Here is a 68,289-nt window from a genome sequence, read left to right on the forward strand (position 1 = left end):
TCTCTGTCCTGATTGGATAAATTGTGCAGGGATACCAGAAAAAATATTATTTAAAATGATTTTTTCTTTTAGTGCATGAGCAGGAGCAGGAGGAGTATGGGTTGCTGACCAAACACTCTATAACAGTGATTGCTGTTGGAATATAGAGCTATTTAACACTTATTTTAATAGGAAAATAATGCGTACAGCAGCTTTAACTGGACTAGTTGATGTAGTATTTGCACAAAAGAAATAGCGTGCGTGTGCAGCGTGCACTGATTCTGCTAAATTATCAACATCTGATTAGTTTTCGACCATGGAGAGCAGAGAGCAAATAAAAAGATCCAGTTTGTTTTCTGTCAGCAAGCTCAGGCATGTTGGTCAGCACTTAACACCAGTGTTGCCCGTCTGTCAGTTTAGCGTCTATCTCCAACTGAATAAATCATACAAACACGATTTGCCGTGTTATCTACCACGGATGTGAACGCAGCGGGACTCTGACACAGAAAGTCTCTTTTGAGGATGAATAAAAAAAATTACTTTATGGTTAGAGCGGAGTGAAAGCACAGTGTGTACCGCGCAGGAAAATGATTTGATTCACAACTGCTATCGGGCTGCGATTCAAACTATTGGGAGAGTTGTTCGTGTGTGCAAATGATGGAGCTATCACAGGAATAACACATCCTTTACATCTCTCATCCAATACAACAGCCTCCACCTCCCTTTGACTACACAATCCAGCTCCCACCAGTCTCCCCCCTCTTTCTCACCTCTCACCTTTGCCTCGCTGGTCTCATCCATCTCTGTTCACTTCTTCAAACTCACCGACGGCACCCTCACTTGCACTTTGCAGACTTAAGATCACAACGAAGGACAAAGTGTTAATGATTTCCATTCAGTTTAGCCTCCAGGCTCGCGACTATACGTCCCGGATAAATCCTAAGATTTATGACATCAACATTTCATCTTCTTCAAAGTGCAGGATGACCAGGAAGAGGGCAGCAGGGATGGACAGGAAGTGCCATGAAGGGGCCGTGACTACCTTTACTAATCCTTTGGCACCCCTACCAGCCCACATTACAGATGGAAATCACACTGAAGGGATTATAACAGCGAATCAGCTCCGCTCAGTTTAAGATGCCGTTCGCCATCAGCAGTCTCACCCCTCCCTCCATTTCTCTCTCCTTATATCACACCCACCTTCATCTGAAGTTAGTGCTTTAAAAAGGAGAGATCTCACCAATCCAAAACAGCAGCATGGGAATAATTAGCAGGCAGGTGCAGAAAATTGCTCTTTTCATGATGAAGGTTATTTATACATGGCCCCTCGTAGAGCTGGACATGCTGCCTCATTGTCACCTCGGAAAACGCTCAAGGCTCTTTCTCTATCACTTTGCTCGAATTTGAATACAAACACTCGAATCCATCTCAGGCGGCCATGAAACAGAGCCGCAAAATCTCAAGGATAAAGCCTGTTGCTGGGAAAATCTGACATCAGCTCATGTGTCAGATCAGACTGAGACATCAGCCATTCTCAATCCAATTACATTAATCGACCATAGAAAATCCATACTGAAGGTTGATGAACAATCTTTACTGCCAAATTACAGGGATCGCACGATTATAATTGAAGTTGGTTGTGGCTGTCACTATTGGTCTAATGAAATAATCTTGTTGAGCTAACCCTCTGACCGTGATCATGACAGACATGATTATCAATCTTTTTTTTTTTCTTCTAAATATTACGCTTTCCTCCCTCCGTCATCCCACTGCCTTGTCAGACTGTTAAATGTGGGAAAAGTTTTCTCTGCGTATAAAAGACAGGGGGCAGAGATCAAGTCAGAGAGGATGATACGACAAAGACGTGAGGAGTCCACCAATCGTTTCCAAGGCAGTTCACTGACTTCACAGGCACTTAAGACATTGAAGGTCACGCACTTCTCAAAGGATCACTTATTGAAAGCAGCCTGGCGTGATTCGCCGATGTCCACCACATAACTTCATAACAGCTCTGGCTTTGTGCAGCACGTTTAATTCAGTCCGCAAGGTCAAAGAGGTCAGTGGACAAAGTGTTGCTCATCTTAACTGACTAACAGCCACATGCTGCTCTGAACGAAGCTCGGCCACAAACAGAGCACTACTGCTCTCTACTGACAGCTGTGTGACACTGAAGGCTGAAGTAGTGCTTTCTTATCAAGGTTTATTTCATCAGTGAAAATTAAAATGACTGGTGTGACATTTGTGCGTTACACACAAAAGGGAGTTTTTTGGACTATCTTCTCTCTTTTTTTGCAGGAGTATCAGCGGCTGTGCTGAGGATATGATCACATCTTGTCGTGGCCCATATCATGAGGGATGTAATCCCCAGTGAACTGAGCAAGGCCTTATTATGATAAGATACACATCTTTATCCTCACAGTAAATAGCTTTCTGATTGCTGACCATCGCTGAAGCCTCGAGAGAGATCCCCTTCTCAGACAACCGTCTATCTCATGCAGGATTTATGTCTGGCAGACAGGTGATAAATAACCCCAACAGCCCTTAAATGATCATTAAGTTGGTTGGACTGTGTGCCGGCATTTATATATGTGTCATTTTCTGTTTGATTACAAAATAAAATAAGTCTTAATATTTGATTTTGTTAACACTGTCATGACTGTGGCAAGTATGTTGTGTTGTCTCCATCTGCTGGTATCTGGTGAAATGACATGATATTTTAATTTAAGTGCCTTAAATTCTTAATATTCATATTATATTTAAATGTTAATGGTTCAAGGTTAATTTGTTGAGTGACCGAGTTTAAGTCCCTTTATGCTACACGAGAGAAACAAAAACAACTATGATATATGGTGGCGTATGGAGGATGAGTTCAGGAGTCTCACAGCTTGAGGAGAGAAACTCCTCTGTAGCCTGGCTGTACGGCAGCAGATACCCTTGTATCTTCTTTTTTTTTATTGCAGCAGGGTGAAAAGATAATAATAATGATATTCACTAATTCTAATATCACTGGTGCTCTGTACCAATGATGTTCTGGCCGCTGCAGAGCCTTCCTGTCCTGAGCCCTGCACCAAATATCCCAGTGTGTGATGTGTCCAGTCAGGACACATCACACATCATTTTTTTCTTCTTTTTACCAGGTTTGTAATGTGTGATGGCCATGACAGCTTCTCAATGACATAGGGGTGTGTGTCTTTTCCTCCTTTTCACTAAAAATCAAATCAGCTCCTTGGTTTTGCTGACGTTGAGCAGTAGATTGTTCTCTGTGCGCCACTCTGCAAGATTGTTGACTTACTTTCGATATGAACTCTCATTGATGATGGCGGTGTTGTCCGCGTACTTACAATAGAGTTCTCCTGATGTCTGGGCGTGCGGTCGTGAGTGTACAGTGTGAACAGGAGGGGCTGGGATGTTAAAGTAGAGGAGGTGTGACTGCCAATCTGAACTGTCTGGGGTCTGCTTGTGAGGAAGTCCAATGTCCCATTTCAGAGTGTAGTAGCACATATTATTTACATACAAGATGTGCCACTACTTTACTGTTTACCTAAGGATCCCAGTTTTTAGCTGGTCATGTCAGCAACCAGTACTAATTGGATTTTTTTTTTAAAACACCATAAAATACCAACAAGCAGCAGACACATCAGTGATCACCAAGGTTATTCTAGTCACCACTGAAAGTTCATGAGTTACCAGATAAACATAAACATCTGGACAAGCAAAAGAATACAATAAATCATACCAGACTTAAAATGTGAAGTGTTTATTTCTTCTGTGTCTGTGGAACTGATTGAAACTGGCATTTATGTTGTATTGAACAAGATTTCATCCAGTCCGGCGCAGCTTTAATAACCAGACGCAGTGTGAACAACAAATAGAAAGGAGTTTTCACAAAGGTTTATTACAGGGCTGTCTTATTTAGTTGCAACAAAGCATATCAAGGTCTCTATTTTCTGGTTCCGAGGTGTATATGATTTTATCTTGATGATTATCTTTTTCACATGTATGAAGCAAATCAACACTTTCCATAAGGGCTGTAGTGCTGTGCGCTTTGGTAACTACAGTCCCTCATGATAAAAATGGATCTGCACTGTAGATATTTTTAGTAATGTGCTCATCTGTGCATCAAAACACGTAAAGACGTTGTTACAAGCACAAAAGCCTGAGCATCCGTGACACATTGCAAGTGTTTATCCACCACTGACAGCTCTCAGAGTCCCTGACGCTCACGTGTCTGGAGGCCTTTCTTCTTCTTTTGATGGACGGAGTCTGTACAGCCCACTCCACGTTCTCCTATCTGCCATATGGTGCGCTGGTACAAAGAAAAGTGCTCACTTGAAACTGCATTTCTAGCCTGTCATACATGAAGGAAAAGCCACACATGGCACATTACTACAACCCTCTTTTACGATTGATTAAGCACTTAAACAGGCACAAAGTTTGCTGTATGACTACAGCACTGATGAGTAAACTCATTTTATCCTGAGAAGAATAGAAAAAAAAGCATGTGCAAAGGGACACTAATGTGCCCTGTAACCAGTGCGGGAAGAGTTATTCATTTCTTTAAAGTAACAATATCACAGTTTACATTCACTCTGTTACAAGTAAAAGTCCTCAGTAGAAGTGTCATCAGCATAATTTATCCTAAGCATCGTAAGTAAAAGTACTCATTAGGCAGCAGAATGGCCCCATTCAGAGGTAATACTATCATACATTAGAGCTGCAAGGATTAATCAAATATTTTGTCGACTATTAAAAATATTGTCTATTATTGTGATACCCCATTAAGTGGTTTGAGTAATTTTGAGGATAAAAGTCAATATTGTCTGATTCCAGCTTCTTAAATGTGAATATGAACAGTTTCTTCACTCCTGTACGACACTGAGCTGGATTTAATTTTCGGTTGTAGACAAAACAAAACATTTGAGGACATCACCTTCAGCTTTAGGACACACTGATCAACATTTGTCACCATTCTCCTCATTTTCATTTTATACCAAACAACTAATCAATTAACAGAGACAACAATCGACAGAATTAATTGACAATGAAATGGTCAGGGCAATTTAATCTGCAACACATAATTAGGCTTTATTTTAGAAGCAGATAATATACTTTGATAATAAAAAATGTTATTCTGCAAATTAACAAGAAGTTGTGGCTGTCAGGTAAATACAGAAATGTAGTGAGTTAGAGGTATAGATGTGTATAAAATTGCAAGTACCTCAAAGTTGTACTTAAGTACAGTACTTAAGTAAATAGTTCTTAACCACTGCTTAAATCTACCTCGGAAAATCTAGTCCCAGTAGGCCCAGTGTGCTACAGACTGTATAAGTATTGTGAAGTCACACCTCAAGTTCTTCCAGGTGAAAAAAAAGAGATTTTTTTCATCAAGAAAGTTAACTATTGGATAGTGTTGTAAAAAGTCCCCAAAAGTCATACTTCAGTAAAAGAAAAGGTATCGTGTTAAATTTTACTTTGGTAAAAGTGAAAGTCACTTTTACGAATACTACTCCAGTAAAAGTCACCAAGTCTCTGATACTTAATGTGCTCGAGTATCAAAAGTAATTCTCTGGCAATAAATGTACTTAAAGGTTCATTTAAGGGTCATTTTCCAACACCAAGACTGCAAATAAAAAATTAAAAAATAAAACTGAGTATCCTTAAATATTAAGTATTTTATACCAGTAAAAGTAAAGTATACATATATTTACATGTATGTGTATATTGTATACTGTGGGTCGTATTCAGCATGTTTCTGATTACAAGAATCAGTGTTTTGTTCTGTTTTTTTAAAATCTGATTTCCAACTAAATAAACTGAATTAAAATGTGCCACTTTGGCTCTGATGCAGCTTGTAATCAGCAAAGTAACTAGTAACTAAAGTTATCAAATAAATGTAGTGGAGTAAAAAGCACAATAGTTGCCTAAAAAATGTGGCAGGAAATGGAAATACTCCAGTCAAGTACAAGGATCTCAAAATTGTAGCTACTTATGTTCAGTACTTGAGTAAATGTACTTAGTTACAATCCATTACTGGATAGTTTGTAAAGCAGTAAAGGTTTTATCCAAGGTCGTGTTACCATGTGGGCTATTTTAAAGCCTTAACAGACTAAATATGTGAGTAATCAGATTACATTATCTGGTAGCGTGCTTAACAAAGCAGCTGTTTCTGTCTGACACGTGTCCCACTGAAGGTACGGGTGCCGCCTGTGATCAGTGGTGCGGCTCTGACTTTGAAGAGCTGCTTTGTGACCCCCGTCATGCTGAGCACACTGCGGACCCCTGCGGGTCTATAGAAACGGCACCCTGCAGAGACGAGATTTCTAAGGCATCGCGAGACTACTTTGCAGTGTAAAGACAGGGTGTGTTTACAGCACACGGTGGCTGTGAATGACCGTGTCCGACGCTGTAGTCAGCACAGTCCCACCAAGAAGTCATCTCCTCTTATTCTCGCCCTCCTCTCAGAGTTCATCAATTAGCCCTCTACCACAGATAGCATTGACTTAATGAACCGTTACTTTAACTAGAATATTACTTCCCTTTTCCCAAATTAATGAGGCCGCTAATTGTCCTAATTTGCGTCTGAATTTGCGTCTCTCTTTGCTCAGTAGAAGCACCTCCGGTATCTTCGGGTGAGTGACGATAATTACAGAGGAGACCGCTCCCGACATCAAGAGCTTCACTGTTCTCTGTGAATGATTGTGTGGAAGTGAAGACAAAAATGGAGACGCTCTATTGTTGCGAAATTAAGGAGTCTTTAATTAAAAACACAAGAGAGACAGGAGGGGCTCACTGTATAGACCTGCGAGAGGATGGTGAGGCAGGAAACTGTGGAGTTCAGCTCATGTACACCTGTTGGTATACTAATTATACGTGATAAAAGTATTGTAATAACCACATATCACTATTATACGTGATAAAAGTATTGTAATAACCACATATCACCAATATCAAAGGTGAAAAAAGAAAATTATAGTAAGTATAGTTAAACAATTAAATGGAAATGATTGTGTATGTATTCAGGTAATATTAATATTCACACTAAAAGCCACATTGTTTTGTGATTATTACAGTTTTATTCATTCATGTATTTATTTATGGAGCTGTGACTGTATAATAAAATCTATTACCATTTTAGTAACGCTTTATGGGTCCACAACTTCCAAATGATTCCAGGAAATGTTCCTGTAAATAACAATGTAATCCTGATTAATGAATGTTATAATGATTATGAGATCTATCAGTATACTTCCAATTAATTCATTCTAGTTAACTCCTAGAGTTAATGCATCAGCGTGTTAGCATGTTAGGTGAGCTTTTAAAGGTGCAGTATGTAGTTTGGGGGAAGAAAGATGATTTTGTTTATGCCTAAACAAACTAAATAAACAAACTCTCTTTGTTTTCAAGGACAACACAGCTTCACACTGTTTTACTTTGTTTATATGTGGCGGACCCTGCCACCTTTCTAGCTTCAGACAGTGTTCTTATTTTCCTCTGAGAACAGCTTGTTTATTCAGTTATGGAAGAAATACATGTTTCTGAGTTTGCATTATTACCTCATTAATATTGTAAATATTAAAATTCTGAGTTTCTTCTACAAAACCACACAGTGCCCCTTTAAACAAGTCAGGCTATAACTCACGAAGAATAAATTAATAATAAATGAGAAGTTACTTGGGTTTAATTTGAGCAGTTCTTTTGAGAAACGTCCAATTTCCCCTTTAATTAGTGACAAAATTATCATTTATTCCCCAGAGAGTTAATTAGATAATTATAACAAAATTACATCCCTGCAAAATGACTAACTTCTCAAGCCAGCGTGGGTTTTTTTTTTTGATGTAACGCAGCACTTATAAGGTGTTCTCATGTCTTGAACAGGTGGACAATGAAACAGAGACACAATGCTTCAAAGTAAAAGCCTCAGAAATAGCATTGAATTAATTATAGATTGCTCTGGGCCACAGTTCCTCACTGGTTCCCCAGGGATAATTGAGGAGGTTTTAAAGCGTCCCCAGTGAAATGAGGACTGCTTTAATTTCACTATTAGGTCTGCTTCATTTACTAGAAATTAGAACGATGAGACAATGTATTGTTATCCGAAGGGCTCTCACTCTCTCCATTATCAGTCCAGGAGTAAAGGAAAAACACGACCAATCCCTGATAAAAAAAAACACACTACCTGGAGTAAATAGCATCCTTGATAGAGCACGTGTTGACACAAGTGGGTGCTGCTGTGGTCGACTGGTTCAGGGTTTGAATAGTTGGGATAAAGTGTTGGGACTGTTGCCAGGTTCCATCACCAGCGTCATCTGGCAGCTGTGGTTGCCAAGTTGCTAACAAATTGTGAAACCATTATAGGCTATAAACTGAGTGGTGATGTTGTTCAGGCATTTTGTGCCATCTACTATCCAGATAGTTTGTTGTTTTTGCATTAAGTGCCGTTGTATTCGACAGTATGGCCTGCCTGTCAGTCTCCGTTACTAAAGCATATAAATATCTGTGTAACAACTACAAAAGCTACTGCACCGTGTTTAGTCCTGACTTACATGTACTTTGAACAGCTGTAAATAAGAGTTTACGAGTTGCACTTAAAGGCAAAGAACAAACGGGTCCTCGCTGTGAGCAAATTGGGTCAAATTTTTACATTCTGCTACAGTCAGCCATGTTTACCGTCTACTTGTATCTGAGAGAGAGGCCAGGAGCCCGGGCAGAGAGTGAATAGTAGTTGGACAGAGAGCCCAGGACATATCTGGGTAGGTAAAACCCAGAAATCTGTCCATGTTCAATTTTTGCTGGGTTCTGGGTTTGACCAGAAATACTCACAAGCACCTGAAGGACGAGTAGCAGCAAGAAATTAAAGCTAATAGTGGAGCTGGTTGTTATTTTGGCCGTGGCAGGTGGTGATGTCACTGCCATATGTTCTGTTGAAATAAGAAGGGGACTACATTTGAAACAAATACATTTGGTTACATGTTAATAAAACAGCTGGTATCTTGCTGATGACTTCATGTTTACAGGTGTCTGTTTCTAGGAAAACACAATCTGAACAGGTCACCAGACACATAGTGCATTTTCTGTACGTGATCTACCTGCAGTTGATCATTGGTTTGAATCTTTTGACTTGGAGCTTTTCCATTTTCTGCTACTTTTTACTTCCATCCCACTGCATTTATTTGATAACTTTAGTTACTAGTTTCTTTGCTGATTGCATGAGCCAAAGAAACACATTTCAATATAACTTTATCGGCAATCAGATTTTAAATAAATAAATAAACCTGATGAGTGATCTAATAATCGACTAAGTCGATATCTGTTCAACCCATAGTTTACCGTATATACATGCATGTAAATATATGTATAATTTATTTTTCTATTTGTACTTTTGAAACTTCAGTAAATTTAATATCAGATACTTCACAATAAGTACTATTCATATGGGGCACTTTCACTTTTACCAAAGTAATATTTTACCATGATTACTTTTACTCAAGCACTTTGCCCCTTTGGTAGATAAAACATGATAAAGTGCCCTCTAGGGTGCCCTTCCAGTGGACAATAGATGGTGTAGTTCCCTCTCTTAACTATAAATGCATCACAACTTTCTGCACGCTGGTGCCCTTTTTATTTTTTTCAAACATCCTGAGTCTGCCTCTGTACTCGAGTATGATTATATGGGTACTTTTTACAACACTGGTACAATTACACATGTAAATATACGTAATTTGCTTTTACCTTTTGATACTTAAGTAAATTTAATGCCAGAAATGACTTTTTATACATTTTTACTCAAACTTCATGGGTGACTTTCACTTTTACCAGCAGTAATACTTTAACAGGATATCTTTACTTTTGCTCAAGTACATTTCTGAGGGAAACACTTGTTATTCTTCTAGATTTATTTGAGAACTAAAAGATACTTTACTTTTAGTGACTTTGCAGATTCAGATTTTTGCATTGTGGTATTCTACTTCCACTGAAGTAAATAATGAAAGCAGCCTGTTACAGCTAACTCTTTAACTTGTGGGCAAAGTAGGAGGAGAATTTTACATATAAGGGCCCCAACTGAAGCTCGGACCTGCTCTGAAAGTTGCCATAACTCGCCTCGTTGACAGCCATGTTGTCTCCCCCTCCCTGCCTGCCTGGTGGGACACATCAGTCTCCCTCTTGTCTCTCTGTCTGTCTCTTGCAGAAGGTCACTAAAACTGACCTCAGAAATGTTCCTCACACCTCCTCGGCCTCCGCTGTCACTCCCCCCGCACCCGCCCCGCACCAGATGGGAAGTGTGGCCTGCGTTTTGAAAGGCTGTGCGCAGGTTTACAGGCTGTTGCTCTGGCGGTGGAGCTAAAGGAATGAAATATTCATGTAGTCCAAAAAAGTGAATGGACACCCCGGGACGGAGAGCGTGCCGATTTATTCAACTAAAGACCAGGCCTCATTAGACTGCTGGCGGAGAGGCAGGTCACGGTGATTTTCTCTACCAGAGCTCGACCCCGACTGTCTCAGAGCGAGAGAGGGAAGGGGGGGGACGCTGAATGCCAAATCTATCCAAGTCCCCATCATCACAACATCTCTGATCTCCCACCGGACAGGTCTGCCGCCGCTGCCGCTTCTGCTGCTCAAGTGGTTCCTCTGCTGTAATGGATGACCTGATGAGTGATTAGCTCTTGTGTTGTGTCGGAGCAGTGAGTGTCCGGGGGGGGGGGGGGGGGGGGAGCTGAGTTGTCGCTGCGCGCAGCATATGGGAGACGTGGGTGACACTGGGTTTGTGACACACAGAGGTGTGTAGCTCGTGTGAGGTGCCAGGGGACAACAGCTGATAGGCACAGGGGCCACGTGACCAATCCAAATTAATTTATCGGGCTTGATTTGGTGTCACCTAGGAGACAAAATCCTTTTATGATGGTTATATGATGATGATGATGAAGAAGAAGAAGAAGAAGAAGAAGAAGAAGAAGAAGAAGAAGAAGGCAAATTATGCATAATAAATGATTCATAAATCGCCCTCAGACAACTTATCGGTTATCATGGCCCTGCTATAGACAGGTGTGTCTCCGCCTTGCCTTCCACCTGTTCGTTTTATTATTCTTCTGCAAATACTCCGCGAAAGATTGTCCACATTTTACTGTTTGTTTGGGAACAGATCCCTCAAGGGTCAGAGCCAATTAAGGAGCCAGTTCCTTTGCTCATGAGAAAGATGTCCAAAGTCTTTTTCCATGGAACAAACCACGGGTGATGATGATGATGATGATCTGTGAAAGTCTGTTTTTAACTGCACAACAAACCAAACTGTCACACTATCTGATGAACTTAACTTTTTAATTTAACTTTTAGAATACCTATAAAATCATAAATCATAAATCATAAATCGGGGAAAAACAACAGAAAACTCTCTGAAAAGTCCAGACTACAGTCATATTTGAACAATTTAAGCATGCACACTTTTTACCTTATTTACTTCTGGAAAACTGGAAAAGAAGAAATTCAATCCTGACAATATTAATGAGGTAATAATACAAAAATGTTTTTCCACAAACAAGCTGTTCTCAAAGGAAAATAAGGTCCCCTAGAACACTGGTTGAAACTACAGAGGTGGCAGGGTCCGCCACATATAAACAAAGTAAAACAGTATGAAATTGAGCTGAATGATAAATAAACAAACTGACCTGAAATGATTAAGGTCAGTTTGTTTAAGAAGTCCAGACTGCAATCACACCTTGTCCAACAGTTTTGGCATGCGCACTTGTTACTTTATTTATTTCTGGAAAACTTTAATGGTTTGAACTGAATGGCTAAACAAGTTCATTAGATCAAATCTCCCAAAAGCCACGCTCCTTAATGATTAATACTGTGCGCTCCCCTCTGTGTGAGGATAATAACAGTGTCGTGATTGAGTTACAATGCACAATGGGAGGAAAAAAAAGTCGAGCTTTGTCTAATTGTTCCTTGACAGGGTCAGAGGGGACGGTGCGATTGGCTGCTGCCTCCTGAGGCTGCAGGGCTGTCAGAGCTGCTGGGAGTGACACCAAGGTGACTGTATAAAGTGCTGGCGCAGCGCAAACCGCTCCAGAGACGAGGGCATCAGCCAGAGTCTTCCCTGTGACCTCTCCCTGCCGTGCACCACCACCACATCAGGACATTACAGTGATGACTGCAAAAGCAGAGCTTTCAAGCTGGCCGGAGTACCCGGAGGACTTCAGCCTTCTGCAGCATCAGCGCAACCTGGCCCACATCAACTCCAAGACATGGATTTCTTCAAGCTCTCTCCACGCCTTCTCCAGGAGGGACGCAGACATCTCTCTGGAGAAACTTGTGCCCATGAGTGAACTTCCTGACTGCGTGTCCGCTTCCACAGAGACGGACTCTGACAAGGCATCGGAGGGAGGCACGACGAGCCACTTCGGCCCCCAGAGACACAGGCGCGTCGCAGCCAACGCCAGGGAGAGGAGGAGGATGCACGGCCTGAACAAAGCGTTTGACGAGCTGAGGAGCGTCATCCCCTCCCTGGAAAACGAGAGGAAGCTGTCCAAGTATGACACCCTCCAAATGGCGCAGATTTACATCACTGAGCTGTCGGAGCTGCTGTCAGGTGTGGTTCGCCCGGAGTGCAGGAGTCCAAGCTCGGCTGACAAGACCGCCCGGAGGAATCTGATTCACTCCCTGCAGCCCCCGAACCAGCTGACCGGGGAACAGCGGGACCAATGCGCCTCCGTGGGCCACCTCATAATACTCGGCTCTCCATCTGACCTGGGGTCAAATAAGTCGACTTCATCCAGCAGCAGTGATGGAGAGTCATCGCACTACAGTGACTTAGAGGAAAGTCAGAGTGGAAGACAGTGACAGAGAGACACTGACTTCTCCTCCCTGTAGATCTGTTAGAGTTGTCCTGTCATTTAGCTTAGAAGATGCACTGCCAAATGGAAAAAAAGCAGGTAATTCTCACAAGTCTGAGATGTTGAACTTTTGTCTTCCACGAGGCCATGATGAACTCTCAGAGGCCTTTTCTTAATGCACTTTATGGCCTGAACCATCACTAAAGACATTTTCAGTGTCATTAGTGACATTTGTCTAAATTAAAAACAATTATTTTGATATTTATGTATAGCTATTTTATGAGGATTGTTTTACAATAAAAAATACTTGAAACATGAGTGTGCGGTAGAAGTGTTTTTGTTGCTATATTTCATTTGTATGGCGATATTTCCAACATGTGAAGCGGACTGAAGCATCCATTTCCAAAATGCAGTATCAGACCAAAAAACAACACTGGTTCCTGGTGTTTACACACAGTAAACATTTGATATACATGTGACAAAACCCTCTTTATTCACTTAATAATTCGCACAATAATTTAGAAGCAAAAACATAAACTGGAAGAAGCAACTCCAAATATGTGTGTATCTCATTGAATGTAACAAAGATATTTATAATGAAGCAGCCAGGTGTGCATTCAGCTTACTATACTGCAGGACATATTCTCTAACAGTGAGGAACATCCAGATACATAGACACACATATACAGATACCACAGACAGTAGTGGAAGAAGTACTTTTAAAAACTTTAAAGAAAAAGCACATTTAGTGAAGTGAAGGTAGTAATAAAAATGTAACGAAATACTCTGTTACAAGTAAAATTGCTGCATTCAGACTTTTTCTTAAAGATCCAATTTGTAAGAATTCCCAACTCGTCAAATACTGGCGCTTTTGGATGGTGGCCGACCTGACCTACAACCCAAAAGTGTCAGTATTTGATCATGTTTCCTACAAATTGGACCTTTAAAGGATAAGTTCGGCAAAAAAATAAAATTCAGCCATTATCTTCTCTCGCTCATGCCGATAGAAAGTCAGTAGAAGTTTCACAGTCCACAAAAAATGTCTGGAGCTTCACAGCAAAACAGCATAGTAGCATTCTCCTAAACTCCAACTCCTAAAATGTACAAAATCAACTGAAAATAAACATAAAATGGCTCCAAACAGGTCATCAAGCATAAACCAAGTCTCTGGAAGTCCAAATATTATGACATTGTTTTGAAAAGAAGTTATTTACACCCGTTTGAAATTGAAATCATCACTGTAGCTGCAAAGCTTCGTAAGTCGGTGCATGAGCTCAACCACATGTCAAGGGTGTAGATATTGTCTTTTCAAATCAATAAGGGATCTCCAGAGACTTGTCCCCATCAAGTCCCCATCTACTTCAGTTGTTTAGCAGAATGCTGCAACACTGTTTTGCTGTGCAGCTCCAGAAATGATTTGTGAACTACGACACTTCACCCAACTTTCCATCAGCATGAGGCTGAGTAGGTTATGACAAAAAAAATGTTAAGTAAAAGGACAACATTATTAGCATCAAAATATACTGAAAGTACCAAAAGTAAAAGTGAAAAAGGAATGGCCCATTTCAGAATATATTACATTATTGGATTTCAGTCACTGATGCACTCATGTGGAAGCATCACTAAAGTTACAGCTGGTAGACGCGGGCTAATTTTAACTACTTTTGCGACTGCTGGGTAGCTTAATCCATGAAAAATACATCATCATATATTGGTTGATTATATTTTGTTTTAATAATCGGACTCTGCAAAGTAGTTAAAACTGTCAAAATAACTGTTGTACACCAAAAAGTATATTATTTGCCTCTGGGATGTGCTGGAGTACAAGTATAAAGTAACACAAAATGGAAATACTCAAGTAAAGTACCTCAAAATCGCACTTTAGTAAATTTACTTAGTTACATTCCACCACTGCAGATAAGCATACAAACATCTGCAAGCCAAGATCTGATGCCTAATGTTCCCTGCTGAGGGATTTCAAAGAAATAAAGAAACTAATTAAGCTTTATGACAGTCTATCACGGTTAAAATTGCTCCTTCTAGTCTGTCTGTTAACTAATAGCCTACTGAGAAAATGTGAGGCTGCCCGCTCCGGAGGGAGAAGGTGGCTGGAACTTTGCCAGGTCCTTGGAAATGATTTCTGCCAGCCTGTGTTTAAAACTGCCAGGGGCCTCGGAGGGGGGAGTATGGCATGAGGAGCTGATGGCCTCCTCCATCTCTTTCATGTCATCCACTGCCTGTGCCTGTGCATTGTACCCTGGCTGGATGTAGTTATTCGCAGGGGGCTGACGCTGGTACCGGGCCCTGGGTTGGGTGAGGGGAACGGATTGAGGAAATGGGCAGGGAGGAGGCTGGGGAACAACACAACTATATAGGATGGGCGATGATGAGGAGTGCTGCAAATGGGGATTTAAGGTAGAATCACGTATTTTCACATCAGCATAGATGCACTCTGTGTCTGTGTTGGGTTTGAACTGATCTTTTCTAGTAATAGGAGGTGTGGCTCTCTGTACATTGGAATAAAGGCTCTCCAGGGAGTGATACCTCTCATCCTCTTCTTCCTCTCCCACAGCCTCCTTGCTGTTAGAGAGATATGGTTTTACAAGAGATGGTTGCTTTAGGTTTAGTGGAGAGATGTCATTAATAGTAGAGTAGTGGCAGGCAGACTCGTGGTCTGTGTTCACAGAAACATATGCAGGATTACAGACAGGAGGAACGGTGGGCTGGTTGCTTGTGGTTGGGAGGTTAACAGGCGGCAGGGCAATGACTGATCTCTGGACGCTGAGGGGCTGGATGGATGAACTTTTCTTCACAGAGCACTGATTTAATAGTGTCTGAAAGATCTGCGGACCATGCCTGGACAGGAAGATGAACACTCCTTCTCCTGAGTCACAGCGTCGGCCTGCTTCAATGCTGAATCCACCCTGCAATCACATCCACATCTTAGAGGGAAATTCACTTTCTTGCTAAGAGGCAGATGGGAAGATAGATACCACTTTCTTGTCTGTATTTCTTGGCTTAGAATTAAGAATAGTGTAGCATGGCCACACTGCTGTGCCAGCACCTGCTCTAGGGGAAACAACGCTCTTGTTTGTATTTCTTTAAAGGAGACATATTATGCTCATTTTCAGGTTCAAAAATTTATTTTGGGTTAGGTTTACATGCTTTAGTGCTCAAAAAACTCATCAGTTTCCTCTTACTGTCCAGTGCTGCAGCTCTGTATTCCCCTTCTGTCTGAAACGTTCTGTTTTAGCTCCTGTCTCTTTAAGCCCCCCCCCCCTCCTGAATGCCTCCTCTGATTGGTCAGCTCACACATGCCAGAGCCAGCACAGCAACAACAACAACAGCAGCTGTGCTAAATCAATCCTCACGTGCCAAACTAGCCGCTGGGCATAAGTTTGGCAAATGTGTGACATGGTGATGTGGTGTAATGTCACAAAGTCACAGAGGTAAAGGCTAGACTACTGACGAGGTGTTTCAGGAGCAGTGTTTTCTGTGGGAGAGAGGAGCTTCTGTTGGTGCTGTTGGTGGACTTTTTAACTTTCAAGATCTTTTACATGCACAAGAACCTGTATAAAATACTAAAGGAAAGGAAAATAAATGAAAAAGCATAACAGGTCTCCTTTCAAACCAATCACAATTGTTTTGAGTGGCATAAAACGCCCAGGAAGCAGCAACAAATCCCTATAAAGGAAAAATAACAACTGATAGCTTGTTTACATTCTAGCATTCGCAACTGAGTTAGGGTCACAGTAAGTTGATATTGTTAGCATGTAGGTTGCTAGCTCTGAGGTTTTTGTTTTATGTAGAGACAGGGATTTTGAAAGCTAACATGAAGATGTGCAAGGGGAAGACTAGGCCGACATGAAGACTGATAACAGGAAAACAGCTAGTTTGGCTGTGCCCAAAAGTAACACAATTCAACAAGCCAGCACTGCTAAAGCTTGCTAATATAGCATGCTGTATCTTTTTTGTTTCATCTGTACAAAAACCAAAGAAATGCACCACTTTTATGTCTGTATTGTATGTAGTTGGAGCCACCCGCCCATTAGCTTAGCTTACTACAAGACTGTAAAACAGGGGACAATAGCTAGCATTGTTCTGTTGAACGTAAAACTGTAAAAAAAACCCATGTCGCTTTTACAGTTTGGTTCTGATGTGCCATAAACAAACAAGATGTAACGCGTTAACTGGTTAGCTGTAGAGGTGCTGGTGGGCAGATTTAGTTGCCTTTGGACAGAGCCAGGCTAGCTGTTTCCCTGTTTTCTGTCTTTATGCTAGGCTAAGCTAACCAGCTAATGGCTGTTGCCATTGGTAGGTATCAAGTGTGGTATCAATCTTCTCATGTAAGTCTCAGCAAGAAAGCCAATAAACCTATTTTCCAAAAGCCAAACCTATTCCTTTAAAGATATCTAAATGATGTAGGCTGAATTTCAGGTTTATCACAACTATGGTGATGCAGTTTGAATACATGTTTGCGTCCGATTTGGGGGGAATATAAGAACATCCTTACCTCAACCTGTCCAAATTTGCGTAAGAGTATGTATGGCCATCGATAGATGGTGTAGCCAGTCTTGATGGCCAGCAGTGTCAGAGCCTGTTTTTCTGGCCAGACCAGATACTCTCCAGACAGCCGGCACCTCCTGGATGCCTCAGTGCTCTGGACAGTCACTTGGTACTGGTTTGGAGGAGGGAGTGGATCTAAAGATGAGCAGACATGAAAATATTTGCCTTTAAAAATCACAGCACGCTGTGGTTAGTGCAGCGTCACTACACATGAAAGTATTCATTTTTCTAGGTCTGAGCAGCAATGCATCAGCAAAGGGAATAACTGTACACCAAATACATTTTCACACAGAAAAATGCTGATTTAAAAGTCGCTTGCACTCTACTAATCTCCCCATGTGACTGGGCTGCCTGGATTTTTCAGGAAAAGTGTAATCCATTAGGAAATAAAAAGAAATAAATTTGTTTAAGCCAGAGCTTGCTGACACTAATACATTCTGGCGTTCATGTTTGAATAAATTAGTGGCTATAGCTACTGCTCACACATACTCTAGCTTTCTGCTGAAGTCTTGAATTTCTGATGACATCCAAACCTCACGGCTTGCTTTTTCTTGGTCTGTTTCCTTTTATTGTAATGCATTCACCAAATTAGTCTTACAACCTCATTAAATGATAATTTGAGTTTCTTACAACCTGAGTCTAATTTGAGTATTCATGGTTATGACAACACTCTACTCAACAGGTTATTTGCTGATATGAGAGCGCTGCAGCGTCACTACAATTTACTTTGATGGGGCAAAAACCAGACAATCTAACAATTTAAGAAAAAGCCAACCGGCCAGATTATCCACATCGTGTAATGTAAGTAAAAATCGCTCATTGCTGTATTAAACCCTGCTTCAGCACAAAACACATCAGATGCTTCCCCTTTTTTCTCAACCCTTCTCATCCACTAATAATTTGTGTACTGTCCTTTAGCAACAGCATCATTTTCTACGGATTTGTTTAAAACGTGTGATTGTCTGACCTCTCATTTTTCCTACCCAGTCTTACTTTTCTTTCAAGTACTGTATGAACATTATTGGTTGAGGGGGGAATAAGCTTCATTTTTGGCTGGACCACAGTGTGGCAAGAGGCAGCTGTGTAAATATCAATGTCTGACTCACTAAGGGAGTGATGAAGTTACACCATCGGTGGGTCAAGTGTTGTTGCTCTTAAGTTGTTACAAACGTTAGTTACGCACCATAACTCCAGATGCTATGAGTATAGGCAAAGCCCTCTGAGGCTATCACTGGTGAGTTCATCACTCACTCGCGCAGCATTAAAGACTTTTAGTCTAGGGAGGCCCCACCTTGGTCTCACCTTGTGAATAAGATGAGCTGAGACTGGTCAAATGCTCCCTTTCCTCAGCTACTGTAAACTGGAGATAGACAACTTTTTCTGCTTTAACTGATCATTCTGAAGTAAATACTGATTGCACAATGTAATGACAGTGAAAGAAATGACACGACACGCATATGGATTGGTTCCCTATAAACCTTGCTTTCACCACACTATTCGGCCTGCGCATTGGGCTTATTTTTTCCCGCAAAAACAAAGGACCAATTACATGAAAACTGGAATAACTATGGAAACTTTACACTGCGAAAGAAAAAGAACCTGCTGATGGAGGAGACAAAGAAGGACGAGCATTCACTCAATGGAAAGTGCCAGTGAAAAAAAAATCTGCAGACTTATTATTTCAACCAGGTGTTTTACTTTGCCAGAGAGTCAGTTAACAGTAGCCATGATGTAAAGGTAATCACACAGGGAAACGCTTCAACAGAGGAATTTGAAAAGTTGCCTGTTTGGGCTTTAAGGGAGAAGTAGAGCCCACTGCTCAGAGTGCTCATGTCATCTGGAGTTATAGTACATAACTAATGTTCTACTTGGTACACACTTTGCCCTCTAAGACTATCGCTAATGGGCTAAGGGTGAAGCAGGATGCGGCCCATGCTGCCCTGGGTCTGTACACAAGCACAAATACACCAGCTTCGTGAGAAATCAATAACCAGTCAAAACTCAAATGCCCTTGGTTGCCACAGAGACAAGAACAATATCTGATATTCACTGTGAGGGAATGGAACTGAAACATCAACATAAAACCTACTGGTGTGAGGAGCAGAGACGATGGTTGTGCTCTGTAACAGCACAGAGAGAAAACAGCTCTATGTGCAGAGAGACAGGAGGCAGTGAAAGCATCCCAGATAACAATCACTGACAAAACACTCATTACAGAGTGAGTCAGAAAAGCAAGAGAAATCCTGCAGATAGAAGTGAATGAAGAGCATGGGGAGTTAATTAGAAGAGCTATATTTAGAATTAGTACTTCTAATCAAACGTCTTAAGATATCAGTGGAAAATATCGCTTGTGCAACCACGTTTATAACTTTTGTTTTTACTCAAATGTAGCCCAACCATGTCATGTGATATTATTTCAGAACATCACAGATCAGCATTTAATATCAATGAATTCATATTATTGACGCAACTAACCACTGACCCTACATGGTCCAGACATATAGTAGGTTTTGACTCAATATGTAAGAATTGGCCACCTGTCAATACTTAAACAAAAGGTGGGAAGAACATCACCAGAGTAACTGCTGCTAACTGTAGCTGCCATTAGCTAGTTAGCTCAGTTAGCAATGCAGCTAGAAGCCCAGACAGTGAGTTTGGAGTACCGGGGGAGTGTTGGTGCTTACACTGCTAGCACGCTTTTGACCGGGAAAGGCCAGAGCTAGCCGGTTAGCATGCTAACTTCAGTGGATATCTCTTCAACATAATACTTAAACAACATAACACCATAACTGTTATTTTTTCATATTCTGTTGATCATTTTAGTTTATTTTTGAATGTTTTTGACCAAAATTCGTACATATTCACCTTTAACCCTTCTCTTGCAAAAAAATCCTGCCAAACGAAGTGCACACGCCATTTATGTTACTATAAACTGTACTGCAAAGGAAGTCTGAATATAAATAAGGGACAAGAATTAAACAATCTGGGCCAAAAATATCAGACCATCCTCCCTCCCACTGACCTTTGTAAGATAGTTAATTGTTGAGTCTCATTCCCAACTTATACCAAGGCTTTGCGTTGGTAGGTCGGGCTGACCACCAACCTAAAGCGTCGGTATTTGACGTGTTGTGAATGAGACTCGATTATCAACTATCTTACAAATTTGACTTTTAAGTTAACCACTTGGTAGGAGGGAAGACATTTTTTTCTGATTGATCAGCTGTGGTCTGCAGACTGACGAACATTACCTGTTTTCCAAGACGAGTAAAGTTCATTGTCCTCCATTGTCAAGTCATTTCCTCTCTCGAAACCCCCTTTGTCTGATTCTCCAGGATCCTTCTGTAAACACAGTGGCAAGGTAAACATTACAAGGACTGTACACTAAGCTCTTATCGCTGTTTTATAGCCTTTAAGAGGTAAGATGCAAGAAAGTACACAGCTTGTGCAAGCACAAGAATTAGAGAAGTAAGGTGACAGAAGTTACAGATACTGTATTAACTTCCTCATTGTGCTATCTATCTCTGATTGTGGGTAAGGTTTATTCCCACCTTTCCCAAATGATAACAGTAAAACAGAAAAGAGGACAGTTGCACTGGTCAAAAGGAGAGATGTGTGATACCTGGAAGGCTAGGGCACAGAGGGCACTCAGCCAGTCCTGGCTGGCTGTGGAGGCCAGGGTGTAGTTGCACTGGATGGTGTTTATATAGAAAGCTGTGCACCCAGGAGGGCAGGACTCCTTTGGAGCAGGAACGGCACTGAGGCAGTCAGTCAGACGCACCACTTTCCTCTCTGGTGTTTTCTGCCGACCCATCTTCTTCTGGTCTGTGACGGCATTGTTGTCAAGTAAGGTGCAGAGCTCCAAACGCCCAACTCCTGTGTAGCTGGGTTTAAAAAGCACTGCCCACATTTTCCGCCATGATCTCTGTTGTAGACGACAGCAGGGGCAAATGGAAGAAGTGACCGTTATTAAGTGGGCTCTCTGGCACTGTTCTTGACTGGTTTAGATCTTCTATTATGTTATGACATTAGCAAGCGTGGCATCTGTTTCTATTGTTATACAGATGACTCACCACTCTACGTTTCTGCTTCACATGATGAGCTGAGTCTTGCCAACAATCCTGAATTTTAACAATCAGTGATTGGATGGCCTAAACTGTCTATCTGTTTGACTGCCTTCTCTCCCAACACTACATCTCTGGTTAACAACCAAGGGGTAATTTTAGGTCACACCATTTCTCTCACAGGAAACATTCACACTTTTGTTCATGCACATCTTGATTATTACAAAGATCATTCACCCTCCGGCTTGAGAACAGCCTCCCTGTAGATTTAAGTGTGTACACAACTGTTTTATAAACACACAATGAGTAAATATTCTTGTCTAGCTTCCCTTTACCTACAGGATCATTTGCTTTATGCTTCATCGGCTCATTGTTTCTTCTTTACTATTATTTCAGTTTATAATCACCACCCCTATTTTTTTATCTTGTCTGTTGTTTTTAACATTTCAACTTGTTTTCTGTTAATTTCACGTCTGCTCTGAAGCATGTGTTTCATATCTTTGTTTAAAATGTACCAAATACAAAGTTTATTAATCTGATTAAGATTTTAAACTGTCGTTTTGTGTTTTTTTGAGTAAATATGGTCTCCTGTGCATTACTGTCATACTGCTACTGCTTGAATTCTGCATAAAATGTTCCTGATGTTCCTTTAAGAGCCAGAATGTTGCAGAAACTATCCCTTTGCCCATTTGCAGCTACATTTACAGTTTGTGAGGGGGCAGTAAAACCCACACTGGAGGCATTTTCACAAACTAATATTGATCCAAAATATAATTTATTTCTTCATTTCTGGAAGCTGAAAATGATTGTGGTAATGTTAATGAGACCATTTCTGGCTAAATCCACATGTGGTCAAACTGAATCATCTCCACATTAACCTGAACTATAGTGTCACTCTATTTTACAGAAGTGTCATTTTTCTCTGGAATTTAAAGCGAGCCAGTAAACCTATACATGTATTCATGCAGTGTATGGCCAATTCAAATCCAAGAAACTTTAAGGTTTGCTTACTTACATTATTTTGCATATTTACCAACCCCTCGTAATATCTTAAGGAACATTTTAAAATAGCAAGGTTGATCGCTCAAACCACAAGAGTTCTTGAATTATGTGGTTTCTTAAATTCTGCAAAAACTGAGAGCGCAGCTGTGACAGCTGTCACAAATACTGAGAAAAACACTTTCTGACAACACAAGTATCAGCGGACTAAACATTCGCATTAGCTTTTACTCAAAGGTTTTAGTCGTGTCTTTGCATGAAATTACTTTGGATGTTAAATGCTTCATATTAAGATTTAGAATCTCTGGAAAACATTTGTATTGCCAAGCATGTGCTCATTCAAGGAGTTGAAGAGCAAAACACTGTAATCTTTCTGACAAACAAGCTGTTCAGTTACCATACTGACTCCAAAAACATAAAACCAGCCACATTATTTCCTTTTTAAAGTACATTCAATTTGTTTCTATAAAACTTACTATTCCAAACTTGACCCCCTGAAGGTACAGCATCCCTTCCTTGAAGACGACATCCATGCTTGTAAGCTGTGTCTGTAAATCCTTCGCTGTAGCACACCCTATGTCACTGTGGTCAAGATGTACCTACCCAGGTTGCTAAAATAAGGTTTACTATCTCACTAAAGTTTCCTGTCACCGGCAGCTATAATTCTGATGTGAACTTGTGTAAGTCTGACAGGGCTTAAAGTCAGGATATCTCTGATCAACTGTTGCAAAAGACAACTAGGTTGTGAGTTGCTGTTTTTTTTGGAGTAAAACTTCCCTTTGCATTCTTCTGCTTGTTTCAGCAACTTCCCCAACACACATAACCAGCATCACACCTTCAAACTTTGCAAGGAAGAGAATAGGAGATCACAGCAGGTATAGAGGTTTTATTTACAATTAGAGTATCAAAAATGTATGTTACAAAGGCTACACGTACAGAGGTATGACAGAGCTGGGCCATAAAAGGTAAAAAAAAGCAATCAATTTCCTCTGACAGACCTCAAGGCTATTTTAGCTGATGATAAAAATACACTTCCTTTGGTCAGTGACACGACACATGTACATGTTTAGAAGTCCATTGAACTATGAGCCAGGTAGTCTTTCCGCCCGATGTTGGTGACCTGCTTCGTCTGCATGGCCTCCAACTTTGGACAGTCCGTGATACGATGACCCAGACCACCACAAAATGTACAGCCCCTCTCTCCTGTGAAAACACAAGAATCACGTATGTTAGAAACAATTTACAAACACTCCACACTCGGCTCTGTTAATCTCAGATAAGATGATTATGTTAGAAGAACATTTGTAAAGGAAACACAAAGTTATCACAGAGTAACCTGTAAGTGTGAACTCACCTCCAATGTCCAGCATTGTCTCGTCTCCCGTCTGGAGCACCTGGAGGACCGGAGGAACCTTCTGTTTGGCTTCAACTAGCAGGGCTTTAAGATCCATCAGTACTGACTCATCTACGGGAAAAGACAGACGCTCACCGTTAACTTATATACCTGCAAGTATTCTGAAAACCACTATTATTGAGTAAATGTATTAGATTTTTGTCTCGGTTAGTATTTTTCCTTACCACAGCCTTTATTGATGAACGTAGTGGCAATACCAGTCTTGCCTGATCGACCAGTTCTTCCAATTCTGTGGACTGAAATACGACAATTTTAAGAACCAAACCTTTGAGCAATTTGAGGTGATTTGATGACAAACTTTAAGAAGGCCAGGCTGTATTTAACAGTGCTGCTAGAGAGTTTTTAAACCCTTCAGAACTTTCTGTACTTCTGCAGAAATGTGACCATAAATTAACATTTAGGAATCAAGTTCCTTCCAGACCTTTATAGAAATGGGAAGGCCTGAAACCCACAGATCATGAAAGGGAGCTCACCAACATCAAGTGTAAGCAGTTTTATATTCAGGAAGGGGCCAAAATTCCTCCAAGGCGATGTGTGGGACTTATCAACAGTAACAGAAAACCTTTGGTTGAAGTTATTGCTCAAGATGGTCACACCAGGTACTGAAACCTAAGCTGCTGAACTAACTAAATTTGAAATCACATTTAGACAAAATTTTGACAAAAAAAAAAACGTGTTAAAAGATGTTCTAGCAGTACTGGATACATGTTATACCCTCTTACCATAGTTCTCTATCTCCTCAGGCATGTCATAATTCACTACATGCTGTATAGCTGGGAAATCAAGACCCTTGGAGGCAACGTCTGTGGCTACTAAGACATCTTTCTTTCCTTCTTTGAACGCCTCGATGGCTTTTGTTCTTTCTTCCTGGTCTGAAAAACCCACAACAAATGTTACAAAAACAATCTTTTGCAAGACAATGACGAATGGAAACATGACGAAAGTGTCTGTGGCGTCTTCCATGGAAATGTGGTGCAACTATGAAGCAGAAGTGGTGACATTTGCAACCAGGGTGACATCTGGTGGTAATGATGAGCAACTACAGGGATGCTGAACAGTAAGGCTGTGGACGTAAAGGGGCTTTGAGCACTGGGTTTGACATTCCTCCATACACACTTAAAATCTTCATGCACTATAACTACCCACTGATTGCTGTGTGTTGTAATGATTAGAAGAGAGGTTTTGCAAACCTTTTCCTCCATGGATTGCCACCGCCTCGACTCCTTTAAGCAGCAGATACTCATGAATGGCATCTACATCAGCCTTCTTTTCAGCAAATATGAGCACCTGTCAATATGAAAATATAATATTTTGTAACATCTGACATGTTTGAGTTATGGTTGTTTGGTATATGTCAATGTCATGTAAAGGTACTGACAGGAGGTGGTGTTTTCTGGAGGCACTCGAGCAGGTACACCATCTTGGCCTCTTCTTTGACATATTCCACTTCCTGCACACGTGCGCACACATACACGCAAGATACTTATTATCATTTTCATTTCACATAATTTTTTGCATCAGTGGCTTTGTAAATTGTGAAAAAATAAACATACCTGGATGACGTCCAAGCTGGCAGCGCCGGCCCTGCCCACGTTGATAGTGATGGGTTTGACCAGAGCACTCTTGGCAAAGTTCTGGATCTTCTTTGGCATAGTGGCACTGAAAAGCAGGGTTTGCCTTTGTCCCTGGACACAGAAATAACAAATTATTGAACTGAAAATAAAAAGTCCACCAGCTGGAAGATGGACTTACCGGCCAACTATGTTTGGGAGTACTTAGATGATGATGATGAAATATGCTGCCTCATAAAGCATCAGGACTGTATAAAAAACAACTTTTAGTAGTGCTACAGTTGTACAAGTAAGAGTTTGTCAGCATCTGCATGGCCTAGTTCTGCTTGAAATGTATTGACCAGCAGATTTCAAGGACAAATTTAGTAGAAATGCCACAATAGCTTTCAAGTTTGTAAATTAAAATGAAGTGGCGACTGTGTTCAACCAGCTAAAATATAAGAAATTTATGTCCATCTTTGAGTGTATCAAAGATGGTCTCACCTTGAAATAGGAGAAGATGGTTCTGATGTCTTCTTCAAAGCCCATGTCAATCATCCTATCAGCCTCATCCAAAGCCAAGTAGCGGCAGATGTCCAGACTCACCATCTTCTTCTGCAGCAAGTCCATCAGTCTGCCGGGGGTTGCGACCATCATGTGGACGCCACTATAACCAAAAGGAGATACAGATTCAGATGGAAAATGACCCTAAAAAAACATTTACTGCTTATATTTTCAAAATACTATATTAATGTTCGTAATGCATTTTGTCTTAAGCTTTTCATGTACGTCTATTTTCTTGCCCTCTAAACGATTTATTGTAGCTGAATTGTGCATTTTTGGCTCAACACTCGTTCATACTGAAATTCTGGATAATAGACAGAAGCAGATTGTTTTTCACTCAACTCTTCACTCATACTTACTGTTTTACTACCTCCATCTGCTCCTTGACAGACATTCCTCCGATGCAGAGGGCAGAGCGCAGCTGAGGCGCTCCCTCCTCCTCCAGCAGCTTGCAGTAGTACTCGATGATGCCGTGAGTCTGCCTCGCCAACTCTCGCTGGAGCAAAGGGGAGAGTATTAAAAATCAGATATGCTTAGTTGCGAAAAGGCAAGCTTGCTCAGAGTCAACGCCATCTGTTTAGAGTGGAAACAGTATAGTTGTTTGTGCCTTTGGTGGTCATGCACAGTTTTAAAACTTATTCAAAAGTTTGGAGGGAGACTCCTAAAGTCACCCATTACAATGCAAGCTGTCTCATCGATTAAATAGTTTTGTCTTGTATGTCTTACTGAGGGACAGATTATGAGTCCATACGGTCCCTCCCTCTTAAAGAAAGGCAGCCTCTTCTCCTGCTCCAGGGAGAACATGATGATGGGCAGAGTGAAGACCAATGTCTTTCCAGAACCGGTGAAGGCTATTCCAATCATGTCTCGACCTGACAGACTACAGACAAACACTGTCAATTCATGAACGGTTTATATTTACTTAACATACGTTATACATTCTACAATCCATTTTAAAAGTGTATGCCCATTTACTGTACTTACACTGTAGGGATTCCTTGAATTTGAATCGGTGTGGGATGCACAATGCCCTTCTTTTTCAAACCTTTTAGAATTGCTGCAAAAACAAACAGATTATTTGCCAGTTGTTAATCATGTTGCACCAAATTCTCCGTACAGGCGGACAGTGTGTTGTTCACGTGCTGGAGACGGAGTGCATTGTAACCTGGTGGAAACTTCATCTCCCTGAAGCTTTTGATTGGAGGAGGGATGCCGTCTCCATCAACCAGGATGTGGAACTTTTTCCTGACGCGCTCATGTCGGGTGTCCGGCATGTTCAGGATGTAGCGTGGAGCTTTCCAGCTATGAAGAACATTCAGGTTAAATCAAACATTAAAAAAAAAAAAAAAGTTGCTTTAGTTTTTCACTGATGCCGGACTTACCTTGTTTTTATGGGATCGTCATATATGATACCTTTGGCCATTTCCTTCACAGACATCAGAGCTGACAGACGAGAGAGAGAATTAGTTTTGCAAACGTTTAAACATCTAGATGTTGATCAGAATAAATCTGATTGAGACGTCAACATGGCTTCACAGGAATTTGAATTTTACCTCTGCCCTCTGCAACGCTCTCAAGAATCTTCTCTTCCTCCTTCAGCTGTTTCTCCTTAGCGGACTCCTTACGGGCTGTAAATACAAAAACACAACACAGGTGAGACTTCAGAGAACCATTATGTTTAATGAGTAGTGTGATAATAATATGTCAAGTGAGATGTAGGGTGAAAAGAATTGAAGGGGCAACAATCATAATCCAGAGTAGGTTGTGTATGAACTCGATACCTTCTGCTTTTTCCTTAAGGTGCTGATGCTGGTCGAGGAGACTGACATTGGATCGTGGACCAAGACCTTCATCCTCATCCCTCTGCTCCTCCCCACTGTCTTTCTGCTCCTCGTCGACCGCCTTTCCTCGCAGACGTAACATCTTTTGTAGCTGCGAGGTACACGTTAAAAAAAAGCATTAAAATTGAATATGTGGTTATATTTTGGGAAACCAAAACATAATTTTCAAAATGATACAACTTTTACAATGTTAGATCGCTCTATACCCTTAATTAGGAATGCACCATCCACACTTCCTCTCCTGCTTCTGATTCAATATAGGTTCACAGTCCTATACCAGCACCATTTTGTTCCAAATTTTAAAATCTACATATCTGACTGCGTCGAACTTACTGAGATTATTTGTATGCAAGGTAACATGATGAGGGCAGGCTTTGCTGTGACACTGACGAAGAAAGTATACAATGGAGAAAGGTCCCGTCTGGCCATCATCTCTGATCTGCTTGATAAGGTCTTGACCCCTATACCGAACCACTGGATCTGAATGGTGCATCCTTACTAATTTCTTAAGTGTCAAAGATGCCAGCAGACAGTAACTTACCATTTGCTGTTTTCTTATTTTGACTGGAACATACGGAACATAATCATCATCCTCCGATCCTTCTGAGCCAGATCTGTCATCCTCCCCATGGGATCTCTGTACAAGCACATTGCATCTTTATCAGTAGTGTTACCTTTTGTTTTCCCTTCTACAGAGGTAACACCCCACATTCAGCCAGAATGGCCTTCAAACACATCCATTGCAAGTCCTTAAGAGAAATGTATGCATATTATACCATGCAGGAAAAAAAACAGCAGGTACAAAAACAGATTCTGACACACATCTTAGCTTATATCAACATCATATGTAGGATATACACTCCTATAAAAGGGCTGTTTCAGTGTAAACTTTGCAGTGTGCAGTGACAGTTGTTTAAGCCTCGCTGCTTTACACTAGCGTCAATTAGAAACATCATCCTAGCTGATATTGATGGAGCACAGCAATTGTGCCTTTTTTAGCTGTTGTTTTCAACTTAAGAATGTAATTAATGAACTGAAAACTGTTTCAAGTGTTATTCTAAGTCTGACACAATTGCAGGTCAATATTTCTGAGATCACCTGTAACTTTTGTGCTGTGAAAAACGTCACAGATACGTATTGACCGTGGATGTCGTAGCATTTGGGCTAGTCGTTTGTGTAGCTTTAGCAGTTTACACATTCATACAAATGTAGTTGCAATTCGCATATTATTCAAACACTTGAGTTTCACGTTATCTATAGATCTGTGCCCACGCTTACAATACTGTTTATTAACGACAGAGAGTGATGAAGGACACTTAAAAGCTTAGCTAGCTAGCTGGCTAACTTTAGCTAGTGTTAGCTAGTGCAACCTCCTCATAACGTGAACGACAGAATACGCTTAACTTACCTTTTTGGGTCGATTTTCGGTCTCCATTTTATTTTTTAATAAAGTGACGTTCTCGACGTACTAAAGCCACAGAATTACCGACCAAATACCCGACAAACAACTCAATAAATGTAGCTAATCCACATGTTTACACCACATAACACAGGGAGCTGTGATACTGTACGGGCTGCTGGAAGGGTCAAACCTCATCGAGGCGCAGCGTCCAATCATTGCAAAGCGACTCAGTCAGACCGTGCAAAGGATGTTTCATGGGAACCAAACTAAAAAGATAAACGTAGAAAGCAAACACCACACTTTATTTTTGTCAAAACTGTATTGTTTTAATCTTTCTGAACGAAAGATTTTTCACAGTATCAAAAGTGAATTTTAAAAAAAGAAAAGCCAACATACACTTGGCTATTATTGATATAGTATAAATCTACATTCGAAACATTAAGATAATCTTCTCTAATTGTATATAACCTGGAAAGCATCAGAGATGTTATATGAAAACAAAATCTCAGCACAGATTCAAGAAAGAAATTAACCATCTCAATGAAAGCCATCAGCTAAAAACATGGTTACTGGTGTCAATCTCAAGCTCTCGTCCCATAGGTATCAGCTCTTCAGTGATATTTCTCATTGAAAGATTATCAAGACTTGGACTTCAGACAGGCTAGCTGAGGCACAAGGTGCCACCAAGATCACAGTACAGGGAAAAGAGTAGTATGGATGAAAATATATCTCACACACAGAAAATCCCCAGAAACGCATGACAAAGGCTCAAAAGGGCCCAAAATAATCACTCAGTATGTACAAGCATTGAAATTAAATGCGTCAAACAATGTGTGATGGTTCCAACATTAAAATGAACAATGCACACTGGTGTGACCGTCACTGCTGGGATATAGGAGTTAAAATAACAGTTTAGGAGTGAGAAAACTGTGGTAAAAAGACTTTCTACTACAGATGGCAGAGTGTATATTGGATATCACTATAAAAGAGAGAATTGTTTAAGATTAACACCAAGGGAGGATTGACATTGAAGCAACTGACACATTTAACTTTGCCCGACACAGGACTGGGGAACAGTATTTAGATTTTTCTGTTCTACACGTCATGCATGGGAACGTATCTGCATGGTACTTAATTGGATTTGTATATTTTTTAAAAGCATTCTGTGAGCCAAGTGTTAAACACGGTAAATTGATATTTTCCTACAAGGTTCTATTAGCGTCGTCGGTGCACTGAAAACTGTCAAACATTCATGTGTTTTTTAACATAATTTCATGATCTCATACAAAAAGGCAACAGTGTAGCAGGTAGCTCAAGTGTTTTCAGTTTTTTCTCATCGACTGCTAAATAATTTGGTGATCAAAAATAAATAAAAGTATTCCAATGGAGAAGTATCACAATCACCAAATGCACTGCAGTCTGCTTGTGAGTAAAAATCAATGCAATTGTTGCCACCATTGCTCCGTGCACAAGAGGAGGGTACAAGTGTTTTTCTGTAAAATCAGGTCAAAATGTCATCTTGTGGTCCTTGTTGAAGGTTGTACAGCAGAAGACAAACGGTCTCTAGTGTCTAGTGAGACTGGTGTCGTGGGTGAGAAACTAGCAATGCAAAATGTCATGTACGATGAGCACCAAATTGAACCGATTGGAATTCAGAAGTTTAACAACGTTAAAATGTCTCAGATTTGTGATAAAAAACATTTATTTCATGTAAGGTAATTGTTTACATACTACATACGTAAGCACATGGATGCAGTGGATTCAACAGACTTTTTTTTTCCATTTTTGCACCTCTCATTTAGTGAACATTGCAATAATAGCAAAGGGTAGAGCTGGCCTTGAGAATGATCCCTGGCCTGTCAGCCACAAGTTATGTTTCAGTCTTTTGAATGGAGAGTATGAATTTGAACCAGGGTCCCTTGGCTTAGTAAGGAAGAGAAGAAAACAGGGAATGAGAGAAGGCCTCAGGCCAAATAGGGCTCTACTGAAAGAGTTTGTGGTGTGGAGTTTTTTCGCTGGCACTCATCCAAGTTATTGAGCTGCATTGGAAGGAACCTTTTTGAGGCTGAAGTTGGACCAATTCACTGCTACCTTCTGGCGCGTTTGTTTTGCAGAATCCAGACAAAACCTGGAGAGAACAAAGACAGACAAACAAGAGGAGGAGGAGAGAAGGAATGCCAAGTTTTAGTGATGCCATTAGTCAATGGGACAGTTTAGTTTATCTTCATACAGGCTTTTTTAAAACTACCTTTTAAAGTATTCCACTTCCCGATCAATCTCATCCATTTCTGTTGGATCCACGTCTTTAGGGAGAAATACATCATCTGGGGAAAAACAATAAAGATGAAAACATTAGCTAAAAACATTACAGACTAAGAAACACAGAATTTGGCATATACATCGCTAATGATAGTTTATTGTACCGATAGCACTGCTGGATTTTTCACCCTTGTTCTTGTTCTTCTTATTTTTCCCCTTGGATTGCTGGTGTTGTTGCCCATTTGCTGAGATGGCGGGGTGAGCTCTGCTTTCCGAATCCTGCTCAGTCCGACCTCCTCGTGTCTCCGCGTCACCTTTCCCCCTTTGTGCATTCGAGAGGCCACCGTTTGCTCCATTTGTTGAATGTTTGGATGGTCTACCCTCCTCCGCTTTCTTAGGCCCATTTCTCTGGTTTTCCGCACAGTGCTGGGGCTGCTTGTTCCCAGCCTTTGAGCCATTAGAAGCCATTTCTTTAGACTCATTGGTTTTCTGTATTTCATTCCCGGAGGCAGCTTTGGTTGATTTGTTGGAGTTTTGCTCCGACACAGATTGCTCCTGTCTTTGCTGCTGCTTTTTATTCTTCTTTGACTTTGCACCACCGTTCCCAACCGTTGTGTTCTTGGGATCGGGGGCGTCCTCCTTCGATTTAGCAGTAGCTTGCGCTGGCACCTGTGGCAAACTGTCAGATCCAGTGGAAGTGCATCTTTCTGGGGACCGAACCCTTATGAGCTTCGAGAGACTGGGGGTAGTGTGCAACCGCTGGATGTCCTTGGACCCAGCAGGGACCCCTGATGCTGTGGTGGTATTAGGGGACGACACAGTGGTTGTGTCCTCCCATCCGTTAACCAGATCAAGGTGGTTTTTAAAGGATCCCAGTGAAAGAGGGGCCAGGTCAAGGTCTATCTGCTGCAGGTCAGAGGAACCATTGAGATGGGACAGTAAGTGGTTGCCCTCCAACGTGGCTGCCTTCTTTGGGAAGTCATTGACATCCAGATTGAGGTCGTACATGCTAAATGAGGCCCGGATTGAGTCTTTGATGGTGTTCTTTATCTCTTCGAGCCGACTGGTGAGGAAACTGTTGACGCGCTCAAGCTCCAGCTGAGGCCAGTCAAGCAACCGACTGGCTTCTGAACCATCAGGGATGGGCTCGTCGACAGGCTCAGATGGATCGGAGTGGGGGTCACTGCCTGCAGCACCCATGTTGCCCTGCTGAGCTTTTTCCTGAAACAGAAATGGTACAGGCTTGACAGTGTGAACAGCTACCGAGATAGTTATTGAGATAACTTTTTGGATATTGACCAAACTGTATCTGTAGCATTGAATATCAAAATTACTCAAATGTGGCGTTAATTCTGGTCAGATTCATAATCTTGTTTATGTATTCTTCAATTAGTTAGTTCCTGATTTCAAGCTATGATCTTTAAGATTTTCATGACATCAAACCCCTTTTTTGATAATTACAGTCTGTATTTTCAGCAAAGCCATTCAATGGGTTTACATTATGCAATTACCTCTCTATAAAGTAGTTTTCATTAGTGGCAGAAACCACTCATTTGTAACAAAACACAAGTATTGCACTGGTGCATGTGTCTACAGATAAGGGCTCGCCAAACCTTTTCCCTTCTAGGGCCACGAGCCAAAAGCAAATGCCTATTGTATTGTATTGTTAAGATGCAAAATGTTACTGGGATCCAGAGTTCCCTTAATTGACTGACTTCCAATTTTGGCCAGCAGGCGCCCCTCCGGGCAGCCCTGCAATATTCAATGGAAATGAATGGAGAACAAAAAAAGCCCACCTTCTTCTTTTGTTTGTGTCGTGCCCTTTTGGCAGCCTTGGCACTGTTGACAGGTTTTGGCTCAGAACTGTTTATGAAGTCTAGCAGCTCATCTACATCCCGGTTGTCGATTGCACCAGCCACCGTCAGTTCTGAATCTTGACGCTGAGGCAGCTCCTCTTTACGCCGGGTCAGACGTGAGCGGAGCTTCTCTCGGATCTCAGCGTAGTTTCTGCTTGTTGGTGCAGCTGGAGGCTGTAACCATACAATATTTTACAATATCTTTATTATGTCACCTATTTATAAATGTTAAACAAGTACACCATAGCAAAGGGAACACCTAATTACTCTTTATAACGATGACAGCAACAAAAAGTTTCAAGTACCGCATTGTGTCCAAAGAACTCGCAGTAGCAGCAGTCGCAGTACTTCCCGTCCTTCTGGTTGGTGGACGAGGAGGCACAGGAGCTCCTCTCAGAGCTGCTGTCTTCATCCTCCCCCTCCTCCAGCTCAGACGAAGGGTGGCACAACGTTCCATTCGTCATTTTGTGCCCCTTACATGCCTGGTCCCTACAAACAAGAAAGACTTTACTTTAGCCCATCAGATTACTTTGTAGCTAGAAAGCAGTTTCTCCATTCAAAATATTCAATAAAAGCAACGTTGAGATGTTAACACTAACCTGCAGGCCCCCGCTGTCAGATGGCCTACATTTGAAGTAGCCACCGTTCCGGCACTGTGTCCATTACAAGGGTGGTTGCAGCCCATGATAGATGTGCCCAGTTTGCTGTGTTGTGTGTTCACAGCAGGAATGTGGGAGTTTTTGCACGGGCTGGGCTTGTGGACAGATGTTGGGCTGTCTGGACTGGGAGAGTTGAGTTTGGCTGTAGGGCCGTGGAGGTTTGGTACCAGCGGGGAGAAGGGAGCGTGGGCTGCCACACCTGTGCCAGACGAGGAGGTTACATGACTGTGCTGCCCAGAGTTCGGCTTTGGGGGCAGGAGTGAGGAATGCTGGGAAGAAAGGCCAGTGGGACTGTTGGGGGGTACTGACAAATCTGTGTGTTGATGGTGGTCACTGGGGTGGAAGGCTTCACCTGGAAAAAAAAAAAACATGAATGCAAATGACTTGTGGATCACAAACCATGAGTCATCTCTTTACACGGTGCATCGGTTTGTGTTCTGGCTCGCACAGAGCTGGAACAGTTAATCATTAAACATTACCTGGTGGCGTTGGTCGACGGCACATGGTCTTGAAGTGCTTGGGAGTGGTCTTACAAAGGTCTGCTGAGGTAGACAGGGGGTTCCCAGCAGAAGATCCACTGGAATTCTGGGATGACGGGTGACTGTAGGGACAGACTTTGGTCCCCGATGTTTTAGCAGATTTCCCAGGCGCTTCATGAAGACCTCTTTTCTCATGACAGGCTGACCCTGCTGTTATACCTGGACATGGAAAATATGTTTGATGAATTTGAAAGGAAGTGATGGATGACAACTGTTACGATGAAGGGAAATACCCCGTTTGATTAGAGTCATGCTGTCCAACACTAAAGCTTGGTTCTTAGCAGAACTACACAATGTAATACCCTTTTGTTACGCTATTTGGAGGCGTGTTTAGGCATGTGTAACTGTCCAAAGTCTCATTGCTATGAGAAAGAAACCAGCATTGCAAAACACTGTAGCCCTGAAGGATAAAGTCATTCTTTGATCACCAAAATAAAAATGAGAAAGTTGTACCCCAACATTTTAAATCCTTTAACATACTCATTTCTGTTGTTTAAAAAAAGTGATCATATCTCTTACTGGCAATCATCCATACCTGTCAGTAGAAGTTGATACAAGTCACTGCGACTTCATGCTATGACTGATAATAAAGTACATGAGCTCAGCTCAGTTCTCACCCAACTTAAAAAATGTATATTTGTTTGATATTTCTTGTAGTTGAGAAACATAATTGTTCACCAGCAATCATCCAAAAACCTTACAAATGTATTTAAGTACAAAAGGGCACATACAGCTGCACTCACTGAGCAGACATGCCACTACTTTCACTTACCCTACTTTAAATGCAATCTGGCAACATCAGCCATTTGCTAAACTAGAAATACTACCATAGCTATGCACCAGGTAAACTCTGCAAAGTGGTTTGATGAGAGCCGAGAAACAGGAAGAAAACAGAAAAAAGCAAAGGGCATAGGAGTCTGAAATGCTGTGCTTCCTATTTTATATACAACTGTCCGTCTCAGTTTGAGTGTGTGTTCCCATTTTCTTTATTAATTGTTGGGTATGGGTAATGTTTTTGTATCTTGGTTCAATTATTTGCAAATTTGAGCAAATCTTTGAGCATCCTGTGATAAAACTTGCAACGAACACCAATACGTTTTTTTCAATACATCAATAATCATTTAACATTAAATTCTAAAGGACCTTGTCCTCAAGGTTGAGCGTCTTTTTTGCATTAAAGTGAAGTTTTACATGAAGCACTTTGTAGCGGCTTCTTGTTTCTTGTTATTGTCGGGCATTATTCACATTTTAAAGTATTAAAACACAATGTACCGTACAATTAAGTGCGTAATATTTTTATTCTCCATGAAACGCTAAGGAGATGTGTATTAATTCTAAATAATTCAAGGAAGAATCACAATGCATGAGAGATTATTACTTTTCACCACCCCTACGACACGCTCATAATGGCCAATGTTTGAATCTTCATTATATTTAAAAGCTGCAAGTCCACGCATGCTACACAGTGCATACTTACAAGTCTCATGAATCAGTCTGTAGTCGCCCATTATTTGATCAGTATGATGCACTAACTGAACCTAGTCCATGTACATTTTGCCAGAATATTTCTAGATGTTTAGGCAGACAACTGCGACCACAGGGCTTGATATTTTATAAATGATGCCCAAGTCATATTCTCTGATTTACTTAAATCACCTTCATTTGAAATTCTGTTATTTTTACACTTATCACCACCATCTGAGAGCACTTGGTGGTTTTGACAACAAGCTTATCTTAAAACATGATTCCACCTTTAATAATGCTGAGCTCTAAGGACCTCAAAAAGTAGAGCATTGTAAGCTTTTACAAGATGACTCTTTGTTCTTCTAAACCATCGCAGAGTAACGCCTGAACAAAGTGGCTAAAAATGTATCACACTTTTATTGCTAAGTAAGTAAGCCAGTAAGCCTCACAAGCCAGCCGTCAAGCTCAGATTCAAACCCAATTTGTGCCCATTTCACACAACTTAAACTCACAACCCAGCCTGAAATTTAGGTTTGTGATGTTTTAAGTGATTACTGTCAGTGCCATTAAATGTTTGCTGCAGCTCTCTTTTGCCCTCTGACGACAGACCTTGTTGCGAGTGTGAAGAAGTGTTGTGGTTGCAGTGTTCCCCTCCGTTGGTGTGGGCAGAGTTCCAGAGACCTGACAGTTTGTGGGCTGACAGAAAGGAACTCGGGTCCCAATCCACAGTACTTTGCTCCGGGTAACCGTTCCCACAGCTCTGGGACTTGCAGGAGGAAGAGTGTGACAATGGTACCTGAATTAAAAAACACAAAACAAAAACAAAAAAACAACAGGTTACTCACAGGACTGTCTACACAGACCTACATTTTGGCACAAGTGGTATCAAGTATCTACCAATATCAGCTTGTTAAAGTGTGTGTGACCCGACAAGCAAAAACATCTAAAAATGATCAATCAATCTCAAGTAAACAGAGACCGTAAGCTAAAAATAAATCACTGCTACTCTGTTGCTTTTTTACTATTTTTAACATCTGCAAGCTAAAGCCAAATATCAACACTTTGTACAGACCATGTTCATCTACAGTCAGGTCTCCAGTCTGATTATACAGAAAATCTTAGAAATTTGCATTCCATGTAAAGCATTTATGTAAAAACAACCAAGAAAGCAAAGGTAATAGCTGCTGTAGCCTTGCATTTGCCAGAGTCACAATAACAAACTAAGTTACTTCTAAAGAGAACAGAACTTGCGAAATCCAGGGTGACAGTAAGATTTATTTAGTAAGTACGCCCATGCAAACGCAATGCCTTGTATGATGAATAGTGATGAGATTACCTCAGTCAGCACAAACCAACACAGTTTAACTAAGAAGTAGTAAAAAGATGTGGTGAAAAGGATCCAGACATATGACCCAAATCAGTCCACTTTTATTTACCGGCGTCGGCTGCTCCTGGGTGCTCCGCCTCTCCTCCTCTTCCACACTCTTGCAGCAGCTCTGACAGATCCACAGAGGCACCTCTCCCAGCAGGGACTGAGACAGCGAGGGCACCGCGTCAGCAAGCTTACGCCCCGGCGCCTCCCGCAATAAGGCCTGGGAGAGCGCAGGGACGGCATCAGCCAGCTTGGTCCCGTGGCCCCCAGGGAGTCCGTTTACGGAGCTCGCTCCCCAGTCCTTAAATTCACGGTGGCACAGGAGGCAGCAGGTGTGCATAGGCTAGGTAGAGAAGGAGAGGACGAAGAGGTCACGTGTTAGGCTCTGATTACAAGTCAAACTGTGATCTGTGACAAATCATTATGTTAAAACGCTAGGAGAAAATTGGATTAAATCACATCGGATGAACTAAACATATGATTTACATACTAATAAACACGTGTGTGTGCATATACACCTGGGCGCCAGTTTATTAGGTAGACCAAACAAATGCAGACTAATGCAAAATTGATGCAAAACAACTTCCAGTTAAGTCTGTAACTTTCTACAAAAGAAAACAACAAAACTAAAATTGGACACTATAACCTTCACAAATTAAAGTTTACTGCAGTGTAGTCGGATGGTGTTCACAAGATAGATAGATAGATAGTATTTTGTGTAGCTGTCAGTATTTTCTGAATACTGCATCAGTCTATGATAGATGTAACATTTTAGAGATAACCATGTTTGCACAATTACAGAAGCACAACACAATTCTTCCCCCCCAAAAATAAAAATTAAATAACTACTGTATCTCTAGTTGTGAGACGGGCATTTGCACATGTGGTATAAAATGTAATAACTCAATCCAAGCGGCAGTCAGGTGGGTAGTAAGGCTCAGAGGTCAGATGTAAGGTTAGCTGGCTATAATGCTACACAGTGCAGCTGTACAGCGGTTACCCTCGACTTGTAACGATACTAACTCCGACTTAGCTAACGTTAGGCATCACTGGCTGAAAACTACATGCATTCAAACTTTTTTTCCTTGGCTCCTGTCACACTCCGACAGAAGAGTGTGGCACGGCAAAAAATATAAGTAGCATGATAAGTCAAATAAACAACTCGAACCATGTTTGGGAGTCAGCTACCCTAATTATGAACCCGTTCTCTCTTTCAGCTAACTAGCTAGCTAATTAGCTAGTAGCTGGTTAGCCGCTGCTGGCTGAGTGGTTCCTGTAGCTGGGTTCAAGTGTAGGCAGTAAGCACGTTTGCAGCACGCTAGCTGGAGATGATAGCCCGGCTAGCCTCACTGGCTAAGGTTAGCTAGCTGGGCGGATGAAGAGTTGTAAACGCTGGAAATGGGACGACCTGTCCGAGGCACAATGTCACCTGTCCGGCAGGGGAGGTGGGCTGCAATGCTAGTAGCACACACTGTCTAAAAAGCCGCCTCTGCTGCTCGCGAAGTTGAGCGCATTATTTATTTATTTACATATCAAACGACGTGAGAGCTCTGCATTTACGACTACTACATAAAGATAAATATAGCTTCCAATCAGTCGGCGGATGCATACAACTTCACCCTCTGCAGGATCCAGCCACAAAAAAATAAAAGCACAATGGAGGATGCTTGGATTAGCAGAGAGGTGCTAGCTCGGAGGCTAGCTAGCCTATTTTAAAAACAGCGATTGGCTCGCTGCTAGCTAACCTACCTGGTTCGCCCTGGTAGTGGCCAGCCTATCCAGCCCAGCATCTCCGCCGCCACCGCCAGCTGCATCGCCGGGAGAGACTGGGCTCTTCGGTACGGTCTGCTGTCCAGGCACAAGCTCCTTCTGGGCGACTCCTTGCTGCTTGCTTTTCTTCCTTGCCATCACAGCGGTGTTTATAATACGCTTTGGCCAAGTTTGCACCAGTTTCGATTATTTTGAGAGCACACTTTCGTTTCTTGTCGGACCTCAAAATGTTCTCTATCTCCTCCAGTCAAGACAACAGTCAATATGGCGGAGGACTGGCACACTCAGGAGTTCATAGGTTAAAGATACTGCTGGCAGAGCGACTTCACTCCCGCATGGAGAGTACAACTGAAACCCGATACAGACAGTGAAGCAAGGCGGCGCCATGTTTAGTAAGGGCAGACATCTCCTCCCACTTTCTTCTCCGTATGAAAAGACAATTAAACAGGCTTCAGTCCAGCGATTCAAACGACTGTTTCAGAGAGGATATTTACTGACTGAGCATTATTATGTTATGCTCGCGAGATTGCGTTTATATCTGTAATGTGGCCATATTATGCTTTCTGTATGCAGTCTACTGAAACTACAGTCTATAATGTAAAAAAAAAAAAAAAGACATTGCTATCGAAAGAAAATAATCCAAGTGGGCTCGAAATTAGGTAAAGATGTGTGTTTTTTAATAAAAGATATAAATATAAATATAAATAAAAGATAAGTGTAATAATAACAAATATGTAACAATACAACTTTCCATAATTAGCTGACACATTACTGTTTTATACAACGTGTGGTTTTATGTTTTCATAAAACAAGGGGAAAATATACATAATGCCAATGTGAATGTTAAGAAATATTCGCAGCTGTTTGAAAAATAAAGGTGCTGTGAGAGGAGAGGGGATGGGGGCTTGACCATGGTTTGACAATGACGTTTTACGTTGGGTGCTGATGCCTTCACTGCTGTCGGAAGTATAGGAATCATGGCTAAATGCACAATAACCATAAGGGTGGATCTTCCCTTGACATAATGTTTGCATCAAAAATGTGTATGACGTTATGTTTATTTAAAACGTGTAATTTAAATTCATCATTGTTATAGTTTTACACAAATAGTTAGCTATTCAATATTGCAATATGCACCCGCGGTAAATTAAATCCAGGGGAATTTTTTGGGAATATGTCACCCTTTTTAGTTGCGTTTTTTTTTAATTGCGCTAAACCAAAAGAGGCCAACACTTTACATGGTCCTTTTTGTCAGTATATCCAACAAACCAAGTGCGAGTCGGATCGTACTTATGACATAACTTTCAAATGTCCGAGCTTACGTGGATCCCTTGAAGGCAGCGCCAGTGTTTCAGGTCCTGTGGACTGGGGACGTAGCACAGACAGCCTCATCTACTTTAGGCTAACGTTACTGACGCTTGCACCGCAGTAGGTTTGTTTACCCGTGGTTGTTTTATTTATTTGTTTAACAAACAAAACAAAAAAAAAACAATAATGGAAGGACACGTTTGCAACATCCAGGTGCTGCTCCGGGCCGCTGAGTTTCTGGAGAGAAGAGAGCGAGGTGAGTGTTTTGTGACAACTGTCAGTCTTCAGGGGAGGAAGTTGGTTATTGTTAAAACAACAAAATGCACAATGAAGCGACAGTCGGTATGCGTGCAGGACACCGCACAGGGGCACGATACGCTGTAAACGCTCGAGAAACCATCGAGATTCCTGCTGGAAGGTTTGTTTCAGGCGAGCTTTCGGGTTTGACTCAGTGACCTACATATCGGTCTCATCTTTGTACTCGATGGCGCCAATCTGCTCCGGTTTGAAAATGAAGCCGAGCGACGCAGAGCGCTCAGCGCTGTGAATGAGAGGGAGGCAGAGAAAAGCAACGCTACGAGTTACACTCACGTTTGTGCACACCGCGGGCTTTGTTTTGTGCATTTCTGCTCGAGAGGCTGCAGAGTAGTGTTTTATAATGGTGAGCAGGGAGTGTGTGATGGCGCCAAAACCCAAACACAGGAGCGTCCAGCTGATGATGCCGGTGACAGCAGCAGGGTTATTTTTGTCCTCCTCCTCTTACAGCTTAGGGGGGATGTGGCAGTAGATCCGTAGCACAGGTGCTCACTTATGTTAACAATAAGAAAACCTTACATTTAGCACTCGCATGCCATTGAATTTCAAACTGTTTTGTAACACAGCTGTGATGTATTTTCCCTGCACAGAGGCAGAACATGGATATGCTTCAGTCCAACCCCTCAGCCCAGATCACTCTGACAAGAGGAGCAAACAGAAGAACAAGAAGATATCTGCAGGGGGCAATAGGTGAATACATTACACAACCGCTAACTGACAGGAGGGTGTGGTTGTGTGGAGACTTTCAGTTCTGATAAAGCACCTCACAGGCTGCCATTGTTGAGAGCAGTTACTGTCCTGCATGTACGTCAGAGCTAAACAAGCTGTCTCTTTCTCTTAACTGCAGGTCGGTCCACAACGAGCTGGAGAAAAACAGGTACTTCATATTTCGTTATAGTTGCGTGTATCATAGAAAAATACACTTTCTATGGTGGATCATAGTGATCGAGTAAACGCCCTGTTTCCCCCCCGCGTGGATTAACCGGTGTTGCTTGTGCTTTGCAGACGAGCTCAGCTGAGACACTGCCTGGAGCAGCTCAAGAAGCAAGTCCCTCTGTCATCTGACTCGATGAGGAACACCACCCTCAACCTGCTGAGACGGGCCCAGCTCCACATAAAGGTACACACAACACTCTCATATCATTGGACTGCTACAAGTTCTGGGTGAGGACACAGTGTTCAGAGGAGCATCTTCTTCTCTTCGATGAGAAGCCATGTTCCTGTCCTTTTTTAATGGTGCGTTTGCTGACAGTTGCTCGGCTGTGTCTCAGGTTAAGTTTCTGTGCTTTCGCCTTCCAGAAGCTGCAGGAGCAGGATGAGCGTGCAGAGCAGATGAAGGGCCGTCTGCGCTGGGAGCAGAGAGAGCTGAGGGTTCGGCTGGAGCAGCTGCAGAGGGGCTCGGAGAGGATGAGGAACGACAGCCAGGGCTCGACCATGTCCTCCGAGAGGTCCGACTCCGACAGAGGTACGTCTCCTTGCTTCGATGCTAAAAGTGTGTTCACAGCTTTTGTTTCAATATTTTAGATTCAGGCACGTAGAAACCATCCTAACTCTGGTCTTAATGGGAACTGGAACCAAAAAAAGGAACTTCATCGTTAAGATTCTCAGTGTCTCCTAATGAGTTTATGATGTCTACTTTTTACTAATGTTTGCAGATATTTACTGAGTAGAACGATTCGTAGCTCGCTAATGAGTCGATATTACAGTTAATCAGTCTTTAAAGGAATCTCATTGTGACAATATTATATTTTGTTATCATCTTACAAAACTTTGCCGTCCAAATGAGTGATTTTCAGCACGATCACATCAAAAGTGAAAATGAGCTGTTTCACACTTCTGAAGAGTTCTGCAAAATAGTTCGGCCTGTCACAATAACAACTTTTTGTGGACAGAACGTTTAGCCAGAAAACCCCCGTCCCTAACATTTTTTGCAACATTTTTATTCTACGGAGTAATTAATAATATATGTTTGTGTTTAATTAAGGATCTCCATTAGAAGCACATGCATGCAAGAGAGTACACAAACTATTTAAAATGTGAAAACAATCCAGCAAGCAGAGGAAAGGGGTAAAAAAACAAACAAAAAAGAAAGAAACACTTGACATATGTATCATATATATTGATAATACTAAAGCAAACTAACTAAACAGACAAACAAACACGTAATTGAGCATATCAAGATAAAGTAACACGTGTGGGGGTATGTGCTGATTTAATGACAACAGCTTAACATTGCAAGTACACCCTTTCAAAGAGCAATGAACTTTTAAAACTAAATAATGTTAAGACATCGGAATGTGAGGAAAATGTTAAAATATCCTAAAAAACAAAACAAAACAAAAAGCAATGAATGAAATGGACTGATGGTCAAGGGTATAGTCATTCAATCCTTAAATTAAGTAAGGATTAAGTAATTTTGTAAGTTCAGCGTGCGTGTCGTCATATTTCCCTCTGCTAATGGATGGATCTGTGCTGTGTCCCCTTACAGAGGACGTGGAGGTCGATGTGGAGAGCATCGTGTTTGACTGTCTGGACTCTGACGGACTGAGCATTACACACACTGGTGCAGACCACTGTTACTCCAGCATGGACAAAGCCTGGCTATGACGGGAGTCAAACCGACGGTCACTCGTTTAATGTCGCCAGGTGCAGGAGGAGGAGGAGGAGGAGGAGGAGGAAGGGGAGCAAACATTCCAAAAGACAAGCGAATGGAGGATGATGTTACTGTACAACTGAACACATTTCTTTATACAGGAGGAGTAACTTTTGACATTCTCTTTTCAAAACAGACTACAAGCTAAACGATTATATGAATGAGCTGTGTTCATTTGCACTGAATAGCAGTTAAAATCACTGGGCTGGGATGGATGTAACGTTACGCATACATGTTTTCTTGCATCAATCGTAAATGGTGTTTTTTTTTTTTTCCAAAGCCATGAGGAGTCTGTAATTTCCACTGATTCAAACTGTGCTAATCGTTCTTTTAAAATCCAAATAAGGGCTTTTTGTTCAAAACTCTTAACTTATTCTTTACTACAGTATGTCTGTACTGAATTCTGCCTTAAATCAGATTTGGTTTAGTTTCCCATACAGCTTTTCTTTAGCACTAAGTTCATATTCCAATTATGTCATGTGTAGCATGCACTTAAACATTAATCCGTGCTATCTTTTTGTATTATTGTTCCATTATTATGTTCAAGTTCAGTCATGTATTGTTATCTTTTCCTTCTGTTGCACAAAACATCCACACATTGCACTTCTTGTTTTGTCTCAAAAAGATTGTGGGTATATCAGAATGAAAACAGACATTAACTAGTCATTTTTGCACATTTCTATCTGGCAGTTAAGTTCACTGTGCCAAATGTTCGTTTGGTCTGTTGGTGCACAATTCAGTCTGTAATCAGGTGCAACAGTTTTGATACCTGTATTAGCGAGAGCGTATGGAGAGAGGTCTAATGACAGTTACAGTTCAATTCACTGCTAATGTTTCTTAGAAGTGTTCTTTACCACGACTGTACACTTCATTGCTTCAGCATTCGTCAGTATAAATGTTAAATATGCATGCGGCAAATTCACCAATCAGGCAGGTAATGTCCACTTGTAATGATACTTATGCTGTATTACAAGTATGTATCATATTCATTGCTATATATTTAATAACTGAAGGTGCTTTTTTTTTTTTCCTCCTTCACTTTTGTATATGCAAGATGCCTTATTATCTTTTAATGTTATGTATGCATTCATCTGTCTCTCCGCCCAGTAATATTATGTAGCATTTTTTTTTTTTTTTTACTGGTGTAAGCTTTTTTTTTAATTAAATAAATATTTTCTATATTTATGTGCTGTCTCCGATTGTTTTACTAATGAATTATAATGATGAAACCAACATTTTTTTCACCAGTCACCGTTGGTGGTAAGTATTTTTACTCAAGTACTGTACTTACGAACAAATATGAGGCACATTTGCGTGAATATTCTCTTCTCATGCCACTTTATATATTGTGTTATTTACTCAATTACATTATCTTACAGCTTTGATTTCTATTTACTTTACAAAACACACAAAGCACTTTTGTTATTGACTGAACTACCCAAAGGTTTACACAAGTACTGATGAAAACATTAGTTGATTAATACATTGACAAAAAATTAATTTGCAACCATTTTGAATGATCAAGACAGTTGTCATATAAAAATATTTCATGGTTCAAGCTTCACAAACTTGAAGATTTGGCACTTTTCTATTATTGAAATTAGTTTAATTTATTTTTAATAATAACATTTTAAGTATTACTTGGACAAAGACTATTTCTGACAGCATTTCTCACTTTTTTCACATTTTTTTTACAAAATAAACAATTAAGAAAATAATCAGTAGATTAATCCATAATGAAAAAAATAATTAGTTACTGTTGTATATAAAATAGCTCAATATTAGCGTCACCTCAACAAACTTCAACAGCAAGTCTTACTTTCATATTAAAGGGGCATTATGTAAGTTTTTTGGTTATATAATCCTTTATATTAAAAATTCAAGCGCTAATGTTAAGACTTTAGAAGTACTGTGTATCTAACACTCATGTTAGTTCTTGCAAACTGCTACTCTGTTTATCAGGAGCTCTGTCTGTTTATAGGCCTGTAAAACTGTTACACAGTGCACCTTCAGTGCAGGAGTAATAATCTGATGATGCAATATTGTGTTGTCTTATTATATATTGTAGTAAAGGGCACCACGTTCTTTCATTTTAAGTGCATTTTCCTGATTATACTTGATGTACTGAAGTACCATTTTCAATACAAGACTTTTACTTTTAACAGTATTCCGATAGTGTGGTGCTACTTTTACTTAAAAATAAAATAAAATATACATTTTTCTTTTAGTTTTTAGAGGTTGTAGTAATTGACAAGAAAAAAAAGGAGTCTTAAAATTAAACATAATTTCATGTTGCAGAAATGTCTTTAAATCATCAAACAACCCCTCAAATTTGTCCTATAACTCCTTGTGTGGGATTACAGGAAGAGATACCCCTTATTGTTCACATAAGATCACAGCATGACGGTTACAAACAAACTGTCCATTTATTGACAAGTTGATTTTTGATTGATACAGTAAGAGCACATAGATTCTGGGGTTGTGTGCGTTTAAGCTGAATGTACAAGACAAGGCATCACTTTTGCCTTTGTACACACATCTTAAATCTAGGTGGAGATACTGATAACAATTGCAACCAGATCTTACCACAATATCAAGAGTGCTACGTTTCTTATCAAGCTATGACTGTCAACAATATGGACCCTTCTTCTTCAGTCAATGAACTTCAACTTGAAGCAATCAGTCTTGGTAGGATGATTAAGGTGTGGTCGGGTGAACTGAACTAAGAGACATCTTGATAGCGACAAAACATACAACTGAAGTAAATCATACACATGGATTTGCATTAATCAGATATTCTGCGCTATGCTAATCTTAGCTCTTGGACAAGAAGCTGTTAATAATACAAAGCAATTACAAAACAACATGACATACTCAAAAGGAACAGAGTAAAAAGCAAACATTGTTGATGGGCACAGAGGTTGAGCAAAGGTCTGAGTAACAGTGTCAGGGTTGACAAAGTGCTATTATCACTTTATGGCACCTGGAGCCATATTCAGCCATATTATTTTATAAGATCTCTATATGCGGTAAAAAGGTCTGAGATGATCTGGTGTCAAAGGTACAATATATTCAGCATGACACACACAGGGAGGCTGAAACAGGCTCATGAACCCAGCTCAGGCCCTTTATGGTCCACCCACCATTTCAGTTGGATGCTTCCTCACAGAGGTGTCTACCCATTACCGGGATCAGTTCGTCTTACCCCAGCTGAACCATGGGGGGGGTGCAGGGGGACAGTTAAATCTGTCCCAGTGTCACTGGCAAAAGAACCAATGATCTATAATATGTGCTTCACACATATTGTTTCTTTTGGGCTTGTGAGGCGAGGTCTTTAGCCTTCTCTTTAGCTGCCAGTGCCGTCTCTCTCGCTCGCTCTGTAGCAGTTTCTGCTAAGGTTCTTGATGGAGTTTCACCTACAAGAAGTCAGAGAAGTAGAAGTGTTTGTATAACAGGGTACAGCTTAAGAGTAAAATTCAAGCACTTTCAAGGAACCTAAATCCAAAAATGTCCAGACTTTGAAGCCTCTATGATCACATCTAAATTTACTATAAATTCATTTGTGAAAAAGTTTACAGAATCCCTTTGTCCAATAATCAATGTCATTGTCACTTTATTTTACCAGCTGTTCAAATTACCATTGACTGTATGTTTTGATCATGATTATTTAGTTACAGCTAATTTTATCTGCAGGAGACAACAAATATGAGGATGGAATAGTTTCATTTTGAATATTCAAAGATGTTAGGTTAAATGATCTATTGCTGAGATCAAACACCAGATTATGTTGAAAATCAAGCATTTTTCAACTTTGAAACCTTAACGGTACATATTCAGCCTTTAAACACTTTGTATGAACCCTAGTATATTCAATTAGTTCCAGCATTTAATGCATTACAAATTATTGATGTTATCATTATTGACAGTTTACCTTGCATTTTGGCCAGCACATATTCAAAGCCCTTCATGGTCTTTGTAACACTGGTCTTGAACCTTGCAAGACCAAATTCCTGGAAAGAGCAGACATAAAGTCAACCAATATATAATAAAACACTTAATGAACAATGTGTCAACAACCTACAAGTCACATCATCACATCTTTACCGACATACAAGACCACTCAGATTCTGTCATAAATCATTCAGCAGCTGAAGTTTTGGCAGACAGCAGCGGCTGTTCAGCTGCTGCATCTTAACACCGCGTTTTATGTTTCCAATTACAGAATGACAGATAGGTGGGTGAGTCTCCCTCTCAGACGCCACACACCACTTTCCCTGTTATGTACTGTGGCGCTCCACTTTACTCTACTGACCTGAATAGCTCGAGTGAGTCCGTAGACATTGGAAGAAATCCAAGCTTCTCTCTTTATCTCCGTCCAGCTGCTGTTCTCGGGGTTAATTTGGTACTCGCACCGCTCTTCCACAGACTGCGACCGAGAGAAGACAACAAACAAAAGCATCGTGAGGCCCTGTCAATACTTTGTGAAACACTGAGAGCCTGTGGAAACAAACGCTGCTGTACCATGAGGCGAGCGTGGCTGATGTTCCATGTGAGTGTGGTCATGGTCCTTTTCTGAGGGTCCACTATAGAGTCCTCGATGATGTATGCTGAGCTGGCCATGTGCTTTGGAAGGTACCGCTCCATCCAGCGAGGCGATCGGCTAGTTTTGGTCAACAGACGTCTGGAAATGAGGCAGTTGGTTGGAGTAACCTCCCGGAAAATGATGTCCTCAGTCAAAACGTGGTTACTGTGGGAAAAGAATAAAAAAGCTTTGGAAAAACTGTGCAGGGCTACAACTAATGATTATGTTCATAAGTACTCCTGTATAGGTACTGCAACTGTGTATCAATTCTAGGGTTTCCAATGTTATGAAAATTGACAGTTGTCATACCGTGAACATTTGTTTATCTACGGTATTACATTTTACCATGAAAGTGCGATTCAAAAATTCATATATTTCAAGTTTAATTAAGGTTCATGTCTGCCAGGACATAATATTTTGTGATGCTATAATACAGCACTTGTTCTACCAAAATAACCCATCAGTTTGTATTACTTTAGAGGTCACTGTATGTGATTATAATAATAACAATTGTGTAAAACCATAAACTATAATACCGTACATTTCCTGAGAAAGAGAAAATCTCATACGTTTGCAACCCTACTTCTGTCAATTATTTTCTTCGATTAAATAACACTGATTAGTCAACAAAATGTCAGAAAATAGGAAGAAATGCCTGTGACACATTCCCAAAACTCAAAGTGACATTGTCACACTGACTGTTTTGAATTTCCAATTGAACAAAACAAAACGAATATACAAGAAACTTAATAAGCCACTTTTTGCTTGATAACAAACCAATTAATCAATTATCAAAATTTATGAGAGGTACAACTAATGAGTATTTTCACTATTGATTAAACAGACAATTACTTTCTTCAATAATCAATTAACCATTTGGTCTAAAAATCGAAAACTCCCCATCCCAAATTGACTTATTCAAATGTGTTTAAAAGTTTTTTGTCTGGTAAAAATTAAAGATAATAAAATAACTATTTAATATCGGTTTGACTATTTCAGTACATCAATAAGAAAACGATCATATTATCTGCTGAGAGGCTCGGACGTGAATATTTTCTGCACTTTCGCTTACAAAATGACAAAAGATTGATAGTTTATTAAAACTTTGCCTGTCGATTTATGTTATGTAACACATGACTGTTGTCTGGAGAATGGTTTTGCAAAGTGTTACTTTGCTTGTGAACGACCAAATGTTAGTTAGTTTCAGCTCTGGCTGAATTAATCACATTAACAGAAAACAAATCTCCAACAATTTTGATAATCAATTAATTAGAATAAACATATATTTACAAAAGTCATGAAGTTTAGGATGTAAAACATTAAAGTATATTGTTTCTGTCGTGTTTTCAATTGACTACTTGTGAAGAATTAGCAAATTATCACATTGTGATGTATTTATGTGCTACACAAAGTGCTAACTTGTTCAGCATCAAGGTTGTTTTATGCAAGTGCTCCATCACAGGTAAAAATCCTACAAAAACCATGTATCAGTAACAAAAGTAATGAAGTATCAGCAACAAAATGTACTAGCTGCTAAATAGTAGAAGTAAAACAATTGTGTATTATGTCAATACTGCCACCACTGTTTAACCCTCTCAGTATACAAATGATGAGACTATTTATGCAGTCTAATTTGGATAAAGCTCATGCAGGGTCACAGATGAAACTGTATCCAGACTTCCTCCACTCTGGCCTCACCTGTAGGGGTTGGGATATCGTTGCCAGAAAGCAATACAAACTTGGTCCCAGCTGCTTTTCAGCAAACCTGCGCAGCAGAAATACTTCACCATTGTTGCGAGCGTTTACTCCGACAACAGCCTGCGGAGACGGAACAAACAAAACGTGTTTAATTTGCTGTGGTTATGTAACTAGCCTCAAGTGATACTACACGACCCGAGTGTGACAGTGACCGCTATGTGCTACGGCAGGTTCGTGACAATATCGTTCACAGAGACACACATTTCCTGAACTTTCCAGCTAGCATAACCGCTACGTGACAGCTGTCAATCAGATAAAAACATAAAGGCGTATAGTTACCTCAAAGGTACCACGCTGACTGTTCAAGTATGGCTAATAACAGGCTGTTTAGCTAACATTATGACACACACACACACAGTAATATTCAAACACTGAGGGGCTAACATGAGAAATAACGCTCCTGTCACATTTGTCACGTCCGCACTCCCTAGCTAGCTTCCTCGATAGCATGAGCTAGCCTAGCATGAGCCGAACCCTGTGAATGAACGGCCGCGTGTGACCCAGTTATCTTTGACCGACATTCAATACGCGAAATGATGAGCTCATTTCAGACGCGCGGACACTTACCTGTATAGCGACAACATTCAACAGATGAGTATTTGCATTGTACAGTCCTGTCGGGATGAACTTCTCCGGGTGGACACCTATGAAACATGTCAAACGTGACTCGGACTGAGAGAAGGTCAAACAGCGACGTCATATCCGGTAGGTGGCGCAAGTGCGATATCCACTCTGAACACTAGAGGGCAGCAGGTGACTGCAAAATGCGACATAGTGATTTTTGTTTAACTCATCTTTGTTTAACGTATTATTATTATTGTTATTATTATTATTGTTAATGATAATTATAATTATTATTAATATTATTTAAAAAATCATTTATTGTCCTAAAACATCCTTTTTTGTGCACTCCAGGTGAATACCAATCACACTGGGGTTGTTGTGTTAAGATATCTCAAATTCTTTTGTAATTTTCCTAAATCGTGTTTATATTATTGTGCACTCAAGCAGACTGCCCTTGCTTTATCATTTTAAGAATGTTATCTATCTGTTTTTGCCCTTGAATTCTTAGCTGAGTGAATTTTGATAAGAAATGTATGGGTCAAATGTTGCAAAATGTTGTCAAAACACCTAAAAATGGCATCTCTATGGCTCACAGAGGAGCTAAGCCAAGTAAACGTACAATCTGTCTTCAACTCAATGGTAAAAAAAAAAAGAAAGAAAGAAAGGAAAACATTTATATGGTAAAGCCGACCTTGAGGTACCGTATATATCCCCTTTAGCATCACTATAGTGGAGTACAGATGAATAATCGTTTGAGCATACTGAAATCATCCCTGCATACAACTCTAGTCTGCAGCAAAATCTTCACACATTACGTCCAATGGGTCTTATGCCATGGGGCTAAGCTCAGCGTTAGTCTGCTGTAGCCCTGATAACAGCTTAGAGCTCCTAAAATAATCTACAGTACATAAAGGAATATAGGCATTTGCCAGGAAATCGGTTATGTGGGTGTCAAGAGGCAGTAACACAAACCTAATACGTATTTCCTCCAGCTGTAAAATAAATGAATCACACTGCGTAGGCCACTTGCTCATTAAATGCTTTATTGGATGGTATTTGGACCCACAGGTTTTGTTTTTTTTTGTTCAAAATGAAGTCTGAAAGCCTTAGTGTAGGACTTTGATTAACCCCGGTTTAATACAAACAAGTAAATGCATTGCTTTTATTTCCCTTTATGTCGACCATCTCCCCATCTATAGATGGATTTTCAAGCTGTCAGGTTCTGGGAGTCAAAGTTCATCTTTTCCTGCATTATGCATATGGAGGGTACATGGCGCACGGCATGGACTGCTACTCCCAAAGGTTTTGAGTAGTCTACATTTAGTGTCAGTGCTGAATATATTTTGTAACATGCCACTATTTTCAGTTTTTCACCCAGACAGGATTTGATATATGTTTGCTTCCTCCTACCTCACTTCAACCCACTTATCTGAGCTTTATCCAAGCCAAGGGTCAGTTTGTCTGACACCGAGGGACAAAACATAACTTCTCCTGATGGTCTAATAAACTGGGGGCTCAATATATGTCCCTGTGAGGGCCTGTGGTTGATTAATGCTCCTCAAACAAAGGACACTTTAGCAGCTCAGTGAAGAATTGCATGTTTCGCCTTCTTCCAAATCCCCCCCCCCCCCTTTTTTTTAATTTTTTTTAAAATTTTTTTTTTTACATGTCCTCAAAGTAGCTGCACACATTCTGTAATGAAGACATCAAAAACTTGTTGCTCTCTATTCACACAGTTCAGTGATTTCCAATCCAGTTCCATTAGGCACAGAGGCCTGCTGGTCCGTCTAATCTGGACCAGCTGGTTGCCAGGTGAACACAATTAACTTCCTGGTTGGACGGAAAATCGGCGATAGCCTCCTCTGGCTTCCTTGGACGAGGATTGCGAGGATACTCCAAACGTTTTAAACAGCCAACAAATTGAAAAACAAGAGCAACAAATTAAACTTGTTCTCACAGTCACAGTAATCCTCCCTTCGGTGAGTATGAACACATTAACAGCCTCAGATGTATGCAGTGGAGTGCATTATTAATTCGGACATAACTTACCAACAAGGGTTCTGCATTCACAAGAAACACATTATACATAGTACAGAGTTAATTAACACCTCAGTAAACATCTTTAACACATATTTGAACAGGTCGGACAAATGTATATTCACTAGTACCGTTCACAAAGGAAAGAAGAGCCTTACATAAAGCAATTAGCATGCAAGGCTTTGAGCCCTCTCCAATGACATAGATACTCATACCATTCAAGTCACAAGGCTACTTTTGAACCACAAGCACCACAAACCAGAAGTGCGTCCGTGTGTTCAGTCATATTCTACAGGCTTTTTAAAAAAAATCTGTTCATCTCATACAGCAGTCGGAGGGTGCCCGCCATTACGGCCATTCAGAGACAGCCCTCTTGTGGAGCGTGTCCTGAACGAGCCCTCAGCGTGGAAAGAATCCGGCTTGTCCTCGCAACGAAACACCATGAGGAAGCCGTTCCTGTAGTTTTTATTCATCCAGCCGTACAGGAGAGGGTTGGTAAAAGTCGAGCACATAGCCACGATGTGGAACACTGTGTATATCAGTTTGTACTCCTTCAGCCTGAGCGCCAAGTCCAGATCACTCGCCAGCTGGATCACATGGAACGGCAGCCAGCAAATAGCAAACACCACCACCACCAGTGCCAACATCTTGGTGGTCTTTTTGCGGCGGTTGATGCTGTCGTTCCGGCTGGACGGGCTGATGTGATTCTTCAGTTTGACCCAGATGCAGATGTAAGCGTAACTGATGATGGCTAAAGGGATAATGTACTGTAGGAGTAGCATTGACAGGCTGTAGATGACTCCATCCCAGCTCGTCCCGTGGGGCCAGCTCTCAGAGCATACAGCGATACGCAGGTTGATGGAGGGGATCTCCTCATAGCGGTACTCTCTGAAGATGGCCAGGGGAGCTGCCAGGACGGCAGACATAGTCCAGGTGACTGCCATGATGAGGAAGCTGGAATGCCACGTGAGGCGCCGGCCGAGGTGGAAGACGATGCAGCGGTAACGCTCCAGAGCGATGACAGTCAGGGTCAGGATGGATACATGCACACTCAGGGCCTGAGCAAAGGGCACCATGTGGCACAACACAGCGCCAAACTTCCACTCATCTAGCAGAGTGTAAACCAGAGTGAAGGGCAGGCAGAGAGTGTCCACCAGCAGGTCTGCCAGGGCCAGGTTAGCTATGAAGAAGTTGGTCACTGTCCGCATGTTTCTGTAGCGAATAATCATGTAGATGACAAGAGAGTTCCCCAGCAGCCCCAGCAGAATGATGAGAGAGTAAGCTGTGATCAGGGTGATCTGGACTCCAAGGTGCTTGGTGATGTCAGTGTGGAAACTAGGCGGGTATAAACCCATGCTGTCATTAGACAGGTTGGTTTCACTACCCTCCCCTTCGGCAGTGCTGTTGGGTGTGTCTGGCGGACTCATTTTAGCGGAAGATGCTAAATCTAGTCTCTTCCGACACCTGGGGAGAGAAAAGACATAAAAGAAATCATTTCCTGACACAAGTCGGGCAGAAAAGTTTTTCCAACAAGCTATGAAAAGAAACAAAGGTAGGTAAGTGGGCTGGAGGAGGCTATTATCTCCAGTTTACAATTCCCAACGTTTGCATTTCATGTCACTACATCTGTGCAGGTGTACCAGTATGAGTTTCCGATGCAGTGACAAGTGCATGATCCCTCACCGGCTTCCAGCCACCGAAGATTGCCCCTAGTTTTTGCTTGAACGCCTGAACAAAAGCTAATTGTCCCGCTTCTGGGAATTGACCCCTGGGTCTCTTTGGATGTGGGCGAGTACTTTGACCTCTTGGACACCTTCTGATCCATTCTCTCTTTCTCTTTGTGCAATAAAACAGAAAATACCTCCTGTCACTCCAAGAAAAGAATGATAGACCTTCCCTTAACAACATATTTAGATGGACTTCAAAACATGCCATTTATCCTCAAGGTCTTTTTTCTTCAGTGCATAGAATGAACTGCAAAAGCCAACCTTCTGAAAATGAATCGATAATCTCTACACATCACGTGGAAATTGTAGTTCTGAATGTAATGCTGTTATTAAAGACTTTTGGTATTTAACTTGAGGGAATGAAACAATGCAATTTAGAAGATAAGATAATTCTCTAATGAATGCAACCCCACTCATTAGTACAATTACCCATGATTGCGTTGAGTAAGTGGCTGTTCTGAAACGATAAGAAAACAAAAAAACACATTTCAGTAACGGATGATAATCAGTAGAAAATCAGCTCTCTTTTGTACATGACACAAAAAAACCAGTCCTCATTGCCAACTACGGTGAAATTGCGTCGTGTGAGTTTTCAGGGTTCCGGGGTGCAGTTTTTCCGAGTGACACGAACACCTGTGCCATTATAAAGGCTAAAAGAAAATGATGGAGGAAGCCGTGTGATCAGGGGGAGTCAGCCAGTTCAAAGCCACATCATTAGAGCCACACAGTGCTCACATACACAGTCTGCATCTCATAAAAGGGAATATTGCGTGGCATGCATAAATCCTGGCTGAAAGATGGACACATTGCACAAAAAAATCCTCTCTCTTCAGTATACGTTGTGTATCTTTTGTCTTGAAAGGCCCGTCAATTTACCTGAAAGCCTGAGAGCTCCTGCTGATAATGAAAAAAGAACATCTTTATTACGGCATGTATAAATATATATATAACTAAGTCAGTGTTTGACTATTAAGTAACTGCTAAGTCTCTGCGTATTCATTAAACAGATTAATGCACAATAACATTAAGGGATATTACAGTCAGTCAGAGGCTTTCAACAAATACTCTTATTTCAAAGGATTTCATTTTTGAGTACACTTCTTGGTGTGCTCGTGGCTGAATGGTGGCTGACACTCGTGTTTTCTGTTTGGAATTACTGAGACGAGCAGGACACCATTTAGTGAGAGGTCATCTCTGTGGTGACAGACACTCTTTGGTTGCTCTGGGGATCCTGCAGCCTCTTTATTTGACAGACCACTGCACAGACTATCGTTCACTGATGCCTTTTTCTTTTTTCATTGTTTTATTTACAATTAAATATTTAACTGTAGAGATTATGGAGTAAATGTTATTTTGCAGCATAGATGTTTTTCTTTATGCTACATGAATCCTATTGATTGACAGATTTAAAGCTCCCATAATATGCTAATTTACAGGCTCATATTTTTATTGTGGGTGTCTACTAGAAAACGTTTACGTCTTTCTGACTCTCGAATAAATCATCAGTTTTCTCAAACTGTCCACTGCCACAGCACCTCTATTCACCCTCTGTCTGAATGCTCCATTTTAGCTCCTGTCTTTTTCAGGCCGGACCTCTCCAAAAGAGCTCAGTCTGCTCTGATTGGTCAGCTCTCACAGGCCTGTGCAGGCATCACACACTGTCTTTCTACCTCAGCTCTGCTGCTGTTTTCTCACGGTGACTGTACGGTTGTGACATCACAACCTTATGGAAGTCCTGACGGCTTGTTTGCAGGCACAGTTTCTGAATAGAGTGGTGTAGTGACGGCTAGGCTAACCCGGAAGTTAGCATCGCCCTGGTTGTATTCTTGCTGAAAATAAACTCTGTGGCAAACACAAGTTTATAATACCTACACGTTTTGTTCATCAAGATAATCTTCACAGATGACCACTTCTGTGATTTTCAAAGCGCAAATTAAATCTCGAGAAGTAAAAAGCTATTTTTAGGCTATAAACAGACTTCATTGTGGACGCATGACTTAAACGACACACCGCCAAGTATCTTACTACACAGTAAATATACACTATGTAAGTAAAGTCTGCCTGTAAAGCGGGGCTAGTGAGTAGATGAGCCTCTGTGTTTGGTGTGATGGCGTTTAATGTCCGTGACAACTCTATAATCTCACTGGATTGAGTGTACTGACACTTTCATAGTATTAATATGGCACTAGACCTGCTTTATCATAATAAAATATCAGGTGTGAGGCCTATAGGAGAGGAAAGTATTTTGTAGGGCTGGGTGATAAGACCTTACAATAACAACACAATATTTTTAGGCTATATCTCGAGTTATTGAAAGCTCCCCAGAAGCACTTCATAAATTCTAGGGCAAGGGACAAAATCAAATGTCACAATATTTTTGACCCAATACCTCAATATTGATATTGCGACAGTACTGCAGGGATGACTATTGGTACTTTCACAATGAGATTTTTGAAAAATAATCACCAGTAATGTGGATATAGTGACTGAGTGGGTAATGACAAGTATTAGTACAAATAGAAGAATCACATCACTCTACTGTAATGCAGACAACACTATGACGTATCACAATATAACAATTTCCAAAATCTAAGACTATTTAGTCTCATGCCTTGATAACGATACATGATATACTGCCTAGCCCTAAATCAAGACATATAGTGAGTCATGAAATGACTTGCAGGATAACACTGAATCTACAGGGACTGCTGAAATTGTGGTCATGACAACTCCAGTGTGGCACTGCCCATAAACCAAAAGGCATGCACAGCCTTGGCTGTACCCTCTGACTGTCACCAGAGCAGACAGCCACACAGGGGGACGCGTTAGGGATTCATCAGGCAGACTGAGGGCGACATGTGCACTTCACAAAGCATCAATAATTTGTCAAAATCACCCTTTTCTGATCAGCGATGGTAATCCTTGACTTGAGGCGAGCTTCAGCGCTTCACTGAGGGATGTGTGAACATACACCTTCTGGAGCAAAAAAAAGCCACAATACAGCCGGATTCTCTTAACTGTGCACACTGCTGTCAAATTATGTTGAGACACCTAATTCCCAATTCCACTTGCATTGATGCTTCGCTCGTGCGTAATTTGTCGCCATTCGTTTAACTTACTGAAGAGTGCGCATTCACATATCACCAAGTGAGCTCTTATTCAAAGAAGACAGGTGCAAAACACTTACAGTCTCGTGTGCTCCGCAATTTGGACACTTGCGCATCCTCCTTTTCAAATGTTCCTCTCACATCCAAATTACGCACATACAGCTGAGAGTTTCAGCAGCTACAAGTTACGCAGTCACAACAGAAGAGAGAATTTAACATCCCTCACCTCAGGGATACATTTGTGTCACCAGAACAGCCTCGCAGTAACCGTTAAAGTTTACATAAACGCAATCCATATATGAATGCACTCACCTTTTCCCTTATATCTCCTTTTGCAAGTGAGTCTTCACCCGAAAGTGGCGTGAAAGGGGGAAAAAACCCGAAGCTCCTCCCAAGCTGTAGCGCCCGGTGCGCATCTTGTGGCTCGACTGTGCGTTCCCGAGGCAGGTCTACAGGATTCAGTGTGAGCGTCCACATCAGCGCCAGGGACTGTCACTGGAGATCTGAGGAGGGAGTGCGCTCTGTGGATCACATTAGAAGCTGAGGCTGTGTCATTACACATTAAAATTAATTCAATTAAACACCACAGATTGTCATTTAAAGTGCCAAGGCAGAGCCACAGTGCGTCAGAGTTTATGACATTTAGTTTGGTCTTTATCTTTATTATTCGCTGCATTTCCAGGCAGGCTTTTCACTTTCAAGCCTGTTGTTTCCCCCTCCCTACTCATGTGCACAACTCCAGCATGAACTTTGGATCAATACAGGATTGTAAAGCAAATCCTCATATATTGCTTTATGTGAGGCTGACATCTCTGTCACATGTGATCCAATTTCAGCAATCAAACCAACAACATTTGAAGGAAACTTCACATTGTTGTGCAACAAGCCATTGTTAGTCACCTGCATGAAAGCGCTGTCAGATTTGATTCCCTGGGACGACAATAAAGACCCACATATCTCTCACAGCTCATTTCTGTGAGCTCCCATGACTCCCATAAATAGAATAAAGTTCTTGGTGAATTGGTTGTTATTTTTAGTTTAAGCTGGAGACAAAAACATGCAGGGTGCCAGAACACTAGAAAGAAACACCCCATTGAATGATGTTACATTTGAGTAGAGTTTGGTTGGGAATTTCAATCATGTTTTATTATTCTGACTGTGTCATTCACCTGAATGATGTCAGTTCTCGTGCAATATGAAAGAATGCTGTTATATTGTGCCTGGAGCTGTTGTCCTTCATATATTGTAACAAAGCTGAGACAGGTTCGTGAGAAGGACATTTCTCAAGGCAGATTTTGAGCAAAGTGAAACTTTTTCAAACTTTTTGTGTCCAAGGTCCACCAAAAAGCAACACCTGTATTCCTATCCGTGCAAAAATAGCTTCTATAACGTGTTATCTAATCAGTTTGTTTGTTTTTGGTTCCCTGGAGGATTTTTAAAGGATGGTATACCATTTTCCTCTGTTTTATGAAATACATGCTTACAAAGGACTGATATAGTAAATTTAAAAACTAATTCATTACTTGTTGTATAGTTGTACATTTCTTTTTTCCAACAGTTTATTGTGCAGACTGAACATAAATCACATACAAACATGCATGACACATACACACTACATACATGTTCTATATAGGAAAAGGAAAAAAACGTGTGGTGGGTTGGGGGAGGGTGCAGACATCAATGAAGACATCAATGAAAGCTGTTTCTTTATCTTATTTTCTCCTTCTTTAAATCAAACAATACTTCAACTCATCTCGGTTCGTTCCATCCCTACTGTGATGACCCCTCCCACTCTGTTTGTGTGGTGCCTTGTGTTCTTACCTGTTCCTGTATTAAGGCAGAGCGGCAGGCGTGTCAGGTGAATGAGCCGCACCTTAAGTAACTTCCTCTGATTATTGCACCTGCTATAAGAGGGCTGGAGAGCTCCCTCCTCCTCTCTGTATCTCGTGCTCCCAGCCAGCAGGGTTTTAGTTTGGTTGTGTTTATTTAGATTTGCTTTAGATTTGGTCTAATTTGGCTCAATTTGATGGAATAAAAGGTTAAAGAAAGGTTAAGTCCAGCGTTAGTGTGTAAATAGTTAAGTGTTATTTGGTACATTCGTAACCCTTGTAGATTATTACTAAACTGAGTTTATGCATCAGTACACAGTAAAGAGATGCTGTTGTTTTGCATTATGAATACGATTTGGGGGAGTATCTCGCAAGGTTTCTTTATGTGTTTTAAACTGGTTATTTTGGTTCCTTTTGTGTACTGGTGGATGATGTAAGGGGGCAGCATTTGTCCCCAATTTTGTTTGCAAACCCATTTGTTCATCTATGGTAAATACTGGTGCATGCAACTATGGCCCTTCAGTTGGTATGGGCCAGGCATCCCCTTTGTAGGCTGAAGGGATTGATCTTAACAGGAGACCAACCAGTTCATTGTTTTCACTTAGTGCGGCGGAGAACGTGGCTGAAGACAATGGCTTGGGAGCATTTGGAATCAGTGCATAAGCACCCACCACAAGTATCTGTCTGAAGACTAGGGCTGAGAAAAGTCAGATAGTGATACGACTTGGTTGGCTAGTGAGCCTTTGTTTCGAGGACCCTCTGGGTATGCTACTTTGGTTTTGTTTAACTGTTCAAACTCTCCTAACCAACTGTTTAGGAGGAAACACGTTGGACTTTGTATCTTCTAATTCAAAACAATCTTATTTTTAGCAGAAAGACAACCCAATATTACTCATCTCTATTTTGTCTCATAGTAAACACAGACTGGGACATTTAGGAACAACAACCTGAAGGATTTATGTGATGGTATTTATTACAACTGACCAGCAGGAAGGTTGTACAGTTGTATATTTCAATAATAATCTATGGTTGTACAAATCCCCAAGGCACACCCAGCCTTGCCTCATGGCACACCATTTGGGAACCACTCCTCTAAACTTACTACTAAGCATACTCAAACAATTTACATGTACTCGCAGCCCCCATGACTCTGTTTGCAATGAGTACACCTCATCTGACAATTTAAAGCAACATTATGTAGAATCAGCATTTTGTGCAATTTCGCAGAAACAAGTGATAGGGGAGCGGAGTGGCTGAGACAGAGACACCATTCACTCTATTACAAGACACTGTACCATCAACATGATTTTGAAGCTGTTATTTTAAGGTAAACAAGTTACAAAATGTTGCTATAAGGAAGTACCAGAAACAGGCTGTCACTTAAAATTAGACATAAACAAATGAGCTTTAGCTATGTCCAAAACCATTTAGAGAATGTTTTGATAACTGAACAAGTGATAATGTCTCCCTTGAGCCTTGTTTTCTGAGTTTCCCTGGAGCTATTAGCAGATGCCTTTCACCATCCCGGCTCAGATTTATCGTTCTGGGAGCAATGTTATATGAGATTCCTGGATCGTCTTGGCTGGACGTTATTTGACAATGCAATAATTGGTGCACTGATTGACTCAGCCACAGAGATTACCCTTATTGATCGGGGCAGGCTGCCTCTCTGCCTCAATTTATTCTTTCAATTATGAGCGCCACCCACCTGCCTCCATGTGCGCCAGGTCACACTGCAGTCAAGGTTGACAGTTCTCCCAGTCTGGCCTGAATGCAATACTGATAAAGGATGTCTGTCCTTGCTACAAACTTGCTTATCTACAGCAGGTTCTGAAAACTGGTAAGCTTTTACACTGTGGGTTGTGACAAGGATTTTTGTACTCTGTGTTATTTTAAGTTAAACCACTGGTTTTACTGCAGGTCTTTACAGCTTCATACTGTACATGTGCTCATGTCAATCTACATGCTCCCTAATTAGTGAGTAATGTTGGACTCCCCTCCATATGGCCGGGCATGCTGTATTTATGCACCACTGCTCTCCATCTGATTGCTGTTTCTGTCAAGGTCCTCTGAGAGCAGTGGTGCCACTGATCTGATGACATGATCAGAGACTGTAGCTTCCTCGCGTCGCACAACACTCACTCACAGTGGTGCATACATTACTATTCATCCTGTCTCTGTCTTTCTTTCTGTGCAGGCTGTGTGAATGAATGAATGTGAGAGTGGAGGTAATACAAAGTTAGAAATCCCTTCCATGCCTCCTCCTTTTCTCCCATAGGTTAAACTTTACAAGTGGACAGCCTTAAATTCTTCAGTGATTCAAATTATTGTTTTAAAAGGATGGACAGTCTGTGAAGTCAACAAATTGGATTCCTAGGCTAAACAACTGTGTGGGATGCTGAGATTACACCCCATGGTGTACTTTTCTTTCATTCTGAGACCAACGTGTCTGAGACAGCAAAACTGATCTGGGCCTGAGCCTGTATCTCAGATGTGTCACACTGCCACTCAAAAGTTTGGGCTCACTTAGAAATGTCCTTTTTTCAATTAAAGGTGCAATAAAGAATTGGCATCTTGTTGAATTCAATCTCAACACAAACAGGGGGCAGCATATCACCAGAATAACCACTAACTGCTGCTAACTGTAGCTACCATTAGCTATTTAGTTCAGTTAGCAGTGCAGCTATAAGTCCTGCACCTTTAAAATAACAGCAAATTGCTCAAAAATACATTCTAATAAATATTCTAATATATTCTAATATATCTAAAATACATTCTATAAATGACTATTTTAGCTGGAAATAGCTGATTATTAATGGAATATCTACACAGGTGTACGAGGGACCATTTTCAGCAATTGTCACTTCGGTGGTCCAATGACACATTGTGTTGGTTAATCCAAGTTTGTCTTGTTAAACAGTTAATTGATCATTAGGAATCCCTTGTGCTATTGTGTTAGCAAAGCTAAAAAGTGTTTTACTGATTAAAGAAGCAATAAAGTTGGCCTTCCTAAGGCTAGTATCTGGAGCATCAGCAATTGTGTGTCTGATTTTAGTCTCAAAATGTCCAGAAAAAGAAACTGCCAAGAAACTGAAGATCTCATACAACGGTGTCTACTACTCCCTTCAAAGAACAGCACAAACTGGCTCTAACCAAAACAGGAAGACAAGTGGAAGGCCCCGGAGCACAACTGAGGACAAGTTAATCAGAGGCTCAAGTTTGAGAAACAGTCGCCTCACATGTCCTCAACTGGCAGCTTCATGAAATGTTAGCCTACCCGCAAAACATCAGTTTCAGTGTCAACAGGGAAGAGGTGACTCCAGGATACCGGCCCTCTAGGCAGAGTAGCAAAGAACAAGCCATATCTGAGACTGGCCAATAACAGACATTTGACAGAGGTCAAATAGGAAAAAGTGTGATGGACAGATAATTCTAACTTTGAACATTTGTGAGACACAGAACAAACAAAAAGATGATGGAAGAGTGCTTGACGCCGCCTGACAGCATGGTGGAGGAAACGTTCCATTTTGCAACACCATGCCATACCCTGTGAACAGCACTTGATTGGAGCCAACTTCATCCTGCAACATATGTGGGATGTGAACTATTTAAAGACACGACCCAGGGCCTTGCCGACATGTTGCAGACGCCCGCTGGGGATCTAGCAGGCTAAATATCTGGTTGAGTTGCCGAGGAGTCGGGGAGCGAGGAACGAGCTACAGCCAAGGAGAGCAGACACTCCTCTCCTTTCTCCCTCTCTCCTCTGCTGTCATCCGCAGGTGCTCTCTTAACCCAGTCTTATTAAGCATCCATTTGTATCCACTTGAGCTGGCACAATAACAGCCTACAGTTTCTATCAGAATACACACAAAAGCTTGTTTTCAGTGCAAAAACAATCCTCACTGCCCCGTATTCTTACCAATCCTAACCTTGTGATGTGTGACCCTTACGCTGATCAGTTTTGTCGTGTGCATACTGCAAGATTCCCAATTACAAGACATAAAGTTGTGTAGTGTGAGACATTATGTAATTCCAGTTGCACTTGATTGACATGTACCAGTTAATGTACAATAATGTGATAACAGTTCTATGGGGACCTTTTTTCAAAGTATGAAATAAAATTACCCTGAAGGTATTGAGACTACAAATTTTTTGGGAAAAAACAATCTCCGACACAGAAAAATGCAATGGAATGGTCATCCCAGTCAGAATTCCAAGTCGAAAACTCCAGCAAAATCCACCAAGCCTGACTTCACTGACATAAACACACATGATATCACAGCAGTATAGCGGGCAGTTATGTAAAAGATGTCGCATGTACAGAACAAAACAACAAAATCACATTTTACAAATTGCATTGACAGAATATCTGATACAATTAAATTATATGAATTATATGTGAAGACTGTGGATCCAGGAGGATGACTGAGCAGGCCAGGGCATCGCCAAGTGGTGGAAGAGGACAGGCCACAGAAGATAATTAGCAAAAAAAACCCCATCAAAATGTAAAAAAGATTTTAATTTTAAAGAAGTACAGATATAAGGAGATAGCGAACAGAAGAGAGCAATGATCCATGGGAGCCCGCAGTAAGATGTCACATTGAAGTAGCAACAAGTGTACATCTTGTTCCCAAACAGCAGCAACGGAGGGAGCAGAGAGCAGTTGGAAGGACTCTGAAGCAGTTGGCAAAGTTTTATCATAATCGCTTTGTTAAAGTCTAATATTTGTTTTGCTTTATGTTGCGTAAACTGGCTGTTTCGTGGCTGCTGTAGGCTAGCTAAACAGTCTCAGGCTTTAGTGGGAGGGTACAATCAAACAAAAACATCTGACCAGACGTTTCAATGACAGTACAAATCGTAAGCTAGCTGATAGAGGTGAAATTTGACCAAGTGTCAGGGCCAAAATTGTTCCTCCAGAAAGTGTTTAGGAGCATGTTTTCTCACGATCTAGGGTTAGGGTTACGTTAGAGGCAGAAAACTGACTTTGCTCCTCTGGATCTGCAGGGAGAGCAGCTAAATAAGCTGTCTCTCTATGCGGATGACCTATTACTTTTTATTTCAGCGCCTCATACTTCTATTCCCAGCGCTCTAGATGTTATCTCAAACTTCAGCAACGTCTCAGGATATAAAATTAACCTGACAAAGAGTTTACTTTTTCCAATTAATCAGGCAGCTCTCTATTTACATTATGATTCCTACCATTTTAAGGTAAGGTTTGTGACTCTTTCACATATCTGGGGGTGACCCGTGAGTACAAGGACCTACTTAAATCTATCTTCACAAAAGCCCTAGAGAAAGCCAAGCAAGATCTGGGACACTGGTCAAATTTGCAGTCTTTGGCAGGCAGGATCAACCCTATTAAAATGATCATCATGCCCAGATTTGTATACCTCTTCCAAACAGTTCCTATCTTCATCCCAAAATCATTTTTTTAAGATTTGGATAAAACAATTTCTATTTATATCTGGAGCAAAACTATCCCTCGAATATGCAAAGCCTACCTGGAATGGCAGAAGAGAGATGGAGGTCTGGCCTTACCTAATTTTCTGTATTATTATTGGACAGCAAATATTCACAAAATGATTTACTGGGTATCAACATTTAAAACGGGGGATGTTCCTATGTGGGCCCTAATGGTAGCGCTCTTGTGTCAACCAGTGTCTCCAGTTGCCTTAGTGTGCGCTCCTCTTCCTCTAAGCAAACATTATTACACAAACAACCCGAATGTTTCCTCCTTCACTCATAGACTCAGCTTTTCGTGTCTGATCTTGGGTGGGTTTGAAATCTATAGGAAATCTATTTCATAATGATGTTTTTGCCCCCTTTGAGCATTTAGTAAGAACGCACAACATCCCTCCGTCACACTTTTTCAGATACCTCCATATTCGAGATTCCACGGGTCAAAATTTCCCCTCTTTCCCATCCCTCATGCCATCGGGTCGTATTGAAGAAATCCCTGGACATGCATCCAAATGTAAAGGGACAAATATCTAGACTATATGACATCATTCAAGACATGGGAAAACCCTCATTCGACCACTTAAAAGCTTCATGGGAGGAGGAATTTGAGGGAGAGATGTCTGATAGGGCCTGGCGCTTTGCTATTACATCGGTACACTCATCCTCTATCTGTATACGCCACAGCCTGCTGCAGTTTAAAGTCTTTCACCATTTACACCTCTGTAGAAGTAGACTAGCCAAGTTGTACCCAGACGTCGACCTGACATGTGTGAGATGCCATCAAACCCCTGCCACATATTTCCATATGTTTTGGTCATGCCCAGTACTGGGGTCATTCTGGTCTTCCATCTTCAGGACATTCTCATACATGTGTGGAAAGGAAATCACTCCTGACCCCTTTATTGGCATTTTCAGGACGGCTCGGGAAGGCATATCCTTTCCTAACTCCCAAACAGAGGCAGTGGCCTTCTCGTCTCTCCTAGCCCGACGCCTTGTCCTGCTTAAATGGAAATTGACAGCACACCCATCCCAGCACACCCATTTCTGAGATTTTTTGAGAAAGATTTTGCCTCCAGCAACCGGGGGCCTGTCTCTTTCTACCTCCAGGCCTTTGTTTTCACTTCCTCAGTATGGATGGACTTTGGAGAGGAAAGTACCCCCATCATGGCCGCTGCTGCTGTTGTTGCTTCATCCTCCAAAGGCAGCCTGAGAGAGGATCTGACATGTGCCACATGCTGCGATCTGTTCAGGGAGCCTGTCATGTTGGTCTGTATGCACCACTTCTGTAAACCCTGCATTATAAGGTACTGGAGGGGGACTAAGGGCCCTGTAACCTGCCCTCAGTGTCGCAAGGAGTCCAGCTCCAAGCAGTTCCAAAAAGACTACTACGTGACAGTCATCGTGGAGAAGGTCAGGGCCACAACCTCGGACATTTACATCAAGAACCTAGAGGTGAGTTTACGCCTCTGCTTTATGTCGAACCGTGATCCTGCTGGCTGCCTTCCATGCCTTTACAGTTGTCATCTGGAAAGCGTTATTAAGTGTTTGGCAATCTTATACAAATAATCTTATGTTCCAAAGTAAACCAATCGATTAAAAATGAGCCCTCTGTATAATTGAGTTATATAAGTTGAACACAATTATGTTCTATGTTTCAGTACACATCTGTGTTTATTTCACTGTAGTTCCACCCTGAACGTGTCTCGCATGAATTGCTCAGGACAAAGTTCACTCTCCACTCCCTTTTATATAACCTTGTATGACTGGATATATGACTTAACCACAGCAGGGGAACCAGAATAAGAAAATGGTCTGTACATTTGAATATAATCCAATCCAACATTCCTTTAATAAATCCTACATACTATGATCCTACACATACTGTGTCAGGAAGGTGTTTATTCAACTTAATGGTTGATGGTTAATAGTTGAACCTTTTAGAAAATAGGTTTATTGACTATCCAGAAAGTTAGATCGATAACACTCTGTCCAGTTGATATAAGCCAAAAGCCAGCAAGTGTTTAGCTTAGCTTAGCATAAAGACTGGGAACAGGGGGAACCAGCTGGCCTGGCTGTGTCCAAAGGCAATAAAATCCACCAGCTGAACTCACTGATAAACACGTGATATCGTGATTGTTTAATTTGTACAAAAACTTGAGTGTAAGCGCAACAAGTGGCAGGAATATGTATGGGGTGTATGTGTACTAGTCTTTCTTGAGTAGGTGCCGCCACTTCCTGTGGTCTCAACTGCATGACTGCCAACCTTATGATCATCACAAGACTTCAGGAAAGTGACAAAGTGTACCCACCAAAATGTTTAACTATTTCTTAAATGCTGTTTTTATTGTGCTGTTGTCGTACTAGATAAAAGGTGGTGTTTCAAAATATCAGAAACATCTTTCAATAAAACACAGCAGTTGAATTCATTAACAGAAAGTACTTCCTTATCACGCCGTCAACACTACACTATCCACAAAAGCATCAGGCTCAGCAAAAAGAGATTAGAGACTATTTTCCTGCTCACTCTGTAACAGTTGCTTTTGAATTTCTTGATCCTCTGCACAGTCTCTCTTTGTGTCGCTTGTTTCTGTTCCCAATCTGATTTGATTTGCATATTGCTGAACAGAAACAACTGAGAGAGACGTTGGAGAGCCATCGCCTGAGGAAGGAGGACTTCATCAACAGCATTGGCAGAGACAAAGACAAGATGGAGACCATAAAGGTACACTGCTGTGGGGAAACTCGAGGAATGGCAGCACTCAGCAAATAAAAATGCACATGTCCCTCCCTAATGGCTGTTTGCAGTATGTCACTGTGCATGTTGAGTGGTGTTTGCAAATGTGGTAAGTGACAGTTTGTGCTATGTGATATGTAAAACATAATGGTCTTGTGCTTGGATGCGAAAATGCTTTTCTAACCTCTGACTTAATTGTGTGTCAACTATGCTCAGCAAATCCTTCCTCCTACGAACGGTCTCATTTTTACATGACGATGATATTTTGCCCGACTGATGCATTAAACCAAACAATTTTGCTTGAAGTTGCTTAAACGCTAATTGACAAGAATCCATTATAGCATACGACAAACTGCACAGGCAGAGGAAACAGAAACAAAAACACATCTAATGTGTGTGTGTGACAGATGGATGATAATTGTTTGAGTTTAGTTGTGCATGCTGTGCTGAGATGATCAACAGGAAATCCTTTGCTGCTTAAACGGTCTGTAGTTGTTTGGCACAAAACTCTTTGATGTGTATGAATTGTAGCTTCTTTACCACTTATTTGTGTCTCTGGAGATATGTACTTTGCAGAAGTTATCAAGAGCTTTAATTGTACAAGTTGCTTAGTTTGCTTAGCTAACTCTTTACTGTTTCCATCTGGTTACTTAAAAATGTAAGCAAAAAGAAAGCAAGATGTTACAATATGTCCTCTACGTGTTCCATCATAGCATCATTTCTCCCTGTGGCAGAAAATCGGAGCAGATCTGCAGACTCGTGTCAAAGGGGAACTCCGAGCTCACCATCAGATCTTGCAGGAGGAGGAGACCTGCGTGCTGGAGCAGCTGAGGACAGAGCAGGAGGAGGAGCTGGAGAAAGTTCAGCACCACCTGGAGGCCGTTGAGCTGGCCGTGAAGGAGCTCAAGGACAATATCAGAATGCTACGGCAGGCTAGTGCCAACACTGAGAGCACCGTACCGACTGAGGTGAGATCTCCACTCAAAGTTATCGAGGAGTGAAACTGCCAAAATCAAAAATCTATAAGAAAAATTAATAATTGTCTCAATAAATAAATTGACATGCCATTACATGTACTTATTTATTTATTTCT

The 68,289-nt window shown here is 41.1% G+C and overlaps 8 protein-coding genes across 9 annotated transcripts in view; 3 read left to right on the plus strand and 5 right to left on the minus strand.

Annotated features, from left to right (window-relative positions):
- Positions 1–12,120: 12,120 nt before the first annotated feature.
- atoh1b (atonal bHLH transcription factor 1b) lies at positions 12,121–12,813 on the plus strand. Its single transcript, XM_073486252.1, has one exon. It carries the CDS (start codon positions 12,121–12,123, stop codon positions 12,811–12,813), a length of 693 nt encoding a protein of 230 aa, XP_073342353.1.
- Positions 12,814–14,869: 2,056 nt separating this feature from the next.
- On the minus strand, positions 14,870–22,965 carry dok3 (docking protein 3). The gene is made up of 5 exons (XM_073486464.1): positions 22,909–22,965; positions 20,992–21,294; positions 20,621–20,711; positions 17,320–17,507; positions 14,870–15,730 (listed from the first exon to the last, which is right to left on the minus strand). The coding sequence occupies exons 1-5, from the start codon at positions 22,963–22,965 to the stop codon at positions 14,870–14,872; spliced, it is 1,500 nt and encodes a 499-aa protein (XP_073342565.1).
- A 338-nt stretch (positions 22,966–23,303) lies between these two features.
- LOC141013706 (probable ATP-dependent RNA helicase DDX41) lies at positions 23,304–29,370 on the minus strand. The gene is made up of 17 exons (XM_073487535.1): positions 29,210–29,370; positions 28,343–28,438; positions 27,742–27,892; positions 27,514–27,588; positions 27,343–27,403; positions 27,126–27,262; positions 26,945–27,017; positions 26,687–26,840; positions 26,320–26,456; positions 25,901–26,063; positions 25,400–25,531; positions 25,225–25,296; positions 25,037–25,133; positions 24,569–24,718; positions 24,011–24,082; positions 23,787–23,897; positions 23,304–23,635 (listed from the first exon to the last, which is right to left on the minus strand). Exons 1-17 carry the CDS (start codon positions 29,234–29,236, stop codon positions 23,499–23,501), a joined length of 1,845 nt encoding a protein of 614 aa, XP_073343636.1. The 5' UTR covers positions 29,237–29,370; the 3' UTR covers positions 23,304–23,498.
- Positions 29,371–30,882: 1,512 nt separating this feature from the next.
- fam193b (family with sequence similarity 193 member B) lies at positions 30,883–39,387 on the minus strand. The gene is made up of 10 exons (XM_073487179.1): positions 39,102–39,387; positions 37,417–37,695; positions 36,590–36,776; positions 34,457–34,675; positions 33,918–34,329; positions 33,624–33,807; positions 33,259–33,492; positions 31,627–32,683; positions 31,452–31,527; positions 30,883–31,331 (listed from the first exon to the last, which is right to left on the minus strand). The coding sequence occupies exons 1-10, from the start codon at positions 39,258–39,260 to the stop codon at positions 31,235–31,237; spliced, it is 2,904 nt and encodes a 967-aa protein (XP_073343280.1). The 5' UTR covers positions 39,261–39,387; the 3' UTR covers positions 30,883–31,234.
- A 1,136-nt stretch (positions 39,388–40,523) lies between these two features.
- mxd3 (MAX dimerization protein 3) lies at positions 40,524–44,962 on the plus strand. The gene is made up of 6 exons (XM_073487079.1): positions 40,524–40,686; positions 41,336–41,435; positions 41,593–41,622; positions 41,751–41,865; positions 42,045–42,210; positions 43,234–44,962. Exons 1-6 carry the CDS (start codon positions 40,617–40,619, stop codon positions 43,350–43,352), a joined length of 600 nt encoding a protein of 199 aa, XP_073343180.1. The 5' UTR covers positions 40,524–40,616; the 3' UTR covers positions 43,353–44,962.
- An 837-nt stretch (positions 44,963–45,799) lies between these two features.
- On the minus strand, positions 45,800–50,433 carry prelid1a (PRELI domain containing 1a). Of its 2 annotated transcripts, none has more exons than XM_073487077.1 (6): positions 50,306–50,433; positions 49,679–49,798; positions 47,920–48,145; positions 47,711–47,824; positions 47,330–47,408; positions 45,800–46,814 (listed from the first exon to the last, which is right to left on the minus strand). In XM_073487077.1, exons 2-6 carry the CDS (start codon positions 49,768–49,770, stop codon positions 46,693–46,695), a joined length of 633 nt encoding a protein of 210 aa, XP_073343178.1. In that variant the 5' UTR covers positions 49,771–49,798; positions 50,306–50,433; the 3' UTR covers positions 45,800–46,692. The 2 variants fall into 2 exon arrangements, with proteins under 2 accessions (XP_073343178.1, XP_073343179.1); XM_073487078.1 differs by lacking the exon at positions 50,306–50,433 and adding an exon at positions 50,018–50,110.
- A 2,226-nt stretch (positions 50,434–52,659) lies between these two features.
- Positions 52,660–53,766, minus strand: npy7r (neuropeptide Y receptor Y7). Its single transcript, XM_073487577.1, has one exon. The coding sequence runs from the start codon at positions 53,764–53,766 to the stop codon at positions 52,660–52,662; it is 1,107 nt and encodes a 368-aa protein (XP_073343678.1).
- Positions 53,767–65,467: 11,701 nt separating this feature from the next.
- trim105 (tripartite motif containing 105) overlaps positions 65,468–68,289 on the plus strand; it is a 4,354-nt gene continuing 1,532 nt past the window's right edge. The window contains 3 exon segments of the mRNA XM_073486465.1: positions 65,468–65,914; positions 67,089–67,184; positions 67,931–68,164. Of these exon segments, the coding sequence (XP_073342566.1) occupies positions 65,468–65,914; positions 67,089–67,184; positions 67,931–68,164 (777 nt within the window).

Source organism: Pagrus major, chromosome 18, assembly GCF_040436345.1.
Source record: "Pagrus major chromosome 18, Pma_NU_1.0".
NCBI lineage: Eukaryota > Metazoa > Chordata > Actinopteri > Spariformes > Sparidae > Pagrus > Pagrus major.

What these genes read in the sequence shown, in the direction of transcription:
- atoh1b (XM_073486252.1), top strand. Translation starts at nt 12,121, where the DNA reads ATGACTGCAAAAGCAGAGCTTTCAAGCTGGCCGGAGTACCCGGAGGAC.
- dok3 (XM_073486464.1), bottom strand. Translation starts at nt 22,965, where the DNA reads ATGGATGTCGTCTTCAAGGAAGGGATGCTGTACCTTCAGGGGGTCAAG. An exon ending in TCTGTGCCCTAGCCTTCCAG is followed by an intron (nt 20,712 to 20,991) that starts GTATCACACATC and finishes CTGTGTTTACAG; the next exon opens with AAGGATCCTGGAGAATCAGA. An exon ending in TTACTCGTCTTGGAAAACAG is followed by an intron (nt 17,508 to 20,620) that starts GTAATGTTCGTC and finishes GCTCATCTTTAG; the next exon opens with ATCCACTCCCTCCTCCAAAC.
- LOC141013706 (XM_073487535.1), bottom strand. Translation starts at nt 29,236, where the DNA reads ATGGAGACCGAAAATCGACCCAAAAAG. An exon ending in CCGAAAATCGACCCAAAAAG is followed by an intron (nt 28,439 to 29,209) that starts GTAAGTTAAGCG and finishes GTGCTTGTACAG; the next exon opens with AGATCCCATGGGGAGGATGA. An exon ending in AAATAAGAAAACAGCAAATG is followed by an intron (nt 27,893 to 28,342) that starts GTAAGTTACTGT and finishes TGTACCTCGCAG; the next exon opens with CTACAAAAGATGTTACGTCT.
- fam193b (XM_073487179.1), bottom strand. Translation starts at nt 39,260, where the DNA reads ATGGCAAGGAAGAAAAGCAAGCAGCAAGGAGTCGCCCAGAAGGAGCTT. An exon ending in CCACTACCAGGGCGAACCAG is followed by an intron (nt 37,696 to 39,101) that starts GTAGGTTAGCTA and finishes TTCTCTACCTAG; the next exon opens with CCTATGCACACCTGCTGCCT. An exon ending in CTGACAGCGGGGGCCTGCAG is followed by an intron (nt 33,808 to 33,917) that starts GTTAGTGTTAAC and finishes TCTTGTTTGTAG; the next exon opens with GGACCAGGCATGTAAGGGGC.
- mxd3 (XM_073487079.1), top strand. Translation starts at nt 40,617, where the DNA reads ATGGAAGGACACGTTTGCAACATCCAGGTGCTGCTCCGGGCCGCTGAG. An exon ending in GGGCCCAGCTCCACATAAAG is followed by an intron (nt 41,866 to 42,044) that starts GTACACACAACA and finishes TTCGCCTTCCAG; the next exon opens with AAGCTGCAGGAGCAGGATGA. An exon ending in GAGGTCCGACTCCGACAGAG is followed by an intron (nt 42,211 to 43,233) that starts GTACGTCTCCTT and finishes GTCCCCTTACAG; the next exon opens with AGGACGTGGAGGTCGATGTG.
- prelid1a (XM_073487077.1), bottom strand. Translation starts at nt 49,770, where the DNA reads ATGGTGAAGTATTTCTGCTGCGCAGGTTTGCTGAAAAGCAGCTGGGAC. An exon ending in TCAGCCACGCTCGCCTCATG is followed by an intron (nt 47,825 to 47,919) that starts GTACAGCAGCGT and finishes TCTCGGTCGCAG; the next exon opens with TCTGTGGAAGAGCGGTGCGA. An exon ending in TGTGCTGGCCAAAATGCAAG is followed by an intron (nt 46,815 to 47,329) that starts GTAAACTGTCAA and finishes GACTTCTTGTAG; the next exon opens with GTGAAACTCCATCAAGAACC.
- npy7r (XM_073487577.1), bottom strand. Translation starts at nt 53,766, where the DNA reads ATGAGTCCGCCAGACACACCCAACAGCACTGCCGAAGGGGAGGGTAGT.